Raw genomic sequence first — 72089 nt, forward strand, 5'->3', positions numbered from 1 at the left:
GTAGTCCACCTTCTCTTATTCCCCAGCGCCTTCTATTTTTGTTCTGGCATTCTGTAGTTAACTCCACAGAGATCTACTTCAGGAAGCCTATTCTGATGAAATGATAAGGAAGGAAGGAAAGTTTCACTGGAGTGGAGTGGGGCAGAGTCCAGGTGTGGAGACAAACAGCCCTAGGTACCCAGACCAGCTCTTCCATCTACTGTGAGTAACCATGGGCAACTTCTGTAATCTTCTTGACCACTCACCGTTGTATCTAAAAATTCTGGATAATGCTAATACCCATTTCATAGAGTTACTCTGATTTAAATGATATCATGCCTAGCAGGTATCTGACACATGGGTCATCCTCAACAAAAGTTAGCAGTGTTGCCTCCCCGGTGGTGCAACCGGTTAAAGCACCACTTTATGAAGCTCTCCACAGCCACTGCAGCACGAGTTCAACCCCCCACCAGGCAGCTGACCCACATGGCGTGGGAGACCTCTCCTGACTCTCCTGCTGCTCCCCTCAACTGTGTATTTCAGTAGATCTGCCTGTTCTGCTCCCCATTCTGTCTCTGGGGAATCCTCTCACCCTCCACGCCCCTGGCCTATACCCCAGTTCTGTAAGCATAAATAAATAATTTTTTTTTAAAGCTAGCAGTGTGTATTGGTGTCCACTAAGAGGTTTGTTGATAGGGTCTTGTTCCTGCCTGTTCTTTAGCTTTTTTTTTTTAAGATTTATTTATTATGTATGCATACAGAACTGGGGTACAGGCCAGAGGTGTGGAGGGTGAGAGGATTCCCCAGAGACAGAGTGGGGAGCAGAACAGGCAAGTCGATGAAGTACACTGCTGAGAGGAGCAGTGGGCGGGTCAGGAGAGGTCTGCTGCACCATGTGGGTCAGCTCCCTGGTCAGGGATCAAACTCGTGCTGCAGTGACTGTGGAGAGCTTCATAATGTGGTGCTTTAACCTGTTGCACCACCAGGGAGAACCCTGTCCTTCAGATTTTTTTTTTTTAAGATTTATTTATTTGTTCATACAGAACTGGGGTACAGGCCAGAGGCTCAAGGGCAGTGAGAGGCTTCACCAGAAACAGAGTGGGGAACAGACCAGGCAGATCAACGAAGTACACTGCTGAGGGGAGCAGCGGGTGGGTCAGGAGAGGTCTGCCACGCCATGTGGTCACCTCCGGGGCAGGCGGGAATTGAACTCATGCGGAAGTGGCTTTAGCTTCTCAGTGCAGTGCTTTAATCCGCTGCGCCACCAGGGAGGGCCTGTCCTTCAGATTTTAAGAGAAATGTGTGGATGGGTGGGCATATGTGTGAGAGAGACAGAGAAGAGAGAAAGAGCACACTCTGAAAAAATTGTGTGCCATTTTATGCAGTCTTTAACACTAATTTAAAGAGTTTGTGGCACAATGCTATATTACAAGAAACAATAAGAAATTTAACAAATGGTGCCTCCCTGCAGAAAGTTAAATCATGAGAAACAAACAAAACCAAAAATCTATCAACATTGATAGCATAAGGATACCATTAAGTGGTAGCTATTAAACATGGGTAGGTACATATTTCATAATCAATATATTTAACACACTATGGGTGCTAGAAACTGAATCCACTGGTGAGCGAATCCAATGAGAACCACAGTGAACAGCATCCCTCCCAAAAATCACATGTTACATTAGAGTCCCTCTGGGTCCTCTTTTCCATCCTCCATCTCAACCTCTGCTTTCTCTCCTTCCTGAACCCACCGAGCCTTCCCTCGGCACTGGAAGACCCACACAGCTTAGAGCCAAAGCAATGACTCAGGCCATCAGCCAGTTTGACTTCTGCTCTTTCTCTTCATAGCATCTGCAGAAATCAAGAACCACATGTACAGTGGAGAGTGATCAGTTTGAGTCTCTCATTAGGCTCAAACTGTGTAAGGGTTAAATATTTTAAAAATCAGGATCCTCCCTCCCTGGTAGTACAACAGGTTAGGATGCAACGCTGCAAACTGGCCGCAGCTGCTTCAGTGTGAGTTTGACTCCCCACCCTGAAGGTGACCCACATGGCGCGACAGACCTCTTCTGACCTGCCCACTGCTCCCCTCAGCAGTGTACTTCATCAGTCTGCCTGTTCTGCTCCCCACTCTGTCTCTGGTGAATCCTCTCACTGCGCCTGCACCTCTGGCCTGTACCCCAGTTCTGTATGCATATATAAATAAATCTTGGGAAAAAATTAAATTATGTAAACTTGCAATAAGATGAGAAATACTCCAAAACTCATTACTTCCTCATGTCTGTCTGCTATGCTATAACACACTGCTGCGTTACTGCACAGCGTTTCCCAACGCCACCTTCAGCCATGTCCATCTCGCTATTTGAAATCTTGTCACATTCACAGCAGGGACATCAGCAAATGCACATATCAGCCCTTGGAGTGTGGTCTTGTTCTTCCTTGAGACAAGTCTGGTCAGCAACCTGGTTTTGTATGACCTTTGAGCTAACGTGGGATTTTATTTTATTTTTTTATTTTTTTATTTTTTGGGGGGGATTTTATATTTAAAAGGATTGGAAGGTTATTCTGAACCTCACTTTGGTTGAGATGTTGTGTCAGTTGAGAAGATATGTTTGCTTCTTTAATTTGTGAGGCTGTGCCGTCCAGCTAAGGTGTAGGCCTCAAGCTCAGCTATTCTTGACATGAGAATGATTAGGACTCTACCTGCTGCTCAATTTGATGGAGTTCAAGGCAAATGAATCAAACTATCTCACCACCAAGTCATATTAGCTCCACAGACCCAACAAAACATAAAAATATGTTTTGACTAGTAAAAGCACTAGATAAGGGTGGGGAGTGGGAGGAAAAGAAAGAAAAGGAAAAAACATCTTCATATCATAATGCTAAGTGCATATTTGGCAACTGTCCAAGGAACTGGATCAATGTAAGTGGACAGACTACCCCTCTCTTCTTTGCCCTGGAAAATCTATTTAATGATCTACTTTGTTAAAGTTAACTGGGCAATTACAAAATCTAACTATGTCTTTTAATTTTTTTTAAGGATGATAATTCACCTCTTTATTATTCTGAAATCCATATTACCTGGGAGTTCCTGGAGTTGCCCTCATCTAAAGATCAACTTATTAAGTACCAGCTGAATTTTTAGAAATTTACCAAGAAGGCAGCAATTACATTTCATAGCTGAAAGGCTCTGTACCCTAAGCTGATTGACTTCACAAGAGTCATTTCTGTGGACTTCAGTTTCTTTTTAAAAGATTTATTTATTTATGCATAAAAGAACTGGGGTGTAGGCCAGAGGTGCATGTGTGGGAGGGGTGAGAGGATTCCCCAGAGATAGAGTGGGGAGCAGAACAGGCAGGTCTTACAATGCTGAGAGGAGCAGCGGGCGGGTCGGAAGAGGCCTACCATGCCATGTGGGCCAGTTCCCTGGCCGGGGATCCAACTCAGCTGAACGACAGCAGCTAGCTTTGTAGTACTGTGCTTTTTTTTTTTTTTTTTACAGAATTGGGGTACAGGCCAGAGGCTCAGAGGCAGTGAGAGGATTCACCAGAGACAGAGTGGGGAGCAGAACAGATGAAGTACACTGCTGAGGGTATCAGCAGTCGGGTCAGGAGAGGTCTGCTGCAACATGTGGTCACCTCCAGGGTCAGGGATTGAACTCACACTGAAGTGGCTTTAGCTTCTTAGTGCTGTGCTTTAACCTGCTGAGCCACCAGGGATGGCCCAGTACTGTGCTCTTAACCTATTGCACCACCAGGGAGGGCCAGACTTGAGTTTCTTAAACACCAGGAGGTGCCCAAGACCATAAATCTTGGTGGTAATTTAAGCTCAAATGCCTAGAAATAATCTCTTTCTCTCCCCACCCTCAACCTCAGGCCCAGAGAGCTGTTGGAATCTCCACAGATAGACTCCTAATTGGTTTCTTTTGGATTTTTCAGTCACTGCAAAAGAGAAACTGAGTCTGCACAATAAGCTAACACTGTAACTTAGATTTGTTGAATACAGCAAAGGAAATAAAATCTGTTTAATTCTTTTGGAAGAATAATAACAGTATCTTGTTAGCCCTACTTCAGGGTGATTTTTCAGCACTGGGGGAAGGGACAGAGTTGGGAGAGTCCCGACTAGTGAACTGACCCTGCCATAGACTGACATGGTGTCTCTGCCCTGTTTCAGAATGAAGGCATGACATAGACGATCCTCGACTCCCCAAGTCACTCCTGTCCTCTTGGAAGAGACACCTCAAGTAGCAGAGTAAGAGAGGGCTGAGCAGGTGAAACCACCTGCTGGTGGATCAAGTACATACATATTCCCGTAGGTGAACACCTGCATCCAGACCTGGTAGTCCCCAAAAGGCATAATCTGCCCTTGGGAAGGCCTTATATAGTCTGTTGTGCTCCAAGGTCAGAGAGATCAAGGTGTCATAGGATGAGGGCTAAAACCCAAGTCAGAGCCTCTAGCTCTTTCTAAAGTCAACACCTGAACCACCTAAGAAAAATCCTAAAAGTGACCAGGGCCCAGACTTTCACACTTTGCACCGTCTCACCCCGGCCTGGACACAAGGACAGACCTTCCAAGGCCTTCGTTTTGTTGGCAAATCTCTTAAACTAAAGCCTCTCTTGTGCCTCTGCCATTAGTGACACACTTTTCCCATAGCACCGGCGCACTTGACTATAATGGTCTCTCTATGCTCCACTTTCCCAGAGAGTCTCAGAAATTCAGGAGGGCATGGCATGCCTGTCTTGTTCACTGCAGTATGCGCACCTGCTAGCCCAGTGCCTGTCCCATTATAAGAGCTTAATAAATATGCAATGAGTGAGCAGATGATTAAATGTAAAGGTTATCTGACAAACGAATACAGCATTTTTGCCACCTATTTCCTGGGGAAGACAAGAGTTGCTCTACTTTTCATCAAGATCGCCTAGTTTGGACTAAACATGGCTTATTTGGGATAAAGATGTTTGCTTTCATGACGATCTCTTGATGTCTTGTAAAGTCCCTATAATTCTTAATAAGCGCGAACAAACCCAACAACAGCTTCTGTTGTTTGCAGTTCTTTAAAGTGCATTAGTGCTAAGGGCCCTCAGAGGCAAGCCCTGTAAGGCCCACCTGGGCTGACAGGAAGCTCTCTGCTCTCAGGAGTCTCCATAAACACAGTGAAAGCATAAGCTCTGGAATCGGCCACTTATCACCGATAGGAAATGTAGAAACACCATGCCCCCTAATCTTCAAATCACCTCAAGGAAAACAAAAAGCCACTCTCTCATCAGGCTTATCCACAGAGGAAGTGGCATCTTCCTTGGACAACGACACCCTGATTTTAAAGCCTCCTGTTCTCTGATTACATCAAACGCTTAGTGTTTCAAAGAGCTTTTTCAGCAATGCTCACAACCACCACAAAAATAATGTTATTATCCCCTTATTAGAGATAAGGTCTGGTTTCTACATAATTTCTTCGCAATCACAGAAATGAGTGAAGCCAGAGAATCTGCCTCCTGCAAACTCACAGCAGTGTGTCCCTGCACAGCAGTGTAGACTGAGTTTATATCGTCCTGTGGTGTGCCCTGAAACAAGCCTCCCCAGGACCTCCCAGAAAGAAATGAGCGGCCTGACAATGATGATAATGTGAAAAGTGAAAAGTCATAACCAATAGTAAACTAAACAATGGCAGCAATAATTCTGCTCTTAGCGTTCTTTTTTTGGTTGGCTTTTCTTGTCTTTTAGCTATTCACAAAGTGCCTTTATAAATGAGACCACAGCAGCTTTTCTTCTAGAAGAAATTGTGGCTGTCTCGTCCAGGATATAAATCTTTCTGTGTTTGGGAGCAAGGGTCAAAGACCAGGCTAAGAGGCACTTCAAGTGAACTTTCTTTGTGTTTAACATTCTGGGCACTTCGCATGTTCTATTATTCAGTTTTCATAGTAACCCAAAGAGGTGGACATTGTGATTCCCCCTATTTGGATGAAGAAGTTGTAGCCCAGAGTTTTCCAGGATTTAACCCCAATTTATGTAGCAGGAGGAGAAAGATGGGACCACGGTTTAGTCGGGGTCTAGTTCATTCCAAGGCCAGCGCTCTCCCCTGTTACACTCTATTGTCTCCAAAGCCTTATGCCACTGTGACAGGTTTCAATTTTCTATGTAGGGAGATTGAAGGAATTCCAAATTCCAGAAAAATCAAAGTTGCTCAGGAATATATTTGATGTTAAGGTATGCCCTAAGCACAAGGCCAAAAATATCAGTGACTTAAATGACACTGGAGTAGAAATACAGGTCAAATCCAATTACAGTGGCTCTCAAGGGAGCATCCAAGCTCTTATTGTGCCCTGGAACTTTATTATATTAGATATTGCCTTCTCCAGCTACTGGAAGGCTCATTGGCCCTCCTTCCCTTTTTCCAAATTCTGGGACTTGCCTGTCCATCACAGGTTGTATGATATCTTTTATTGTTTACCATTTTCTCTTATGCTTGTTTTTGTCTCCTCAACTAGATTAGAAACCCAACTTCATACTTCGTCATCCTCCAACTGGCCTACAATACACACAAAGTGGGTGCCTACAGAGCATGAAGAACTTAAAAATTGCTTATTGATTGATTTGTTGATTAATAGATTGATTTGGGGTTGACTTAATGGCTTTCCTGTAAAAGATCAGGTGGGAAGCATTTTAGGCTTTGCACACCATCTGGTTTCTTTTGGAGCTCTGCAGTTTAGGGTAAAAGCAGCTAATGACAATACAATAAGTTGACTGCACACCATAAAACTTTATTTACAAACAGGCAGAGGGCCAGTTTTGAAATGTGGGTTGTAGTTTCCTGCCCAATAGAGACGATTAGGAGAGTCTTATGGTCCCAGATGGGGTGTTTTTCTCAAATCTCAGCATAAAGCAGGAGATTCTGTTCCTCTACCTCAGGTCTTTAGCTAATTTTTAAAGCCCTAGCTCCTGACCAAGTGTTCTTCCAAAGTCTCACCTTGGTCTTAAGTTTAGCTCAACACAATATTTTGCAGTTTATTTCCTTTGGGATTTCAGACCTTTGTGGTAGAAAAATCTACCACAGGGCCTCCCTGGTAGTGCAGTGGGTTAAAGCACAGCACTATGAAGTGAGCCAGAGCTGCTTCAGCACCAAGTTCAATCCCCAGTCAGGGAGCTGACCCACATGGTGCAACAGACCTGGCCTGTCTCACCTGTATTGCTCCCCTGAGCAGTGTACTTTGTTAGTCGGCCTGTTCTACTCCCCACTCTGTCTCTGTTGAATCCTCTCACTGCCCCTGAACCTCTGGCCTGTGCCCCAGATAAATAAAATTTATTTTTTTAAATAAATAAATCTTTAGGAAGGAAGGAAGACCTACCACAAAGTGAAGAGCTGGAAAGTCAGGATATAACAAAAAGTAAATAAAAAATTCTTCAAATGTATTCCATCTAGACTGCTCCTTGTAGACTATACATCCTCACACATGATTTAAAACATGCATTGCTCCTGGGTTAATCTGGCATCAGTCCACCTCAACAGTGGTAGGATAGAGAGCCCTGCTCCCAAAGTGATTGCTTTTCCCTAAGAATGAGAGAACACCACAAACCAAAAGAGAAAACTCTCATTCAAAGCACTCAATCGCCATTTTTGATAAAATATTTAAAAGTCCTTATTGAGCCGCTATCTTGACCTAATTCCAATGTGCATGAAACATGTTGTTCATTATTGTTTCTGGGCTTGTCTACATGTTTGCAAAGGGAGCTGCTTTTTTTTTTTAAGATTTATTTATTTATGCATACAGAACTGGGGTACAGGCAAGAGGTGTGGGGGCAGTGAAAGGATTCACCAAAGACAGAGTGGGAAACAGAACAGGCAGATCAATGAAGTGCAATGCTGAGGGGAGCAGCAGGCAGGTCAGGAGAGGTCTGCCACACCATGTGGGTCAGCTCCCTGGCTGGGTATTGAACTCATGCTGAAGTGGCTTCAGCTTCTTAGTGCTGTGCTTTAACCCACTGCGCCACCAGGGAGGGCCCAAGGGCTGCTTTTGATGTGAACACAGGTGTTTAGTAGAGAACCACTGGAGTTGGGAAGCACCCTCTATTCCATGAGAAGTGGCGTGACTTGCTTAGAGACACCATAGGGTGGTCTCTAAGGCCACCCTATATGACCTCCTGACCCTATGCGATCAGCCAGAATGGCATGTAGCTCAGGATTAATGTGCGAGGAAGCACAGTTTCACAGTTCTATAAATCATAAGTGCTCAAGGAAAGCTGACATTAATGAGTAAGTTCAACTAAGTCATGGTTTAACTCAATAGAGCAAGTATTTACTAAATCTCTATTCAGCACAAGGCATTAGACCCAGGGCTGGGGTGGGGGGGGGGACAGTAGAATGATAAATATCTAAAACATGAAAATTTATGAAATTTACTATTTCCTTTTTGCTCATCTGTCAAGAAACTCAAAGCTTAATTTGTTTTTCAGTTGCAATCACTGATCTCAGCCTAGTTTCTATTCTAATTACAGTAACTTAATTTTTATCCTTTTTGGAAGTAGAAAAAACATATAACAAAGTAATTAAATCACTGTGATATGAGAATAAGTACAATAATAAAAACCACAAGAATGTCCAAAGCATTCATAGGAAAGGAGAATTGCATGAGAGAGGGAGATAGGAAGTTGGTTTTTCTTGATAGAGATCATGGCAGGATAAGGGTAAATGAGTGGGAGGTGGCAATGTGTATGACATTTGGGAGAAAATAGTTCAGATAAGGCCCTCCTTGGTAGTGCAACAGGTTAGGACAGAGCACTGCAAGCTAGCAGCAGCTGCCTCAGTATGAGTTCGATCCCTAGCCCTGGAGGTGACCCACATGGCACGGCAGACCTCTCCTGACCCACCCTGCCCTCTGCTCCCCTCAGCAGTGTACTTCATCTATCTGCCTGTCCTGCTCCCCACTCTGTCTCTGGTGAAGCCTCTCACTGCCTTTGCACCTCTGGCTTGTACCCCAGTTCTGTATGAATTGTAAATAAATCTTTAAAAAAATGAAAATAGTTCAGATACTAGAAGGTAACATAGCTCTTTCCCTTTAGTAATTATCTAAAAAGTAGAATCATTTTTGTGTGTGGTTCACATAGGTGACTATCAATAAGCAGAGAAACAGTACATTCATCTTATTCTTGCATGAGCTCAGGGACTCGAGATGATGCTATAATCTCAAAACAGTGGCAACCAGCAGCAATAACCTGGGAAGACTGAATGGATTTCATGCAGTGGATGTTCAATAAATGCTTTATGGTTTGTCAGGTAGGTCGCTCAGCCCACTGGGCATTTTTGTTTTATGAATATTTAAGATGTGAAAATGGCCCGGGTGTTACCTGTCTTCTCTGTTGGGCTCAGTTCAACAGAGAGCTTTGGAGGCCAAGACTGGTCTTTACATTTTAAAGGTGGAAAGACTTAAAAAGTAGGAGGAAATGATCTTAAATAAGCCTCGTGGAACTTAAAGGCAGAAGCTGGGATAAAGAAAGAAATGTCCCTGCAGATGTACAAGGAGAATGCAAAGTAGAATCTGTGGGTTCATGCTGAATAATCAAAATCAGCAGAGCTAATCAAGTGAGAGCATCACGCTAATTCAATAGCTAATCACTAAATTCTCCACTGTCTATGTGACAAATTAAGCTTGTTTTCAGTCGTATGTAATCGAGAGGAAAGAGAGCTCAGTCATCGTGGAAACAAGCTACTGTACTAATGGGAATTTGTCTAGGCAGCTTTGAGTGGTTGATCAGTTGCCTCCTGTGTTTTCTCAACCATAGGTCACACTCTATTATTTCATCATGAAAGAAATTAAGTCACAATCAGTATTTTTTTAAGTTCCATGTATACAGAGATATAAAAATATGTCTATCTTCATGGTATCAATATATCTGTACCAATTAGGATTGTTTCATGGAATTTTTGTGGCAGCTGATATCAGATCTAAATACATGAATATAGGGCCTCCCCAGTGGTGCAAGGGATTAAGTTTCAGCACTATGTAGCTATCTGCAGCCTTTGCAGCAAGAGCTTGATTCCCAGTCAGGGAGGTGACCCACATGGCGTGGCAGACCTCTCTTGTCTTGCCTGCTGCTCCCCTCAGCAGTGAATCCTCTCGCTTCCACCCCTGTGCCTCTTGCCTACAACCCACTTCTCATATGCATAAGTAAATAAATCTTTAAAAATAAGCACATGAATGTATATTTTATATACACTTGTACATGTAAAGAACTGAGACAGGTTGCAGGTAAGCCCCAATTCCAGCAGACAAAAAAAAGTTTGAAAGCCACAGCTGTATTGCCCCACTAGAAAGTTAGGCTTGGACTCAATGGTGTTGAAAATCCAAAGTGGAGCTTAAACAAGCATTTATATAAAATTAAAATTGACTGAAAAGATTATATTGCTGTCTATTTGGGCAACTTCTCTGGAAGACATGTATGCCGTGTCTCCTAGATCAAATAAGGTAAGAATTCCTAAATATAGTTCTACACAATTGTTCTAATATTCAATGCTAAATAGATAGTTTGGATCAGAGGGTCTCAACTTTTTAGTCTCTAAAAGAAACCACCTTTACAATATTAAAAATTTTTGAGGACTCCCTCAAATAACTTGTTAGTGTAGATTAAATCTATGTTTACCATATTTGAAATTAAAATTGGTGAGTTTAAAGAGCTTTTTGATTAATTCTAACAATAATAAGACTATTAGATGTAAACACAATAACATATTTTTATGAAAAATATTTTTCCAAAACAAAAATTGTGGTGAGAAAATTGACATTAACATTACATTTGATTTTTTAAAATCTCTGTTAGTTTAACAGAAACAACTAGATTCTCATATCTCTTTGTACTTACAATCTATTGCTCTGTTTTTATTTAAAGTTTATGAAGAAACTCTGGTCTCAACAGCTATGTCTTTGGAAAAGGGATAGGTATTTTTAAACAACTTTTTGAGGTGGTTGTGGATATTCTTTGATAATTGATCAAAACTAGACAAGTGGTAGTTTCTTAAAGATTAATTGCAATGTGCTGTTTGAAATTGTTACTTTTTTGTTCCCAACCACATTAAAATCTTTGCATGGATCTTTTGGCCATACGTGATTACATAACAGTAGCACATTGCTCATTTGGAAAATATTGGGTGGTGGAGTTAAATAGATCTTTCAGAAGGTTGACACCTTTCATTATACAATTATGCTTTAAATCACCCCATTAATATCATCTCTGATCTCAGCAAACAAGACTTCAAATTGAGCAACTGCCCAACTCAAATGGTAGATTTTTAAACTTTTTCTCACTTGAAAGCTCAAAAATTACCACTGGCAACAATAATTGTCCCCTGTTTTTTGGAAGTACTGAGTTATTTCTCTTGGAAATAATGTTGTCAAATACCTGTCTGAGAAAAGTTTGCCCATCTTTAATTCAAGTAAAGACAGTGTTCCGTGAAAATAAAAATAGAAACACTAGTTGAGCTTGCAACTCAAGCATGGAAATGTTTTCCTGCAAAGAAATATGACACTTTGGATTCAGCACACATTGCTTAAGCTCACTTCCTATTTTTTCCACACAGAATGAATTTATTCCTCTGAAACATACAAAGTACTGTAAATCAGTTACCTCAATAATATAAAAGAAAAAAATTCAAATAGAAAAACCTAGCCGAGTACCCAAAGTTTGAAGTTTATCAATGATTTTTACTACTTTATCAAGAACACTCTCAACTGACATTAGTTCTCACAGCTCAGTACCTCTGCCTTGATTCACGCTAAGACACCTGCACTTTCACCCACTGTGGTTCATTATACCATCCGTACAAATATCAACACCGTAGAAGAGCCAAATAAGTCTAGTGTCGCCCTGAAAATCTCTCATAAACCCGTCAGAGATCAGAGGACCACCCTCTGAGAACCACAGGGTGTTCGAGAACTCACAGATCTTTTTCAGTGCAGTTATTACTGCTTGAGGCTTATTTATTCTTACACTAGGTTTGATCACTGAGCGCCTCCTCAACAGGCAAAGTAAAGAATAGAGCACCTCGGAGGGAGATAGTATCCTAGGGCGGGTACTGCTCAAAGGCTCTAGTAGATGGAAAATAAGTCTCCAGGCAGGTGGGGGGTGGGAGGTGGGGGTGGGAAGGGCGGGGTCAGGCTAGCTAAGGGTAGGGTTCTGACAGTCGCTAGGCTTGTGTTGCTAGTGGCAACAGTCGCGCGCGGGCGGGCGCGCAGCCATCGATTAGTTCTGCCTAGTGTAGGTAGCGGGAGGCGAGGGCGGGGGGGTGAGGGGTGGAGGAGGAAGGGCTCCCGGACTTGTGGTCGCCGCGGGTTTTCGGTTGCGAGGAGGCTCGCTCGTTCTGCGATCTACTGAGCGTGGCTTCCGGGAGCCCCTTGTTGATGTCGGGGAGGGAGGGAAGATGGCGGCCGTGGCGGCGGGCGGCCTGATGGGGAAGGGGCGCGACATCAGCCTGGCGGCCCTGCAGCGCCACGACCCCTATATCAACCGCATCGTGGACGTGGCCAGCCAGGTGGCTCTGTACACTTTCGGCCACCGGGCCAACGAGTGGGTGCGTGGGGACGCGTCGGGGCCAGGCGGGCTGGGCTGGGGTGCGAATGGGGGTCGTCTGACTGGGGATTCGGGACCCGGGCGAGGGGAGGAGATGCTGTAGCCCGGGAGGTGGAGTGGGGCGGGAGCGCCGTCCTCCTCAGGCCGAAGTTGTGGAGATTGGACCCCGGCCGCAGGTTTCGGGGAGAGGGAGGCCGATCTGTGCACCCACAGGAAGTTGGATGAGACTGAAATATCTAAGATGCCCTCAGCTGGGGACGGGACCCCAAGAGCTGAAGGGAAAAGAGGGCCTGATGCGCTGAGGCCCAAGGCTGATGGGCTCCGAGAACGTAAAGCAGGGTCTGTTAGCAAAACGGCGGCTGGTGAGGAGGCAGGGGTGGGAAGCGAATGGGAGAGTTCTGGTTCAGCAGCACCAGTCTTGCATGGGACGACAAGGCAAATCTTGATGGAAGTTGTGAGTTGAGACAATGCACAAGAAAAGAGCAGAGCCGGGAAATAAAAGCGAGAATGAAGTGGCGTCTAGCACCTACAAAGAGGCTGATTGATACTCTTCAAGAGATTTTTCACTGCATAATCCACCAAAGACAGAATGAGTTTGCATTTGAGCCAAATTATTTTAGTGCTTTTCTCGAAGCAGGATGCGAATAAATCGCAGTGGGATGAAACTTAACTTTCTTCACATTAGAATGGGGTAGGAGATTCATGAAAAGTCCAATGGCAAGAATTACTGTATGTAATTTTGTGACCCACCCTCTTGAATGTGGAGAGGTGAGCTTTTTTCTCTTCATAGTAATTTGTGTCTCCCACAAATAATCTGTCTATACATCCATTCTGTTTAAATTAGTTACAAAACAGTCTCAATAGCTGTGCCAGGATGAATGCATTTCAGATGATTTTTAAACATGTATTCTCCAGAACTGTAACAAACACCTAAATTTAAGTAAGGAAAGCATCCATATTGAACAAGTTCTTTTAACACCCACTTACATTTACATGATCTTCAGCGGTCTTTCATAAAATTTCACCTGAATATCATGAACAAAAATTAAATGAAAAAGTAAGTCCTAAAATGGGACCGAACCGTTTTCTCTAAATTCTTGACTGAGGAAATTTACTTTCAAACTGGGAAGAGAAGTTAGGTCCGCTCTGCTAGGAGCCAAGCAAAAAACCAAAATGAGTCCTTTAATATTCATTGTTCTGTCATAAGAAGTATACTACTTGATCCAGAGAGAGCCTATTTCCTCCTAATTTTCAAAGGAATTCATTCACTCCATCTTTATAGAAAGGACATTGAGCGACACAGTGGACTTTCTTGCAGATGGCAATTTAGGAATAATTACAAAGATCTGCTACATTTTGCTGTTTTGCTCCTGGAAAGAAAAAATGTTAAAGGCAGCCATATTTCTGTCAAAGTAACCAGCAGAGAAGTGGATCAGGAATGTATAGTTCTATAAATGATTTGACACTAGGATGAGAATCTCTAGAAGCCAAAGAATTAACATGTAGAGGAGCACACATCTTAATAACCATTGTTTCCCATAGATTTGACAGGATCTATGTGCTAAACACCCCTAAACAGTTGTTACAGAGGTGTGTTAACTATCCACTGATTCCTTCTCGCGAGTCATCAAAAAGCAGGAGTGTCACAATGCATTATTTACAGAAGTTATGTTTTCCTGCTTCCTGGACTTGTTGCCCTTCAGACAGGGAATAATTCATTCAGTAAAAGGTCATTCTTTCAAAGTACTAATTTTCAAGGCTGTGTCACCCAGGGAAAAAAAGAGACCCAGTTCAGTGGCAGAGACTGGGGTAAACAAATTGTCATCACTCTTTCCAGATCCAACCACTTGGGGCTTAAGGATGGGAGCCTTTTGAATGTAAACCTAATAAAAGAATAAAGAACATTCTTGAGATTGACAGAGAAAGTATACCAGAAGGCTAGAGGAGTAATTTCAGTGTCAGAAATTAAGAATGAAAGGTAGACAGAAAACGGGCTGCTTTAAAGGATGTCTTGACTAGAATAGGAATTTAAAAGTAGACCTACTTTCCTCTGCCAGGAAAGAATGTCCCCCCAAGATACCTTTGTGTCAGTTAAAGAATACAGTGGAGGGGTGCTCTTAACTCAATCCTCAGAAGACCCAGGGGGCTTTAGTAAAATCTTGTTTTAACTACAGTGCATTCCCCCAACCCTGAACTATGGCCAAAAAGGGGATAAAATCCTGGCTATCCTTGGATAACTGTGGAGAGACCAGGAAAATGCATAAATTTGAACTAGTTCAGCCATAATACACCAGAAATTGATTTCCAAAGTCCCTCTCACCCAGGTATGCAGAGCTCTAGCGTTTCTTCACTACAAGACTTTGAGATTAGGCTGCTTTTCTCTGACATGGTCCGTTGGCCACCATGCTCCAAAATTTATCAAGTCACTATGAAAAAGAATTATACGATGACACAATTACTTATCTTTGTAAGCAAACATGGCTCATTCCTACCTACCTTGTAGGCCATTTGATAGCATTTACTGTGCTGTACTTGCCAGTTTCACAATGATTAACATGGTGGTGGTTTGGTTAAGTTTCACTTTCAGTTAATTCTTAATATTTAAGGTGCACCTGGGATCCAGAGGCTGCTTTTTCTGCTGCTGTCTCTTTTAGTAGACAGACATTGACATGTAGATTAATAAGCTAATTAGCCCAGTGTACCCTGTCAGCACCCTCCAGGTCCTATATTGTAATAACGGAAACATGATTCCTTTCGGTGGACAAATTGGTGCTTTTGGTGTGTAACGTGAAATAGAAATCTGTTTTAGGATGGCTGTTCTGGGTTAGAGAATAATTTCAGAAGACGCATGCTTTTACATTACAATTTCTACTTGCATTTACTTTCAAAACTAAAATTAGGCATTAAAGCATTTTATTCCCTTAAAAAATAATTGCTACTCTATTGAGGAAGGAACCGAGTCAAAAGCTCTTAGCTTTATGTGTGCTGGTACATATAAACATCCTAATTTGGATTTCTAAACTGAAACACTTCAAGTTCAAATACAGAAAACAGGAAAGTAACCTTGTAGCAAGTGTTCCTGACAAGAGAGGAATTCTGATTTCTACTTCCATCACCTATGTCTTGGCTTCACTTTCCTTTCAAACTAATAAATATCAGCAATTTATTTAATGTGTGCACATGTGTTAAGTACTTGTTCACTGTACCACTTCAACACTCAGAATTCTAGGCCATTTGATAGCATTTACTGTGCTGCACTTGCCAGTTTCACAATGATTAATGTGGTGGTTTGGTTAAGTTTCACTTTCAGTTAATTCTTAATATTTAAGGTGCACCTGGGATACAGAAGCCTTAGTAGGTATGAATGAGCCATGTTTGCTTACAAAGATAAGTAATTGTGTGATCGTATAATTCTTTTTCATAGTGACTTGATAAATTTTGGAGCATGGTGGCCAACGGACCATGTCTGAGAAATGAGGACTTTCTAAGTTACACTGAAGTGACATACAAATTTCATAGTAAATCAAGATTAAGCCTGAACTCAATTTATCATTGTTTATATGTTTGAGAAAAGTCTGACTAAAGTTGCTTTAGCTATTAGAAATTCTCAATTTCCAGTTACATAGTCTATAATGATGATTAATATCTTGTAGCTCAATAATTTCATTAAGTAGCTATTTGCTCTTCAGAATAATGGTGATGTTTGACATAATTTGGGGCAGAGTGAATTTTGTTTTCATGATTCCTAAGATAGTTCTTCAGGCAGGACTAGGTTAATAAACCAGGGCAAATGGTTCTCACAAAGCCTGCATCAGAGTCAGCTGGAGGGCTAGTAAGAAAGACATTACTATTCCCATGCCCACAGTCTCTAACTCTGTTGGTGGAGGTGGAGCCCAAGGGCTGCATTTCTAGTAAATTCTCAGGCTATTCTGATATGGGACAGTGTGTTGAAACAGTGTGTTGAAATAACTTGAACAGGTGAAAATCTCATACTTCCAGTGCTTTGTGTATCTTTAAAATATTTTAATATTATACCTTTGTTCTTAAAGTATATTTTCCACTATAATTAAAGAGTAGTTAAATTATGCATGATTCTGGTAATGGATATTAATAATAAAATATTGAGAGGTTAAATAGAATACTGAAATGAAGTCACATCAATAGCTAAACGTACATTTTGCATTCTAAATTTTAATGGTGTGATTACTAGTTAGCTAAACAAACGGGCAGTTAAGTGTTTTTTTGCTATGTTAGGCGGAACATTTTCACCTGGGCAGAGGTGGCGAGAAACCTTTCTAAATGAACTGAAATCAGAGGTCTTCTTGATTAACTTTGCCATGTCCCCCAGCTTTTCTCAGGCAGATTTCTTGTAATTTGGTAAAGTTTCTTTTTGACTTTATTTCAAAGATCAGAACTTTCCTAAATATTCCAGCTTATCTGGAATAGTTTGTCTGAAAACTGATCTTTGTGGTAACCTGGGACAGGATGTGCAAGAAAAAATGAGCCCAGAAAATACAGATGATGAAATGCAGATACCAGGAATTTCTGTAGCAACACCATATACTCAATTCAAGAGTAGTGATGGAGGGAATAAATAAAAACATGTTTTTATTTATTTCTTTATTTTATAAAAAGTAGGAAAAAAGACAGCACACTTAACCAGATTCCCTGAGGAAACCCATGGAGCACATTTATCTCCTTATTGTTTTAGCCAGAACTGGGTTACTGTCCCCCTATTTGGTAAAGAGAGATAATGATGTTTATTTGTAAATGACAAAAGGACAAAATGACAAAATGACTTCTTCCTGCTGCTTACTCAGGAGATCCCCAATCAGCCTGAGAACCTGCTTTTCCCTAAAAATAAACCCTCCTCTAGATGTGGCCCTACTTGAAACTCCCTGGAATGTCTATTCATAAAATCGGTGTTCTATGTGACTCTACTACAATGAAGAGAATACACATTCTTTGCTGTGGTTTTGTTTCGTAGGAGAAGACTGACGTGGAAGGAACCCTATTTGTTTATACAAGGTAAGAGTAGCTTATAAAGAATCTGACAATCTTTGAAATCATAATTTAGCTCAGTTGTGCCACTCTCTAACGTAATTTTATTTCAAAAATAAATTTGCAGTTATTAGTTGACATAAGGAAATATCACTTGTATAGTGTGACAGAATGTCAGAATATAACTTATTTTTAATAATTTAAATTTCAGTGTCGATGAGCTCAAATCTTTGTGTTCTTTTAAAAATTGCATTATGTCTTTAATTCAAATGAATTGTAGAAACTGTGGCTAGAACACATTGGTAAGGGCTACAAGTACACTAATAAGAATATTAGACTGTTTACACAATATTTGGGATAGGATTTTATTAACCAGTTTCACTTCCTTCCACTCCTACCCTTGACTTTTTGAAGACACATGGTCCAAAATTAAAAATGTTTTTTAATCCTTCATTGTCTAGTAGTATATTATATTTTAGGCTAGATTTAATAAATTCATGTTTTAGTAATGTTTATCAGATAATTTCACTATCACACATGCACACAGACCTGGAGATTGTGGGATTGTCTTATAAGCTAAACCTTTTATGGATGTAAGCATTCACATAAGATGTCATAGTTAAAATCCATCACCTGCTTTAGGGTGCAGAAACAAAATACAGAGGCCTAGTACAAACCCTAATAGAGCTAACAGTGTCTTTGGGGAGACAGAAGATAACACACAAAAGTATATAGGTTTTAACACATATGTTTACATTTAAAGATAAACCAGAATACAGATAGACTATCCTAAGTGCCAGTTGATAGGTTATAAATACTGTAATTGTGAAGGTTGTGGAATTGGTGATGTTGAGTCAGGCCTCCAGAGTAAGATCAAACTTAGCTTGCATGGTGGGTAGGAAAGTGTAGTCTCACTAGGGAGAATGCCGTAAACAGAGGCTTAGAAGCTCACATTTTAGAGGAAGAAGAACGGAAATGCCCTTGTGATGCACTGAATTTCTATTCATTTATGTGATTGAAATAGACAGTGAGCATAAAGAGATTTTACTGACTTGGAATGTCACACTAAGGATTTTGAAATTTATTTCTTAGCAGTAGGGAATCATTGAAGGGGAGTAATAGAATTACAACAAAATATATGGGGAAAGCTAGCATTATGAGAATGTGCTGTTCCTAGAAGAAACTGGAGTTAGGGCGGACATTGGAAAACTAATTACAGTGGAGTAGCTTTGAGATGCTATTAGTGTGGACTGAATAAAAAAGTTTGAAATGAAAAAGATTTATTGAAAGACTGCAAGCTAGAGGGAGTGGTGAAATTTTTTAAATGACATTAAGATTTTGAAATGGAAGATTGAAAGATAAAATCATTTGAGGAAATGGAAGAGACCAGATATTGAGAATCTGATTTGAGGATAAACTCTTATTTTGAACTGACAATTTTGGAGTGGAGCAGGACATCCAAATGCAGGTTGGGGTTGGAGATAAGACAGTTTGGGGTCTTCTCCATTTCTGTGGTCTTTGAAACCGTGGGAGAAAACGTCTCTGAGGGAGAAAGTTAAAAAAAAAACAAATTAGGGCCCTCCCCGGTGGCCCAGCAGGTTAAAGCACAGCATTAAGAAGCTAAGGCCACTTCCGCATGAGTTCGATTCCCGCCTGCCCCGGAGGTGACCACATGGCGCGGCAGACCTCTCCTGACCCGCCCGCTGCTCCCCTCAGCAGTGTACTTCCTCGATCTGCCTGTTCTGCTCCCCACTCTGTCTCTGGTGAAGCCTCTCTCCGCCCCTGAGCCTCTGGCCTGTACCCCAGTTCTGTATGTACAAATAAATAAATCTTTAAATTGATGAGGGCTAATGGTTGGGTTTTATTGCCAGCAAGGATGCAGAAATGAGGCAGCCAGAAAGATAAAAACAGAACTAGTACGTATAAAGAGAACTCTGTGGGCCCACTGCAAGAACTCATGGGGACAGGAAGCAGCAGTGGGGAGGGAGAGAAAAGACTGGGGAGGCATGGGAATCAGAGGGGCTGCAAAGTAGTTTTTCTAGTTTCAGGAATGTAGGCATGTCCACACGTTATTGGCTTTATATATTTATACTATATTCCCCAAACTCCAAAGTACCAGAATCTATCTCCAAGTGAGTTCATTTAGTGGAGTACAGGAGACTTCTGAGAATTCTGAAGTGTGAAAATACCAAAAGGCTGAGTTTTACTGAGTGCCAAGCATGCAACATGTATTCTCATTTGTTTCTAACAAAGAGTATTTGTTTGAGAGTGAAAGGAAAGATTATTAGTGTGTCTTGATGATTTATGATATTTAAGGAATTTTCATAGGTTTCTTTTTTGGAGTGCAGAAGAGTAATGGATTACAGCAATTTTTTTTTCCTTTTGTACTCAAACAACATGTAATTTGGTATTTTCAAGTACTTCGCCATATACTTTGAGTTCCTAATGGAGTTGTCAGTTAAACCATTAACTTGAGAAGCAAACCCTCCCCTATTTATCTCTTCCTCGAATCTTAACTCCTCAAGAATATAATATTCCCTTCCTATCCCCCAATCCTCAGCCCCCAGGTGCCAGATTCCAGTATATGTCAATGTACTCTTTCCTCAGTAGAGGATGACAGAAAGTCCATAGAAACCAGAAAGGCGGTTTTGGGTCAGGTGATTTAGTTGGCCTTCTCTTACGGATGTTGCTTTCCAGCAATTGGCACATTTATCCCTTGAGCCTGTTTTACAAATTATAAAACAGTGTGGTCCCCATATTATTAAAGTGATGAAATCCTGTTGTGATAATGAAATACTTGGCAGAATCAAATTCTGATTCTATGTAAGAACACTTAATCCCATTTTAAATTATTTTTTATTTCCTCCCATGTCTTCTTTTCTATAATAGAGGGTTCATAAACATACCCACTGGTGATTTCTGAACTTGACTCCTCCAAAGGACCCTCTGTCAGAGATTGTTTGAAATCGGTTTCATTCTTTCTTGAAAGTTAAGTGGAAACGGTCGCCATGATTATTTCACAGTATTGAGGAGATGCCTACCACCCTTTTACTGCTTTACAAAATAAGTTAGGCAAGGATTACCTTCCATCAATTTAAAAATTGGAGATGGCAAAAGAAAATGTTGCAAGTGTATTTTACTTTATCAGCATCAAATGATTTGATGTGAAATAAAACCAAGATATAAACACCTATTCTTCTAATCACTCCTAAGGTTTCTACCATGGTGCCCAGATTCAAAGTAAATAAATGAATTCTGCTTGTTTCAGTTTCAGTGTGTAAGCATGTGGTATTTCATTGGCCACCAGAAGTTGCACAGTTGAATTACTGCATGGCTGTAACCCAAGGGTAGACCAATCCATGCGTCACTGTTAGATTTACTCTCCATAATTTGGGTTCTTTCTACCTGACAGAACAGGCACTGAAGACACTGAATGAAATGAAAAAATTTTTAAAGTTACTAAGTGCTACTAAAGAAAACATTTTAGTAGTTTATCTGAGAGTCTGTTTGCTTTATATTAAAGAGCGCAAAAGCTGTTCTTTACATGAAACTATATAATGTCTAAAATTTTATCTCCTCCCTCCCTAGTTCATTGATTCAAGTTGTGGCATTTCTCCATGAGATTTTGCAGATTTCAATTTCAAACTAACACCAATATTTTCTGTGAGAAGTTTTTTATATACTTATGATGTACACTCAATATTAACTATCTTGATTCTTTAAAAGTGTGTCAGTCTTTTTTTAAAAAGTGGATACCATCTCTGCCTTAAGGGAATTTACAGCCTGTACACACACACACACTGAGTTAAATAAATAGGATTTAATTTTGTCCAAAGATCAAGTAATAGTAATGGTAGTGACAGAGGAGTGGCAATGACAGTCATACGATGTATGACTGCTTTGGCACCTAACTTGGTATGTTAGTACTATGAGCTGATGGTGAAGACTCATTACATGTGCACAGTCTTGCACAAAACTGCAAATGTAGACAAAAAGGCTGAGCAGCACACCTGCAGGTCGTTACATTAAAGTATACTAGACTGAATTGTTGTCTTTGGTAACCTTCTCCCTTCCCCCATGACTTTAGATCTGCTTCTCCAAAGCATGGGTTCACCATCATGAACAGACTGAGCATGGAAAATCGAACCGAACCCATCACGAAAGACCTGGATTTCCAGCTCCAGGACCCTTTCCTTCTCTACAGAAATGCCAGATGTGAGTCTTTCCTGAGGCCATGCTTAAATTTGGACAGTGTGTTTATATTTTGTGTCGGTGACTCTAGGGTTATCATTGGGTAGCTTGGGAAGTAGTTGCCTAATTGAGGAAACAGCTTCTTCTTGGGAAATTTTAAGTGAAAACAGTGTGACTAAAATAAGATAATATTTAACCCCTTCTTCTGCAGCTATACCACTCTGTAGTGTGAACCCATCAGATTTGTCAAGCGTGAACAGGGCTGGGTGAGGCAATTCTTATTAAGCATCTTTTAGGGACACCTAGGCGATGCTGTGGACTACAGAATTAACTCAGCTTGTAGCGTGTTTTCTTTGGGTATCACTTCTAACAGAGCATCCTGTGACGGATAGGGCCTCTATTCTAGAACTATAGTCTTCTGAATATGTAGCGACTGAAAAATCAGTCCAAGTCCAAGTGTTTTGGTCACTATGAATTTCATAACACTCTGTAATGTTGAAGTAATGTTAGATACCTTAATGGTCCTTGGAAGAGTTGAAATAAGATAGCACCTGTGAGAGATATCTCGCCTTTACTCTGGTGTCTTCTCTGATCACTTATGTTGGCTGTTGGGCAGTCAAGGGAAAAAGTGATGAAAAGTACATGAACTGTGTGAAATAAGATACATAAGTGTATGTGTATTTCTATGCTCTGTACTACATGTTTAACTGTCAACATGACCTTGCAGGTAAGAAATGTTTGCCATATATTTTCTACCCCACTCTGAGCTCAAGACACAAGAATTTGCCTAGTGTATACTATTCAGTGTAGTGTTAATAGATGTAATACAATATATACATGTATAATGTTTTAACCTGGATGAATTGTTTTCAAGTAAATACAATGATTTTAATGCTATATTTACTTTTATTCACATATAACTAAGCTGTCTTGGTCCTGTTGACCCTGCCATTCTATAATTTAGAAAATATAATGAAATTTTTCTGGAAGAGGGAAAATTGAAAACTATTACAGCTGTAACATGACTTACTGATGGTAGGTCCTGTGAAGTAAAAATGTAGAAATACAGAGAAATGTTCTGTTTTCCATTCATGTTTCTTCCTGAAGATATGAAATATCCGTTGTAGCTTATAGTTAAATTGTTTGTTTTTGTAAGTTTGTCAGGGTTTCTTTTTTAAAAAAATTATTACAGTATGACAAAGTAATACAGAAGTCAAGCCCTAACAAGCAAAACAACCACAAAATACATATAAAATAAATGAATATTGATGGCTTATGATAATCTGTTTTAGTTTAGTCATTGAAGGCATGTTTTGTTGTAAGTTAGAACCACACTACATGTCATGGCTACGATTCCAGACTCATTGATATGGCTGATTTAAAAAATAACTTTGCTAAGTCCCACAGTTTATCTGATACAAATACTGTGGGATCTAGTGAACATACATTAAACTACATCTCAGTTCTTAGCCTGTGCTAGCTAACAACGATAATCTCTAACTGCATGTGGCCACTAAGTGCCTGAAATTTGACTGCTGAATTGACATCAATTCCATTGATGTTGTGTTGATATCAGTTGTGTTGTTCAGTGTAATGTCCACAATTTTCAAAGACTCGGTACAAAAAGTTTTAAAATTTCATTAATAATTTGATATATTTTCTTTTTTTATTTATTTGATATATTTTCATGTGAATTAAATAAAATACATTATTAAAAATTCTTCAGCTCTTTTTTAAATTAAAAATGACATGTGACTCATATTTGTGCTTCATCTTATATTTGTATTGACTAGCACTGTTGTACACATTTTTATTTATTTTGCCATATTTCATAATCAGAACTTTATAAGGTACATAATTTCACTGTGAAGTTGTAATGGTGAAAACTGATGCTCAGTGAGGTGACAGACCTGTATACAAACCCCCCAGAGCCTGATATCAATTCCACGTGTTGCTCTCTCCACTATTAAACATGAATGTATATTGAAGGCAGCCTGTGGATAGTTAAACTATTTCTAATGTTTTATTTCCATAAGAAAGAAATGAACTCAGTTGAACAAGAAAGAAGGGAATGAATCTGCGTATGCTTCTGGTTGTTTGTTTCTTTTTTTTTTTTTTTTGCCTTTTTTTCTCCTTAAAATCTGGTGCTGATTACCTTTGCAGCTGTTAATCATTTGTTTTTAATTTAGTTTATTTGTGAAAGCCGTCTCAATCTCTAATATCAAAGGTTCACAGAAAGGTTTGCCCCTATGCTTTCAAAGGTTTATACTTCTTTCAAATGTTTAAAATGACTCAGACACTTCATATAATAATTGCATACTCATTCATAACATAAAAATTAACTCATCATCTTATGGACAGTGAACCCAGCTTCACTGAGGCCTTTTTTTTCTTTTTTTTTTTTTAAGCCTCTATTTCTTTCAAGATCTGTTGTAGTCAAGAATCTCTGCATAGTTTTGGCATTTCACTTTGGATTACTTATGTTGTAGATCATATTTGGACATTTCAAGTAGACAGAGGTAGAGCTGGTATGGATTCATGGTGAGTTTCCTCATGGATTCTTTTAGATTCAGGAAACTAAAAACAACAGATTGTAAGGTGATAACTATTTTTCTCTTGAATTGGATGATTGTAAGAGAGCAAAATAAAAAAGTGAAAATCGCAAACTCTATTAAAATTCTTTTAATTCTTTTAATTTTTTTAAAAGATGTCTGATAAACAGTTTTGATCAAGCACAATAGCTTTATTACAGTAAAATATTTATAGTTTTTAAACTTCACTGTAATAAGATTTGGCCTGTGTAAGTTTTAAAAGTAACTAAAATAGCTGTTAATTTCAGAAAATAAAACATTTAACAATTACTGATCATTTATTTAACAATTAATTTATTTAACAATTACTAGCACTATGTCAGGGTTTTCATGTGGGTTATTTAATTCTCATAACTACTTCTTGGAAATGCTACTATGCCTATTTTTGTAAATGAGAAAGCTAAAGTTAAAGGTTCATGACGATTTTGATACGAGAATAGCATTTGAACCAAGAACACATACTTTCAAAAGCCTGGGCCCAACCAGTAGAAGTGCTAGCATATGAATAATGTGTTTGAGCATAGTTTACCTTTAAGAAACCCTTCATCTTTTTAGAGTACATGTCAGTGTTTAAAAGTTCTTAAGAATCTATGCTATCTGAGTTAGTAGCTAGCAAATTATCAAGTAAAAACAACAAAAAGCTGAATTTGGCCATTTTTTATATTATCCCATTTACTATGTTTTCCATGTAATAACTAAATAAGATTTTGGCATATGGAGTTCTATTTTAGAAATGTATTTTCCCAAGTATCTCTTAATATTTGATATAAGTTCTAGGTAGATTTTAATTTAGGCCAACATGTTGAGTATATAATTGTCTGTGGTTACAAGAATTAGAACTGAATTCGTTTGATCTTCTTGATTTCATTGCAGACATAAGCCTGGAGCTTAGAGATAATCAGGAAGGGCAAAATCAAGATGTTTAGAATCAAAGCTATTTTAGAAAACTCCTCCTCAGTTTTAAAGTGAACTTACCATATTGAGTAGTTGTGTATTCAAAAAGAGATACAGGTTTATCCTTTATTGACATTTGTAGGCATTTGTGGGAAAAACTGCTGTAAATAATGGAAAAATGGTACAGTGAATAAAAACGGTAATTAAAGACATCAAATAGACCATGTCCTAGACGCTCCCTTTGAAAGTGATGGGCTATTGGACTTTTGGTTAAACATGGCAGATGGAACACACTCCTGAAACTACTGAAACTACAGTAAAGGAATAAAAAAAAGATATAAACCCCTGAGGATAAAAGGTATTTCATGAAAAAGATGAAATAAAAATGAGGAAGACATGCTATAATAGCTTTATTGTTCATAATTATTAGCTAGACTTTCCTGCAGAAGATTACATATCTCTGCTCTGTGATGTCAGATTTGACTGTATGGTTGGGTTCCTGCCCCTAGACACTCCCTCTCCAGGAGGACATTCTTGAGCCTGTACGGCTATGTTAATTGCATTAGCCAGTGGCATGTGGGTGAAATGTCATGTGGCACTTCTGAGCAGACACTTTAAGAACTGGCTCATGATCCACCATGTTTCTTGTTCCTTCTGCCATGATGACCAGCAACATTTTAAGCAGAGGTTGCTCTGTTAGCCTGGGTGCTAGAATGAAGGTAACATGGCACAGAGGTACATGTGACCTGTGAAGGGCATGGAATGTATACAAGAAACAAAAGCTGGATATTATAAGTCATTTAAATTTTGCAGTAATTTGTGATACAGCAAAACTTGGCTGATTATGACTGATACATGAACCATCCAAGAAAATGGGAATCCAAGCATAGGGTGGAGATAAAGGAATGCTGAGAAAAATGGTGAAAAAGAGTCCTATATTGATCCCTATGCAAATAGACTATAGATTAGTCAATCTAAAGTAAAATCACAGATTTCAGGAAGGATGTCCAAGGGAAATTTACAAAGATTATGTAAGTCTGTTGGGACAGTGGCATGATTTTGGTGATCATTTGGGAGTGTCGAAAACTGACAGGTGGTGAACAACAACAATTCTTAATCCCTGAGTAAATAAAATATTGTACAAGAACAAAAATATAATCATAGCACACTATGTATTCTGCAGATCATAATACAGAATTAAATTATAAACATTGAGTATGCAAAGTTTGTTATATAGGAAAAATGGGGGGAAATGTGTGCTTATATATGAATATGTGATATCATAGGAGAATTAAATCCTCTTCAGTAGATTTTTAAGAATCAAGGAGTGGTATGCATGTAATATATAGAAAAAGAAATCTAAATACTAGAAGAAAAGTTGGATGACAGATAGAGAACTGCTTTTGGTGAGCAGTAATCAAGAATGTAGTGACTAGAGAAGAGTATTATTATTTGTTGTTTTAAAGATTAGTATAGGGTTGACTTTTAAAATTATGTACCTATATCTTTAAAATTAAAAATATATATATAAAATTAAGAATACTTTCATGAAAACAATGTTTTAGTTGGTGTTAGGTTTCTAAATCAATTCACAAAACCCATTATGTACCTAAAAATGGCACACTAATATTATAATGATATACATTATAGTATAATGTATATTTACTATATAAAATATAGTACTAGCTCGTATAGTAGAAAATTCATATATGTGAGGAAAATTCACTCTAGCATAAAACTGTGTCTATACCTGAAGACTCTAATCTTAGCAGCAATGCAGGGTATTTCTTTTTTTTTTTTTCAAAGATTTATTTATTTGTGCATACAGAACTGGGATACAGACCAGAGGCTCAGGGGCGGTGAGAAGCTTCACCAGAGACAGAGTGGGGAGCAGAACAGGCAGATCGATGAAGTACACTGCTGAGGGGAGCAGCGGGCGGGTCAGGAGAGGTCTGCCACGCCATGTGGTCACCTCCGGGGCAGGCGGCAATCGAACTCATGCGGAAGCGGCTTTAGATTCTCAGTGCTGTGCTTTAACCCGCTGCGCCACCAGGGAGGGCCAATGCAGGGTATTTCTAGTGCCCATTTATATGAATAGATCTTTTGTAGAGTGAAGTATCCTTATAGATTGTATTTTAGCATAGATGGTAATAATACACTTTGTAACCTCCACAGCCAATTGCTTCGTCTTAGTCCCGTGGCGGTTCTGCATCTCTTTCTACCTTTCTGTTCCCACGTCTATTCTTCTGGATCTTATTAACTATTACTTGGAGTACTTCCTAACTCCTTATCATAAAAAGGGGTTAAGCTACTAATACTAGCTAAGACAGAGTAAGTTCTCCACAATATATCTCTCCTATAGGTTACAACTAAAAGTCCTCCACAGAATGTGAAAAACAATTAATTGACAATTCTAAAAGTAAGCACTAACAGACACGTTGGGGTGAGGGGCAATTTGAACTTAAAGAACAACCACTCTGTGGTGAATTTCCTGATTTTCTTCTTTCCTTCTTTATCACCTGACTTTGACTCAAGTGTGGACCAGGTTACAGAACTGTGGACAAGATCAATGTAAACCTGTACAGTGAAAGAAACTTAATAAAACAAAAATTCACCCTACTGAATGGGAGAAGATATTTGCCTATCGTACATCCAGTGAGAGCTAGTATCCAAACTCTATAAGGAACTCTCTCAGCTCACCAAAAAGAAAACAAAGAACCCAGTGAAAATTGGGAAGTAGCACTTAATAGACACGACACATCGACGAAGAAGACATACAGGTGGCCCGAGAAGTGAACATTACAGCCTCCTCCAAAATAAAACAGAACCACATAAACTAAGAGAAACCCTCTTTCAAGTCTGGTGGTAAGAGAGATGGACTCCGGTGGTGAGCTACAGGTGTGAAAAGACTCCCCCCAGCCCCTAGCCCTGCTCAGAAGCCAGTCACGGGATGGAGCAGAGCGGCCGTGGTGGCGGTGATGATGGCGCCACCGGCACCTTGAGATCCTGAGAGACAGCCTGTCTCTGGCAGGGAAGCTAGAAACAGGCTCTCCTCCGGTCTGTGTAGGGTCCCATTATATATTTTTATCTTCATTTTACTGTCATTATGCAGACTGTCTGATAATGTGAGAAGCTAAAAAACTGAGTGAAACCTGACAGGAGGACTCCGGAAAAGGGCCCCTGAGAAAAGAGAGCTGGAAAAGGGGCTCCTGTCATCTTGCATATGAACTGACACAGGCCTGGTTTCACCCATGAGCTTCACATACATGAAACAGGAACAAAGAAGCAGGAAAGACTTTGCAAACTAACCTATAGTATACACCACTAAGTTCCAGACTAACAGGTGTTAATACTGTGAGTTCAGAAAATGAAACTGACATGGGAATCATTGCCCATGAAAGTCAAAACACTTCCTGTGTAAACCTCACAGAACAGGGCCCTCCCGGGTGGCACAGCGGGTTAAAGCACAGCACTGAAAAGCTAAAGCCACTTCCGCATGAGTTCTTTTCCTGCCTGTCCCGGAGGTGACCACATGGTGTGGCAGACCTCTCCTGACCCACCCGTTGCTCCCCTCAGCAATGTACTTCATCGATCTGTCTGTTCTGCTCCCCCACTCTGTCTCTGGTGAAGCCTCTCACCATCCGCATCTCTGGCCTATACCCCAGTAATGTATGCACAAATAAATAAATCTTTAAAAAAAAAAAAAAACCTCACAGAACAGACCCCCTTCTCAAACAAATGAACATGCTCTAGAGAGTTTTAAGAGGACTCAATGTCTCTCAATGAATAAAAATGTCCAAGATACAATTCAAAGTTATTAATCATACTTAGAACCAGAAAACTGACAATTCTCAAGGGAAAAGTCCCTAACAGATACCACCCTTTGGTGATCTAGATGCTGGAATTTTAAGACACCAGCTTACTCATTTGAGACTTAAGATAATTATTGCTACCCTCTAGGCGGCAAAGCTGAATACTCTTGAAATTTGTATCAAATATGTATAGAAAAGAAGAAGTCTCAAATGAGTAAGTTCCCAGCTTACAAAACTGGAAAGAGAGCAAATTAAACTCCAGACAAGCAGAAGGAAGACTATAATAAATAGCAGAAAATGATAGAGAAAATCAGTGAAACCAAGTTGTTTCTTTAAAAAGAGTCAAACTGGCCCTCCCTGGTGGCGCAGCGGGTTAAAGCACAACACTGAGAAGCTAAAGCCACTTCAGCATGAGTTCGATTCCCGCCTGCCCCGGAGGAGACCACATGGTGTGGCAGACCTCTCCTGACCTGCCCGCTGCTCCCCTCAGCAGTGTACTTCCTCGATCTGCCTGTTCTGCTCCCCACTCTGTCTCTGGTGAAGCCTCTCGCCGCCCCTGCACCTCTGGCCTTTACCCCAGTTCTGTATGCATAAATAAATAAATCTTTAAAAAAAAAAAAAGAGTCAAACTGATAACCCCTGGCCACTCTGGACAATGGAAAAAGAGGACACAAATCAACAGTGTCAGAAATGGAAGAAGGGTCTCTATGGAAGTTAAAAGAATGATAAGGGGGGCTCTCCCTGGTGGTATGCAGGACTAAGAAGCTAAAGCCACTTCAGCATGAGTTCAATCCCCGCCCCAGAAGTGATCCACATGGTGCAGCAGACCTCTCCTGACCTACCAACTGCTCCCCTCAGCAGTGCACTTCGCTGATCTGCTCTGTCTCTGGTGAAGCCTCTCACTGCCCCTGTACCTCTGGCCTGTACCCCAGTTCTGTATGTACAAATAAATAAATCTTGGGGAAAAAAAGAATGATAAGGGAAATGTTCTCCATTGTTTCATGCCCATATATTCAACCACTTAGTGAAATAGACTAATTCCTTGAAAAATATATACTCAAGATATCATTTGAATAGTTCTATATCTACTTGAACATTTAAATTTGTAGTTGAAAACCTTCTAACAAAGGAAACTCCAGATCCAGATAGTTTCATAGATAGAAATCTACCACACATTCCAGGGAGAAAATAATAGCAATTCTATACAATCTCTTTAAGGATATAGAAGAGGGGGGATGGTTTCCAACTTATTTAATGAGAGCCAATTATCCCAATACCAAAAGAAGACACAGTCGCTACAAGAAAATTAAAGATCAGTATCTCTAGAACTATGGATATAGAAAAAGTCAACAAAATCACTAGCAAAATAATAAGGGCATTTTTCATAATAGCTAAAGGTGGCACCAACCCCAAATGTTCATTGATGAAGAAACAAATTGTGGTATATATACATGTTGGAATATTACTCAGCCTTCAAAAAAAGAATGAAATTCTGAGACAAGCATGGATGGGCCTTTAAGATATTAAGCTAGTTGAAATGAGCCAATACTAAAGTGCAAATATTATATGCTTCTACTTCTAGGAGGTATCTAGAATAGTCAGATTCATAGGAACAGAAAGAACGGTTGTTATCAGGTACCAGGGGGAGGGGAAGAAATGGGGAGTTAGTGTTTAATGGGTAGATTTATTTTGGGATGATGAAAACATTCTGGAGATGGGAGGTGGTGGTTGTGTAACAGTGTAAATGTACTTAACCCCACTGAGCTGGGCACTTAATATCGTCAATTCTATACTAGTTATATTTGACCATAATAAAGAGCCCCAGCAGATGAAAGCTGGGAAGGAACACAAAAAGGATGAGAGATTATTAATCCTATAATTTATATCTAACTTTTCCCCTCCATATAAAACTTCTGCTAGATTAACCTTCCTATGGCATAGAAAGTTATTTCATTTTCTGCTCAAGATCTTAAATGCCTACCAAATAAACTTCTCACTGATATTTAAAGCTTGCTATATAGGGAGGTCTTAGTTTATTGGCCAAATTTGCACACTTGCCTTCTGTTCTAACCAAATACAACTGTGTGCTTTGCCAGAACACACTCTCATTTCTTATCTTCCATGTTTTAAACACATTTCTTCTTTTTTGTCCTTGAATTTTCTTCCTCACCCTGACCAATCTACCAGATAAAATCTACTTAAATTTCAAAATCCATCTGAAACTTGATCTCTCTTTAATGTTTTCTTATGTAATCCCCTTATCTAGTTTTGAGCCCTCCAGTAACAGATACCTTTTATGTTGACTTTCTTTGTATTTATTGACCTCTTGCCATTTGATACTGGTTCTTTGCTTTTGGTAGTTCACTAATGAGTTTGAGTTCAATAATGAAGATGCATCCCTTCCTTCTTAGAGTTTACTATCATAGGGACAGAGGACAGACACAAATACTATGTTTTCAAAATAGTAAGCTAACTGCTGAGCTTAAATTTAGCAAGCACTTTCTAGTACTTTATTTAACTGAGTGTATATGTGTGGCAATTGTGTTTGGTCTACCCTAGTGCCAGCTCCTTCAGAACATCATGTCTTTCTGCTCCCCTACAGAACTTAATTCCCTTTCTAAGTGTGTTAAAGTAGTAAACTTTGCATTTCTAGCTTTCAGACTGTTAGAAAGATAAGCATTTTTCCTCTAGCTTGGGACATCTGCTTTCTCTACATTGTCAGAGAAAATAGGTTTCTTTTTGCTAAAAACATGAAAACCTGTACAACTTAATCTTTCCCTGAGTGAAAAGAATTAACTTTCTACTTCACTCTTAAGAACCAATGAAGGGCTTCCCTGGTGGCACAAGGGTTAAAGTCTTAGCACTGTCAAGCTATCACCAGACAAGCAGAAAGAAGGAGATAATAAATAAGAGCAAATATCAGTGGAATAAAAAAACAGTGAAACGGTATCAGCTCGTGCCAAAAGGAAGGTATCTGAACTCTAAAGGAGACTACATAGCTAAAGAAAGCACATTCTGTTGATTTAAGAAGACTCCAGAAAGCCTCGTGTAAAGCAAAATTCACAGCTGAGCCCTCTGGTATCTGTTTTTCCATATGTCGTGTCATGATACTGGGTAACATCTTGAGACACACACTATAAGAGTTGAACAACACTTTCCCTCTGGCCATCAAACCTGCGCAGCCACTGTACTTATATCATTTATGATTAGGGACTCATTGTATATAGGATTTTAATATGAATTTAATGAGAATGAGAGAGAGTGTGTGTGTGTGTGTCCAAATGAAAAAGTACAGAAGGGGAGAAATCCTATATTGTGAACAAATATGAACGTTTAAAGAAGAAAAAAGTACAGAAACTCAGACTCACTTTTCTTAAATCAAGGTACATCATTTTTGCTAAGTTGTTTTTTTTTTTTTTGATAGACCACTACATAAAAATTGGCAATCATATATTTTATAGTAAGGTATTTTTAGCATTTTATAGTAAGGTATTTTAGCAATACTATTTTCAAATATTATTGAATATTTGCTTAAATATGTGATTCAAATATGAGGAAATCTGTTTTTCATTGGAGCAAATTTTTGACCATAGAAATACTCTGTTTTATGTTTAGCCTAATAGATTTCTCACAAACTATAGTGATATGAGAGTAGACATACCTTACTACATTGAGATTCACTTAAGACAAAACATTTTCACTGTGTTGCTAGAGTAATCAACATTGCATATAAATCTTGTATTTTTGATTTAGGTACATGTATATATGTAAGCTTCAGATGCTCAGGCATGACTGGGATATAATAATTTTTTTTCCTGCTAGTTCAAAATACTGTTATAGTGTAAAGAAAAATGTCTATGATTTTACGGATTAAGTGCATTCATTGAGCTCTTAGCTGCCACTGCCTGACAGGAAGTCAGTCAGGAAGACTGGTAGACCGGTAGAATTATTGTAATACATAATGTAATGTAATACAATTATATGCAGTACACATAAAATAAACACATTAGTACCCACCCAGTACTAGAACAATAGATACATACAACACATGGGAGCTCAAAATCCCATTACCACTACTCAGGCCTAAGGTTTTCAAATGTTTGGAACCGCATAAAATCCGTGTGAAGCTGGAAGGAGAGTCAAAGGGTTAATATAAGGAAAATCCCCATTCTGTCTCCTTGGTAGATGGTATAATCCATCAACACAGAATCTAGGGCGTCTAGTTTGCCATGTTAATTAAGCTCAAATGGTGATAGCTATTCATGTTCGCAATTTACAGGAGTCTACATCTTGACGTCTTAGATTTCAGTTCAGCCCAGAAAATTTTGTTGACTATCTACCACATGCTAGTCTTTAACACTTGTGTATCAACAAAGTCCTACCTTCCAGGTGCTCATAGTCTAGGAAAGGGAATAGTTGTGTGAATAGTAATTATGACATGTGCTTTTTTAAAAGCTCTCATCATAAGATGCACAGAAAGGGTGGCACAAAGAAAAAGTTGAGACAATTTATCCTTAGTGAAGTGAAAGACTAAGTCTTTAAGTCCAAGTTAGGAGCTTTGAAAGGGGCAAGACACTTTAGAGAACTCCTGTTCCTTATCTGTGGCCTAGGAGACTTGGAAATCAATCAGCAGGATTAGTAACAAAATGAAAACATAAAATTAAATGACCAATACAACAGAATACGTTGTTGTTATTTATATTTACATGGCATTTTCTATGCCCTAATTTCTCCTGATGTTTGTTTATTGCTAAATAGCTTTGATTAAAGGAAGTTTCCTCTGAACTAAGTACAAATAGGAAGTTAAAGTTAGTATATGATGAAGATTCCATTTGACCTTTCATGAACCTAAGTGCAGTAACAGGCCTCCCGGTTCCCACTGAGGGAGAACCTCTGTGGAGAGTAGGCCTTCTGCTGCCACACATACATTTGTTTTAAAAGAAAACTTCAAAGATAAATCTGTCTTTTTCTTTGAAGATAATAAATTCTCATTTTGAGTTAGAGCTCCATGAACTTAATTCAGATTAATATAGAGCTTGTGTGTTTGAGAGGTGTTTGTTGTTGATGGTGTTAGCCTCTAATGAAGGCAATTTATTTAGAAGGGGGGAGGATTGTCTAGGTTTCCCACTATTTCCCCACTTAATGGTCTTGAGTATTAGTCACCCATAAAATAGGAACTGCTTCTCATCTCTATGAACCTTCTTACATTTTGAGATCATGGGATCACTGATTTGTGAGGTGCAGTAAAACGAATGTCATATGAAAAGAAACAGACCAGGGTCCAGAGATAACAGTGCTATGTAGACTCTCTGTGACCAGTGAAGATTCTGTTTTACAAGATTGTGTCCGTGTTTGGTCAGTAACACTCAGGCAGAAGGTGAATGGAAGAACATTACTTTAAAGGCACTAAAGAACATGCAGAAGGAAAGTATTCTCAGTGCAAAGCCCCCCAAATGGGGGAGAAGTATAGAGTTAGCACAGAGCAGCCAAACATAGCCCATTTTCCATCTATGGACGCCAGGGCTCCTAGCATTTACTGCCATAAAAAGACTGCCAGTGCTAGAAATCTCGAGTTCTCATCCCTTCCTCTTTCTTCTGTCTCCTCTCCCCTCCGATCTCATTTCCTCTCCTCCCTCCACTCTTCTTTTTCTTTTTTTCCTTTTAAGAGCCCATATGACCCTGCCTAAAAACAACAAAAAGGTCTTACAACCAAGCCTACAAATCCAGCATAAGTATTGTTTTAATTCTTTATTTGTAAGACTGGGGGAGAGGTGCATTTGAAAGAAAACAGACTGAACCAGGAAAGATAATTTTGGCTAAGTCGGTTAGCCTTGTCAGGCTACTGAACTACACGCTTGTTAGCTTACTTCCAGCCCTAAAATGGATTGTTCTAACTCTCTTGACTTTTCAACTATATTGCGATCTTTCAGAAGGATAATAGCTGTGTGCCAGCTTGTTACAAATGCTCATGACAAGTCATTATCAATGTTGTCAAAATGCAACAAAATGAAGTTAGATAAATTAATACAAGAAATACTGTAGTTCTGCAAATATCAAAACTAAGTGTTTATACCAAACGTGACTAGATATTCTTGGTCCTTAAGTTGGCATTATTATTCTACTCACTTGAAAAAGACTTTGTGAAAAGAATGGGGGTTGAAGGAACTGAAAATTTTGGGGTTTATCCTTAAGTGCCCAGATTTGTGTAGTTTACTAAACTGCTGTTTCTTCATGGCATTCCTGAGAAAAAAAAGGATTTAAATGCTTTCTTTGCCGCATAAGGACTAAGAAAAGACCTCCTGATCCTTTAGAAGAAATTAGTGAAGTCATTTTTTAAAAGGAAAAAGAGAACATTACAAATCAGCAATCCCTCTCCTGCATATTTGAACTTTACCTACTTACTTCTGTATTACTACTTACTAACTGTATGAAATTATGACTTGTATTCTAAAGTTGCATAAATGTTAGCATGAATACTTATTAAGTGATTGCAAGCTACCATTCATGATTTGGAACTGAAAGGTATTTGTTGTAAAATATGGAACAAATGTTAAATATCTTAAAAGAATAGGTTTATAGTATAGAAATACTTATTAGGAGCATAAAGGAGATGAGGTAAATCCCCAGGAATGTCCAGAATGAACTAATGCACTATGCTAGTAAGAATCAGAGGATCCAAATGAATGTGCATCTAAGGACATTTGATCTTGCTTCTAATGACCTCTTAACTAGTTTCTTACAATTTGATCAGCTTTAGATTTTTCCACTGAAGAAATTTAAAAAGAGAATATTATCCAGTATAGTCAGTTTTCTCTCTTGTTTGTGTATTTCTACAGTGTGCAGACATGAAATCTAACAGGGAAATATTGCTCTCCTTAATCTTTTTTGCAGAATTAAGAGGAAAGTAGAAGTCGATCGGTATTTTAGCAAAAATTGGTATTTTAAGGCAACGTCACCCTGCCTGTTGAAGCCAACATTGCTTTTTTTCTATTGCAAATTTCCAAACCCTGACATACACCAGTGCAATTTTAGACAAAATATCACACAACTGTCATATATTAGAGGATTGCTAAACACATGAGTCTTAGAACGGTAGAGTCACACATTCTAGATGTCATTAGAATATTCTAAAGTCACATATAACATATTTCTCTTATTTTTGACTCAACTTTTGGGTTTCTTACCTCCAGGAGGGATGTAGAAACAATTGAGCTGGGCTTCATGCACCAAAGTGCCCTTAAACTTCACCTCACTGTCCGGAGCCGGGTCACTGGCCAAGGGCTGGTACGCTGGTGTAGCAGGCTGAACAAAGGCTCGAAGCATGGTGACTTCCCAGATGTGCACGAATAGGTCGACTTTTTAAATTAATAAATCTGCTTGTGAGCTTTTTCTCCTTGTGATTGTTTAAAACCTAAAAACCATTCCCACAGCAACCTCCCAACTCAGCGTACAGAAACTTACACAGCCATATCACATCACTGCAAAATTAGGTCACTGTGATTACTTGAAGTTTTAAAATACTAAAACCACACCTCCTTCCTGGTTCTCTTCAACCTTCTCTTTTTCTCTTTCCTGCTGTGCTCACGGCCTACCCAAGAATGGGCCTCTCACCCAGTGACTTTACAGGAAAACTTGGACTGAAATGTGAAGTTAATGGTTTCTGTCAGCCTGTCAGCTCATCACCTCCCGAAGGCACGATGACTCTGGTTTTTATATATCACCACAAGCTGCTCTGATATGCCCTCTTGTGTAGAAGTGATAGGTTTGCTCAGAGGTCTGTAGAACTTGTACTCAAGAAGCAGAAAACTCCAATTGGAATGTGCTCTTCCATGGAATCTACCACCCCTTACCCAGGGGAAAGGGGGCGGGGGTGGGTAGCTCAATTTGCAAAAACTATTTTAGGGAGAAAAAAAATTAGTCCCAGTTCTACATTTTATTTTGGTGCTTTCTTTCAGTAGCCAGGACACTTAGTAAATCTGTTTCTATCCACCATTGCACATTAAGTTTTATGGTCAAACTAAATACTAACTGGCATCAGAGGAGAAGTTTCCAAATGATTCCATTTTAATCTTAAAGGCACGTTACCTTAGAGCTTAATAAATGGGCACTCCTATAGGAATCTTCCCACGGTCTTAACGAAGGCCACAAACCCAGTCTTTCTGCTTTGACATCTGAAAGATGTTTTCAGAGCAGTTTCCCTCCCTAACACTGTATGTCAGTTGTCTCATAGTAATGACATTGTCAAACTGCTTTTCTATTTGTATCAACAGTTTCCTTGGCACCCTCCCCTTATGAAACCTAGTTCCTTATGTCAAATGCCACAAATGTGTAACTTTCCCAAAATGACACCCACAGTACATCTACTAATATATTCTACTGAAGAGAGACAAATGTATCTCCTAATATATTCTTATGCTGAAATTCTTAGACTGTTTTTCTTCCCTGCTACCATCTTTTTCCTTTGATGGTTTGGGAAATTTCAGACTCCAGGGAACGGAAGCTTTTGCTATAACCCCAAAATAAACCAACTCCTTGCTTTGTAACTAAGAATGAAGCCACCAAAACACAAGACATACCCAGATGTATAAAGTGGTTGAATATCAGTGATTGAATCCAATTTTATTTCTAAGAACCTGAGACCAGATGGGTTAATATGCAGGAATCTGTAGGCATTCAGAAGTGGGCTTGCATGTTGGCGGGACTAGAAATTTTGAATACGAAGTTTCCAGATACACATTCAGTGATTTTTAAGATAAAGAAATCTTCTTTTGAATAAAGGCTCTGACAGGCATAGACTTCAGAACTTACATGTTTGTTTTTCGAAAGGTTACGGTTGTTGCTGTATTGAAGACAAATATTTGTATGTATTTCTGAATACATAAGGATAAAGGATAAAACTGTCCTTTTCCCAAAAAGCTGGAGGCTTTTTCTTTTTCTTTTACAATTTTCCCATAACATGTAAGTAAGTAAAATGGAGATTCCTGGGACACTAATCAACAGAATGTTTAAAACCCCACTGTCTTCTAAATTCAGTAAGCTGGTAATTTAGATTTGTAGGGTTCTTTTTTAAAATAGCTGCTCAAGACTTAAAAGCTATCTGCTTTGCCTTTTGATATCTGAATTATTTCTGACAAAAGCAGAAGTTCCAGGTAAAAGCACTGGCCGGATTCATGGGAAAACAGTTTGTGCTGAAAATATCTCAACTGTTTTGATAACCAAATAATACACATATAGTGAAATGTTTAGAAAGTTTAATGTTTCCCTCTTAAAAATATTTTTGTTGGTTTTCAATGCCCTACCATAACATTGCTATTGTTTTCAGTGAAGATTTTAAAAATGTATATGTAGTTAATGTATTATTTATGATAATATCATCAGACCCTCAGCTAGGTGTTTATGAATGTATTTTGGAACTCAAACCTGTGCTACAAAAATGATGTAAATAGGCACATAGTAAAATATACAATTTATTTGAAAATTGTTAAATGAGTTGCTAACAGCTATACTACACCTTTTTTCATTGCTAATGATCAAATCAAAGCCATATCTTTGAACAGTTGTAAATTATCTGTGCAACATTCTGAAGTAAGAGATTTATTGTTAATTTTGTTTTTTCTGATTCTTTTCTAACGTACACACAGCTTACGAAGCCAGTTTTTTAGTTTACATATTCCTGGAAGGAGGAAAAGAAGAGGTGTTTCTGGGCCTTATTTGTGTATTAAGTTTCTGAGTCCTTAAAAAAAAAATGAAATATCTGTATGAAATGTGTAAATGGGACGCAGAAGCAATGATGTTTCAAAGCCAGGGGTTAGAAATTCTGATTTCATTTTTAGTCTTTGGTACGTGTGTTGTGTACAGGTGCCATATTTAAAGGACTACAATAGATAAGACTATAATACATTTTTTTCTGCAGGCTTAAAAAATTCCAGTGCAAGATTTCCAAGCTTTAACTCCAGTGATTGGTTTTGCTTACCTATAAGTATGTATATTCCTTTAAGATAGGAAGGGAATTCCATTTTGTAGTTTTAAAGATGTCCATAATCTGTTTGATGTTTTTTTTTTCAGTGTCCATTTATGGAATTTGGTTTTATGATAAGGAAGAATGCCAAAGAATTGCAGAGCTTATGAAAAAGTAAGTGCTGAAAGACCGAGAACAGTTAGGACCAAAGACTTTGGTTTCTATTCTGAGTATACCTAACTACATTATAATCTTAGCAGACTCTGTCTCTTGCAGTGGTCCTTCTCACCTTGGTTAGGAAAGCATTTACCATCACTTAATACATGAAAAATAGACATAGAAAACTTTTTACATTTTCACTAGGTAAAATCACGTAGAACCGTTCTCCTCTTCTTCCTTTTTTTTTTTGGCTGCATCTATGAAATATCTGTAATATGAATTGTTCTGCATCGATAAATTAGCAGGTATTTTGAAAACTTGTAAATATGTCTAACAGTAAAAAGAACACTCAGTGATTCCTAAAGGTTGCTCTGCTCTAGATTCTCCAAAAATCTTTGGTTTCCTTCTTGACCTAAACAATTTAATAGCATACCCTTGGTTGTAGGGTCCCAGAATTTCCTCACACGTCTCACACACTATGACTACTTAGCATCTTAATTTTCAGTCTCTTTGGAAATATCCAAGTTAATATTTACTTAGTGGTCTATTAGTACTGTCAATCTCTCCTCTGTTTCTTCTTTCCTCTCTTCTTGTTATTAGTCTCTTTCTTTTACGTTCATGATATCTTGATTTGTTCCATTCTTCATTTTGAGACCCTTAAATTACTGTGACTTTCCCACTCTTGACTTCCTTGATTGCATTGAAAGGCAGGTCCAGGTGAGCCGGTTGTCACCCATTGCCTCTGTGCCTGGCCATCTCTTTGATCTTTTCTTGAGCCCCAGGGCTGCTCACTATAAAGCCGTTATTTCCCTGCTATTCTGGGGATGGTTTAGAGCCTCAAATAAAATGAGTTTCCTACATGTGCTGTATCTCAGCCAGAGACTGGACTCAGCAGAGCACATAGTATTGCTGCCCACACAGATTTTACAAAGCAGCACCATCTGCTAAAGAACCATTTTCCAATTTTAAATCCGAGGGCAGTGAAACAACTAAAAAGTGACCCCCCAAAAAATGAAATATGGGCACCACACTTTTATAAATAAGATTGATTTCTGAAAATCTACCTTGTGATAGCTAATTTGAGGTAACTAGCTCAAGTTGCAGGTGGTGATTAAGTGTGTTCAAACTGGTATTTACCATCATAACAACTAGTTCTTAGAACATTCGTGTTATTGTAAACTGTGCAATGGATAATAATAGCAGGATTTCATATAGATAAAAAAAAAAAAAAATCCTGTCGCTCAGCCAAGAGACCATGTTAAAATTGTTAGCATTCTGCAGTAACTACTTAAGAACTGGGGCAGGAAATTGATTGTTCCCTAGTAATAAGCAACTGATTTGCATGGATTCTTTGCCCTTCTTTGGTTAGAATTAAATCTCTTAGTAAATTCTTTAGGCTTTTTTCCATAAATTTCATGGTAATCATCGAAGAATTTGAACTGAAAAGAAAAAATATTGTTCTCAACATCACCTCACCATCTTACAGAAACAATTTGGTCTGTCTTATGTATTGTTTTCAGGACAACAAAAGATGGTCTCCATTGTTATTATTTGTTTTTAATGCTCTGTCTTCTCCAATGGAATCTTTGTTGTGTTTCTAGCCAGAGAACTAGGAGTTGAGTGGCTGGAATCAACTTATTTTGATTTCTAGATACCTTGGAGTGAGAGGCACATTGTCAGTTTCTAAGCTATTTGCTCAATGCTTGAGAACTCTAAATTAGGTTTCCTCAGCAATTAGAATTCTCTCAAATGCTCTACACAAAGCGTTTTTAGGAAAAAGATGAGATCTTTCAGGCTTTGCAAGGCTACAGGGCCTCTGCTGAACTTTGCTATTAGTGTGTGAAAACAGCCACACGTAATACATAAGGAAATGAGTATGATACAGTTGTTGTTTTGCCAAAGCAGGTGCCAGAGTTGGCCCGCAGTAATAGGTGGCCCACCCCTACTCTGATTCATAATGTGCAGTCAAGATACATTCTCAGATTCTCAGGTCTTATTTCTAATACAATTATAGCAGGATAAAAAACAACTTGGTGAGAGTTGGGTAGTTTAAAAAAAAAGCATTTGTGTTGAAATGTTCACTTCTCTTTTTCTAGCCTAACTCAATATGAACAGTTGAAAGCCCATCAGGGAGCTGGAACAGGAATCTCCCCAATGATCCTCAATTCAGGAGAGGGCAAGGAGGTAGATATCTTACGAATGCTCACCAAGGCCAAAGATGAGTACACGAAGGTGAGATTTTGTGGTGCATACTTGAATCCCCCCATGGGTCTGTGTTCATTGAAGCTTTTTTTTTTTTAAAGATTTATTTTTTTTATTTGTACATACAGACCTGGGGTACAGGCCAGAGGCTCAAGGGCGGTGAGAGGCATCACCAGAGACAGAGCAGGGAGCAGAACAGGCAGATCGACGAAGTACACCGCTGAGGGGAGCAGCAGGCGGGTCAGGAGAGGTCTGCCACGCCATGTGGTCACCTCCGGGGCAGGCGGGAATCGAACTCATGCGAAAGTGGCTTTAGCTTCGCAGTGCAGTGCTTTAACCCGTTGCGCCACCAGGGAGGGCCCAAGCAATCATTGAAGCTTTTTAACATTGTGCCATTTAATAAAATTGTATGGAAAACGAAATCCTTATTTGCTTTTTGTAGGCTAATGCATGCTGTTTGCTTTTAAATAGATTAAAAGGTAGTCGCAGACATCAAAAGCCTTCATATATACAAATAGTATCCAGTCAGGTTTACTGGAAGACCCCAACTATATAGTAGCAACATGTTACTATGAAATTCTTTGGAATAAAATAAGAAAGGAGCAAAACCTATTATGAAGAAAACTTTTTAAATATGGGAAAGATAGACAAAATATAGAGGAAATATATTTCCTGATTGTATATAAGAAGATAGAACTAAAGTTGTAGTTTCTCTTTAAATTAATCTATAAAAGGACAACAATTCCTGAACAAATGCGAGCTGGTTTCTTTTCTGGAGCCCATCGGGTTGATTATAAGACTCATGCAGAAAAATATACAAGGAAGATTATCTGGGAAAACCTGGCAGAGAAAACCCAAAGCCCTATTAAGTGGGCGGAAGAGAAGAGGTAGCACTACTGACTCGATAGTAAGACGTAGTGTCCAGACACTTGACATAGTATGGCATTGATAATATTGGCGTACAGTCAGTTAGACCAGTGGAACAGTGAGAAAGTCTTCAAATGAGACCTCAGCATCTGTGAGATTTAAGGTATAATAAGGATGAAAATTTCAAACCTGTTATTTGCATGAATTTTTTAACTAAATGATGTTAGGACAATTGGCAGCCATTTGGAAAAATATAAAATTGAATCTGTCCCTCGCACCATATACCAGGATAAATTCCAAATGTACTAGAAATTTAAATGTAAAAATAAGACCTTTCAAGTACTGGAAGAAAACTTGCATAGATTTTTTTTCTTTTTTGTAATTCTGAAAAAAGGAAAGCTTCCTAACTATATCTCAAGACACAAAAGCAACTAATTCAACTACGTAAAAATTAAAAATAAATTTTTCACATGGTTAAAAAAGTGAAAGTAAAAAGAATATAAAAAAACTGAGAAGAAATACGTATAACTAAAGAATAGCAATGTAACCGAAGCGTATCTAGGGACCCCAAAATGTTAAGGGGATTTGGTCATCCATGAGCACCAAGGAAGCATACACATAGTGTAATAGACTTTTAAATAGAATTAGAGTACATAGAGAAGTAAAGAAAGGATATTCCTAATAAAACTGAAAATTACCCAACCCCTAAAAGCAAATGCCCAGGCAGACAGACTTGGCTTGAATTGGGGCCATCATGATTTCAAGACCTGAAAGCATGTCACAACTCTAAAGTACCTTCTGGCAGGAAACTTCAAGAAAGGGTCTAGCCAGGCCCGAGAGAGCTGGGACAGGAAGAGAAGCACCTGCCATTGTGTCTGCCGAGGACCGGGAGCAGCAGCCTGTGTCTTCCAGGTGTTCCTTCCATGTCTCCCCTCCACGTGTCACCCTCAAGTCTGGCTGCAAAAATGAGAGAGAGGGGCCAGCAAGAGTACCTCCCTACCGTCTGTGTTGTATAGGCCCACTAGTAGACTTTTACTTGAGATGTAAGAAAACAATGAAATCAACAAAGCTCAGCAAGGAAGAAAACCAGGGCCACACATGCTCTATCATACGCATAACTGGGTATTCAGAAGTAGACTATTGGGTGTGCAAAAATCAAACTAAAATGTTTCTGTTCCGCAAAGGTAATTAGCAACAAAATGAGAAAACAACCTACTGAGTGGAACAGAGTATTTCCAAATCATATATCTGATAAGTGGTTCATATCCAAAACTTTTTTAAATCCTATTAAAATGTAGGCAGAAGATTGAGTAGATATTTTTACAAAGAAGGCATTCAGCTGGCTCACAGGCATGTTCAACCTCGCTTCTCATAAGAGAAAGGAAAATCCAAGAGAGGGAGGAAACTATGGCACTGTGCGTGGGCAGGGGCAACCATCTTGGAGAATAGTCTGGACTTCCTTGAAAAAATGAAAAATGGAAAAGCATACAACCCAGCAATTCCACTCTCAGCATCTGTCAAAGAATATGAACTAATGATGCAAAAATTCTGAGTTCTACAGAGTTCACAGCAGCATTATGTACAGTAACAGGGATACGGAAGAGGCTAAATGTCCACCAGTGGACAACGGGCTCAAACTGCGGTATTTCCACACTGGCTACTGGGCAGTCATAAGGAAGGATGAGGTGCAGTCGTTTATGTACAGGAAAGCAAATCAGAAAATCAAGAACAAATACTGGACATTTAGTAGACAATTTGATGAAGTAAAATCCTTTAAAAAACTAGGAGATATTCATAAACCCTGTGAGGGTTCTGAGGCTTAGCAAGGAGGAGAAGGGACAGAGGGTGTAAGAATGATGGCGGTGGGGAAAAAATACCACAACGAGATATGTCTTCACACCTATGAGAATGACTTATCAAAAAGGAAGAAATAGCAAGTGTCAGTGTGGATGCGAAAAAAGAGAATTCCTGTGTGCTGTTGGTAGAAATGTAAATTGGTGCAGCCGCTATGGAAAACAGTATGGATGTTCCCTAAAAAATTATAAATAGAACCACCATATGATCCAGCAATTTCACTTCTGGGTACTTATCCAAAGAAAATTAAAATGCTAACTCCAAAAGTTATGTGTGCTATCCCATTCACGGCAGCCTTACCGACCATAGCCAGAGGTAGGCACAACCTGAGTGTCAGACAAAGGCCCCGTGGGGACAGAGGAGAGGTGTGTACATGCATGTATATGTACATGTGTACATGTGTATGTGCAGTTGTACGTGTGTGTGTTCATACACACAAGGGGGGTATTTATTATGGGGGGTATTTATTATTCAGCCATAAGAAAGGAGATGTTGCTACTTGCAGCAACAACATGGATGGACCTTGATGACATTATGCGGAGTGAAGTCAGGCAAAGACAAATAGCTTTGATCATCTTACTCATATGTAGAATCTAAGAAAAACAAAAACCCAAACTAGTAGATACAGGGAACAAATTGGAGCTGGGCAGAGGCACGAGAGGGGGGTGCATGAGGACAAAATGGGTGATGACGGTCAAAAGAGTCAACTCAGGTCTCAAAGGTGTTAGTGTTACTCAAGGATTAATAGTTCTCTTCATTAGCTGTGACTTACTTATAAGATTAAAGAGCTTAAGTCTCTTTTGATGGCCAGTGAAAGAATCAAAAAAAAAAGTATAAAAAAGAACCTAAAAATTAGCCTTAATCTTATAACCCAAATACGTCTGCTTTTAAACTTTCAATGTGTTTCTTTCAGACTGGCGTAGATAAAATAGGATTGTGTGACATAGTTTTTGAGGTTTCAAAGGAGTACCTCGGGTTCTCTATGAAGACTCCATTAGTACTCCCAAACAAGCTTTTTTCCCCTCAAATATTTTAAAGTTATCTGGGTTGGGAGAAGCATAAAAAATTAAACAACTGGAAAATGAGCTACAAACCATTGAGGTAGATGATGCCTAATTGTGAGCAATTTGATAGCAATTTTTACATAAAAGCAAGGCTGTATAGTTAGATAATTGTAGTGAAGTAGGAAACAGCTTCTAGCAATTTTACTTAGAAAAGGTAATCTGGGGATTATGCGTATCAGGAGAGTGGCCTTTGGCCCATTATGTACATAGCAAAGATGGGAAAAATTCATTTTTCTTTACTTGAAATTCAAGGTCCCTGAATGTGGAGAATGAAGAAGTACAAAGGGGTCATTCAGTGAAAGTAAGCTTAAGCACCCAGTTTCTTTTAAATAGCAGACAAATTAAAGGCTTTTCATGTTAAAATGTTACAAGTGACTGTCAGTCCTAGGCTATAATCTCTTGCATCGGTTGTCCATGTCTCGGAAAGCCAGGCCAGTGGGTTCAAGCAGCCATGCCATTAGCCACCACTGTTTAGCTACGAAGAATTAGAAATAACATTGTATGACTCATAAAGTGATTTCACACCCCACCTATTACTAGTGCCAAACATCCCAATTATCAGAATGAAGGAGGAAAGTCATTCGTCTTTTGTATGGTTAACTTTACAAATCTGTGAACATGGTGGTAATAGAACCACCTCTCAATAACTTAACACCCATTGGGGAGCTTAGCTCCTGGGGAGGCAAGATTGTGTTAATAGCTCAGTCCATGAAGTCGAGGACAGCGTGAAATACTTTCTGGCCTGTGCTCTTGACTGTACAGTTGAAACTCACAGTGGTAGAGTCTTAGTACAAAAGGTAGTATTTTCGTATTCAGTTTTACTTAATATTTAACAAGGTAGACACCAACGTCATTGCTGTGCTTCTTGTTACGAATCCTACTGTGTTAGCAATTGCACGGTTGGTTAGATTAATGTGCGATGATGATTCAGCATTTGAAATGATGAGGATCGTGTCTTGGTTTTTTTCTCTGTGAAATTCTAATTTGTAGTGAGTGGTTCTGAACACTCAGATTCGAATTGTTCTGTTTATGGAAAAAGGCATTTATTAAATAAAGATGATATTAGCAATTTTTAAATCAGTGGTTTGAGCCAGTTTTGCATTTTGATTTGTAGACCAAGAAGGTTTAGTTGCTCTGCTGGTGCAGCTGTCCAATTTTACGTCAGTGGCTAGTGGGGAAATGGCCATTATAGTTCAGACTTGTTACTTAAGGAACAGTTTATGTAGTTGTTGGTCACTGAAAAGCATTAGGCTGTATTTTTGAATTATTGCTCCTTAAGCATATCGATAGCTTTCGTACCAAACTAAGTTCCTATGTCCTGATGTTGTCAGTAGTATCTGAGGGCTCTGAGTTGTGCCTACATTAATTTAACTTAAGAAAATTAAAATTAGAGTTTCTTTACACTTAAATATAGCTCACATCAGAGGAAATTGAGGGATTTTCCTTTGCACATGAAAATATCAGAAAAAGAAAAAGCCAACTACAGTTAGATAAAATAAAGAGCAAACAGGTACATTCCTATAAGAAGGTGAAGGATTCTTTTACATCAAAAATGAGGTCCTTTGTTTTTTAATTTCAGTGTAAAGCCTGTTCTGAGCCAAAACAGATAACCAGTTCATCTGCCATCTATGACAACCCCAATCTCATCAAACCAATTCCAGTGAAGCCCAGTGAAAACCAGCAACAGCGTATACCTTGGCCTAACCAGGTACAAAATGATCTGCTTTCAATTGCACTCTCTAATGGGACTCTCAAAGAACTCCTACCCAGTGGGTAGGCGAGGGAGAGCCTGGCACTGTTCAAGAAAGCTGTAAGATCCAATGAACAGTGATGTAAGATGTATATAAGTAAATAAACTGTATTGAAAAAAAACAGAATGCCTTAAGATAAATCCGAAAAAGAGAGATTTCAAATGGGGGGAGGGGTTGTTATTGTTAATAATTCACTCTTCTAAAAAGATACTAAAGTTTTTACTTCTGACCTTTACCACACTCTGTGCTATTCGCTTGTGGACTTGAACACTCCTTAGAGGATAATGCATTTTTGAAAAACAACAAACTAATAGAATTGTCACCAGGAAAAAGAACATTACCAGTCAGGCCCCATTTGTCTGAGGGGTTAGTTGGTTTCCCAAGGCTGTGGAGAGCAGGACATCCAAGCCAGTGAGACGTGGCTCACATTTCCGGTGCCGCCTCCATCCCAAGGACACCGCTCGGCACTGTGTAGAATGGGGCTCCTGTTCTAAGGGGTGGTGTGGACTTCCATTCCCCCTTGGACCTGATGGTGAATCATTGTATTTGCAATCATTGTCTTTGCAATCTAAAATAAAAATATGACAGCAGTTTTGTGTGAGTGTATATTACTCCAACTAGTATAACATAAACAAAATTGCTAATCTGCTGATATCATTATTTATTATAAATGTGGCTGTTTCCATTTCTTATGGTTATTCCTCATTTAAGTGGTTTTTTTTTGTTTGTTTGTTTAAGGGAAGGTTCAAATCAATTTTGAAAATGCACATGGACCCAAAAGACATAAAGACTAGCTAATAAAAGTCTCGTGTTGAGTTTCTGGTTTTTTTTTTTTAAGTGAGCTTTTTCCCAGTTATCTTAGCTTCTTTTATTGTTTGCTTTCCACAGGAATTTTTAAATTTTAATGATAACCAAAATAGTTAACTTTAGGAATAAAAGTCATGTCTTCATAGCCCAGCAGTGCAGAAAGCAGCAGGAAGAGGTATGACATGACGTTCTCGAGTGGGAAGGAAGTAGCTCTGTAATGGACTGGCCCAAAGTAGATTTTATGTATCTGATGATTCTGTTAAGCTACTGGTATATAGTTGAAAACATCAAGTTATTTTAAATGACCTATGCGCTTTTTAGCCCCAAATTTCTGTAATTCTGTGAACAACTGCCAGGAATTCTGAAATCCTCGTGTTAATTGCTTATTTTCAGTCTTTCTTTCTTTGTATTCTGTTGGGTTATGTGGACTTCCAGTTCAAGAGGTCATTTACCTTTTAATATATTCAATTTTGAGTCTGTGACTCCCAAGCCCCTCAGAGATGATAAGCCTGTTTTATCTGACTTGCAGGACTGAGAGGCAGTGGTAGGAGAAAGTGCTGTGAAAATTTTAACATTAATAAGGAGTCTCACGAGGAAGGAAAGGAGATCGGTACTGTACCAGGGCTGGGCGGAGGGTGAACAGAACATGTGCACTGATGGAAGAGGACAAACACCCAAATTAAAATCATAATTTAAAACAAGAGGAAAACAACAAGTTTCAAATTTGCAAAGTTTATTATAACTAAGTTTTTGCATCTTCTCAAATTGGTCCTTTGTAAATAGTAGAAATCCCTGACCAGCTAAGTTGTGTCTCATCACCTCCCCCTCCCCATACCACTAAACTGTTTGTAGACCCATTTTCAGACATTTTTATTTTTTCCAGACCTTTGACCTTGAACCCCAACACTTGTCCTTGACAGCTCTCTTTGGGAAACAGGACAAAGCTACATGTCAGGAAGTTGGGGAGCACCCACAGGTTCTCCACCGGCACCACCACCACCACCATCACCACCATCACCACCAGCAGCAGCAGCAGCAAGAGAAGCTTCCAGTTCGGCAGGGGGTTGTCCGCTCCCTGTGCTATGAGGAACCCAGGAGGCACTCGCCCCCCATTGAGAAGCAGCTCTGCCCAGCCATTCAGAAACTCATGGTCAGGGGTGCAGACCTCCACCCATTGTCTGAGCTGCCTGAGACCCGGCCCTGCCAAAACGGGAACCCCCATTTTGTCGGGGAAGTTTTCATTGGGCCTGGCCAGCTGGGGTCCCCCCATGGCATTGGAACATCTCATCATGTGCAGAGCACAGCCAGGACTCAGAACCTGCTAGAGAAGCTCCCTGATGCCCCCGGGGCAGCAAATAAGTACCACCCCAGTACATCAGCCCCTGACTGCCCAGCTACCCCAAGCTTCAGCAGAACCCTCTCTGCTGCCACCCCCGCAGCTGCAGGAAGGGGGAGGGGGCTGACTCAGCCCCAACTGGGGTATTTCAATGGCTCCTTCCCACCACCAACACTGGATCATCAGCTTCGTGGAAAAGACCAAGCCACGCTTCCACGACAGACACTCCACCTCTCTGGCCATCAGACTCGGGGCTCTGGAGTGATCTCCCCTCAAGAGTTACTGAAAAAACTTCAGGTCGTGCAGCAAGAACAGCAGCTGCACGCGGCTAATCGACCAGCTTTGGCAGCTAAGTTTCCTGTGGTCACACAGACCTCTCGACCAGGGAAACCCTTGGAATCCTGGATCGACAAGACTTCCAGCACAGAGACGCAGGCGCCTCTTTTTCAGGTAAACTACAAGGCCAAAAAAAAGTAATGACGAAAAAAAAAAAAAGTAATGGTGAAATTTAGAATCTGTTTTTCAGCTCTCAGGACATTCTGTTTAGAACAGGGACCATGTTTGTGCATCTCAGCTTCCTGCCTGGAAGGAGAATCCTCCTTTGCCTAGCAATCTGGAAGCGTTCCTTCTTTAAGAGATACCTTATTTGTGGAGCGCAGTCTTCCAGTGTTGACGACATAGACGTAGGAAAACCCATAGAGGTGGGACGTTTCCCACGAGCTTTGTGGAAACATACAGTCTGCTTTGAACTCGTTCTGTGATGCCAAACACCTGGCCTCTCCCTGTTATTTTGACCCACAGCAAATGATTGTGTTTTAATTCAGTATTTCTGAGCGCCTACGACATGCTGGACATGGTGCTCCACATGGGTACAGAGAGATGATAGGCCAGACCCCTGCCTCAAGAGCCGCAGCCCTCGAGTCCACAGTAAGGCCTGCCTCTTCTCCAAGCCACACCTATGCTAGTTTATCTCTTGTCACCAGCAGCATTGATGAAGTTCAAGAGAGTCTGCTACCTACCAACTGCACACATTTCCAGAGAGGGGAAAGACTGATTTTTAGAAAAGCCCTATCCTTAAAGGAAGGTGGTTCTCTGTGTTCATCAATAACGGAACAGTGACAAAACCACAAGCTTTCTCATAGCTGTGGGTAACATCTGGACATCTGACTGCTTCACCCCACCCGCACCCCCCCAATTTGGATGGAAACAAACTCCTGAAAATGCAGTGGCTTTAACAGTTAGAAAGGGCTCCTTATTTATTTGCATGTGCATCACCACTGGTCCTCATGTCATGCTTTGGCTAATAGCTTACATCTCAAAAGTCTTCCACTTTTTAGAAAACAAAAATCACAGACATACTGCTCTGTGAGTCGCTGAGTCACACTGTTCTCATTGTGCGTTAGAATCTCAAACCCAAGCGCCTCTTGCTAGAGACAGTGTTACTGGCCCTCGTCCTCATTCCCGTGTAATCAAGTCCACTCTGTTTTCCATCTCCCTTTTTGCCTCTTAACCAGTGGGACGCTAGGGCACCGAGGGGAATCGATTGCCCTAAAGTGTGTGCCCCGTTCTCTGCTTTTCCCGGGGAGAAGCGCACATTCGCAGCCCACACAGAACCTCCTGACAGCGGCGGGCCTCCTTGGGGAGCACCCGTTCTGGCGTTCTCCTCAAAATAGCAAACAGGGCAGTTCAGAGAAACAAACAACCTGCTTTCCTCAAGGCTCATTTCTGCCCAAAAACATACCAAGGGAGTGATTATAAAATTACAGCAGCTTCTCGATTGCTCATGGGTTCTTTTCTAGCATTAGGAGGCTGATAAATAACACTCTTCTTTTTCAGAACCAGAGAGAGAGCCGTAGGAGCCAGTCAGATAGGAATCAAAATGGCGCTTGTGTCACTGGGAAAGCTTGTTTTAGGGCCTGTTAGCAAGTGAGTTAGGCCGACTTGCCCAGAAAAGGCAGTCAGCAGCAGAGCTGGCAGGGTCTACCCTTGGGGTCCTGCCCAGGGCACAGAGAAGCAAAGTGTGAGCTCCCCCTGTTAGGAAAAAGGGGCCCAGGAAAAGCAAAGCCCACAATTATGCCTCCCTCTGAGTAGGAGTGAATGAGGCCAGGAGGGTTGCTCCTAGCGATTCCTCCCGGAGGAATCAGGGGCAGCGCGTGGGTGCCCCCAGGAAGTGCAACGGCTCACCCACCCTGGGTGTGGGCCACGAGGCCAGAACGGTTGGACAAGGAGACCTGAGAAGAAGCTAGCCGGTCCAGTGCAGGCTGCGAGCAAGGCAGCAGCCGGCAACAAGGTGCTCGCCAGAGGCCTAGCTCTAGGCCCAGGTGGACCATATTCACCAGAGCGGACAGACGGTGCCGAGCTGTGTGGTAGCGGGGGCGTTGTGCACTATTACTGCTTAGACTCGATGGGCAGCGAAGGGCCTCTGTGTCGCTGTCGCGTCCATGTCATGGAGAAGCTCCTTAACCCCGCCCCTGTGTGTGTTTCTGCAAGCAGGCCGTCTCACCTCAGCGCATCCCTGCTCTGGGGGCGCCTTCTCTGCTCATGTCCCCCATGGTGTTCACACACCCTGCCTCCGTCTCACCAAAGGAGAGGGACAGTGGGCTCTTGTCCCTGGGAAGCCACGAACCAGCCGCTGCCTCCACCAGCCTCCTCCTGCCTCTGCAGAGCCCAGAGCCCGCCGGGACCGCCAGCAGCTCGCTCACTAAGCTGCAGCTTCAGGAGGCCCTGCTGTACCTCATTCGGGTAAGAGCTGAGCTCTCTCCGGCCTTTACCAGTTCTGCTCACCTCTTGGTTGCCTCTGGGGGCTAAAGACCCACTTAGCTGATGCCTTCTTGAGAATAAGTGGACTGTGCAGTCACGCCTCCTGCACCCAGGGCCTCTGCCCTCTGCGGGACACTAACTGGCCACGGGAGTCTCTGTTCCTTCCGGATTTTGAAATCTGGAGGACTGACACCATTCTCTGAAAAGAAGGAAGCATGCATTAGAGATTCAGGCAGCCTCCAGAAGCTTCCAGGTACTGGGGCACCCAGACAGAGCGCTCCCTGCTGACATGGAGAAGAGCCAGCTGGGCAAGTGGGTTTAGTGGAAAGGGCAAAGGCCGAGCGTGTTGCGTGAGGAGGGAACAGGCTGTGATGGCTGTGACGGGACTTGTTTCACAAACACTGTTGAGACCTGCTCATTAGGACAGGAGGAGACGGTGGGATTTTTGGCAGGCATGCCTCTCACTGCCTCTGCGAATAATGTCAGAGCTCTGTGACAGGCAGATTTAAATGATTTCCATATAGTCCCTCATGTCATCCTCAGACATCAGCCCTCTTACTTTTTCTCTTTTAGAGACAAGGACATGGTAGCCTGGGGACCCTCCTGAGGTCGCACAGCTAGTGGGCCGCAGCGCGGGGTGTGACCATAGGCTGGCCCCAGAGTGCTCCGCAGGCTGCTCACAGTGACTGGAACGTTGTTGCACGGGGCCCACTCAGCAAAGCACACCCCAAATAATCATAGACTGTTATCTAGGTAATTTCAGACACCCCAGCTAGTTAGTGTTTTGAATAAAGAAAATCTCTGGTAGTTTGCTCAAGCGTCAGTGGCTTTCAGAGAAGAAAGTACACCTTTGCAGCTGCCGCTCCCTGAACAGTGGTCTGTACTAGGAAAGACAAGTTGTAAAGGCAACATGTTTCTCTTTCATTTAGAGAAATGAGAGTGGGGGTGGAAACCGGCGTGTGAGCGTGAGAGCAGAAACAGCTGTAAAGCGCTGCCGTAGGCGGCTGGGCCTTGTTAGCTCACAGAGAGATGTGCCCACCTTTGCGAGCCCCTCATGGAAGCTTCCTGAAGATTTATGTAAGACACCAGGAAACTTCTTTTCTGGGAGCATTAAGGAAAAATCTTAAATTTGCATTTAAAAGTTCCATATTTCTGCTGGCTCTTTCCACTCCGCTCACTTTGCCCTGAGGTTCTGTGTGGGAGCCAGGACACCCCAAGCCTAAGGCCCTGTGCATTGCTAGTTGGAGCCACGTTTCTGTCCCCACCACCTGTGCGTGTGCTTTATTCCAGTCGGTGGGCTTCATCTTCCTGATGGGCTGTCGGAGGTCACGCCCGCCATCTGTGGCAGTTGTGGCCTGTGGGACTCTGGCTACTTTGTAGGGAAAGCAGGGAAACGTTCTTTTTCACGGTGGGGGAATAAATGCTAGTTCTGTGTGTGGAGTGCCAAGAGGGAGTGAAGGGGAACTGTGAAATGTGGGTGAATTGCTAAAGCTTTAAGGGATTTGGATGGGAGGGAGAAGGCTCTAGAATTTTAAATGAAGCACTGAGTAGACCACGTGCTTCTCCCTCAGCCCTTAGCCAGGCAGAAGAGCCCAGAGATTACCAGCCTGCTGCTGCCCACTTACCAAGGCCCCAAATGCCCCGTAACTAACAGGTGTTCACCGACTAAGCTGAGGTCCCGGTGAGGCACGCTGCAAGTAAACGGAGGAAGATCAGAAACACGGTGTGGCGTGAGAGCCGTTACTTGGGGAGTTGCTGGTTTGGGTCATTGTCTCCCAATCCTGCCTTCTGTTTGGGGTGCCTTTTTCATGCAGAAAACCCTGTCTTGTCCTGGACAAACCTTGTTCCAGACCGCTACAAGGCTGGGATGCCCCTCCGTGCTGCGTGTGACAGGCGTGTCACAGCTGTGGAAAACCAGGAGTGGACTCTCTGTGGCCCCATTTCACCCCATTTTCACCACAGGCAGCTGTGAGCACATACAGGTGCAGGTCAGGGCTCGGGCGAGAGTTCAGGCCAGGTCAGCGCCGAGACAGGGAGGCCTTTTGTTTCCGCCAATCCCATCACATTTTTGGTCTCTTGGTTTTGTTTTCCAGAACGACGACAACTTCTTAAATATAATCTATGAAGCCTATCTCTTCAGCATGACACAAGCAGCCATGAAAAAGACTAGGTGAAACATTTTAAGGCCCCCCAGCCTCAAGGTTCTTTCATGCCACACGGTGTTCCCGAGAATGTTTCTGCCTTTTAATAAAGTATGTGTCATATCGAGTGTTTCAGGTTTTTTTTTTTTTATCACATCCTTCACTACACCTGGTACTAGAATTGAATGAGCAGAAGACCTTTATTCATATCACACCGTAAATGCCAAACTTAAACCATTTTTGTTCCTTGGACCTTGGGGGCCATTCTAGAGCTAGCCTCTCCCTGGAAAGGGCCCCCTGGCACCCTGTCCTCTCCCGGCCAGGACCTCGGTGCACAGCTCACGCCGACCACCAGGTGGCAGTGTCACCACACACACGCCAACCCACACAGCCCTTGCAGAGCCTCTGGAAATAATGAGGCTTTTCTGTTACCAAAGTAAACCTTTCATTTGTAAAAATCCAGTTGGCTTGTTTTCCCCCGGTCTTTGAAGGGAAATTATTTCCAAGGGTATTTATAGCTAGTTTCTAGAGGATAGTTGTTCTAGGAGTCCACCAATGACCCAGATTTCAGTAACACTTCATTTATCCCAGCCCATGATATTTCTTTTGGACTCACCCGGCAGAATAGGCCTGCCTCGGCTTCCAAATGAACATTTGATCATTTTTAGCAAAACATGCTGAGAGGAAAGTCACAGCAGATTTTAAAGCATTTTCGTAGCCTCTAAGGACAGGGAGTGGATTGTTCGGGGATATGATGATAAGGATTCTTCAAGCGACGTGGCAGATTGATTTTTATGTTCACAGAGATGAGGAGCTTAATCTTGGAAGGAGTCAGAAGAGCCCTTGCCAAGCTGTTAGGACCTGAAAGAGTCTGCATAGGAATTAGTCCCTGCTGAGCGTCAGTAATAAATAAAGCTTTGCATTTCTATAGCCCTTTTTATTCCTGGATCATAAAAAGATCTCTAGATTACTGTGCGCAAGACAGGTTTTCTTCTCATTTTATAGGTCAAGAAAGGAAGCCTGGACTTGGATGTTAAGTCTAGCCCTTATCCAGCACACCACCCAGCCAAGTGTTTATCAGAATTCCAGCTCCCCGACTTTCCTGCAGAAGTGTGCTTTTTATTTTAAGGAGACAAGGTGGGTGGAAAAGGAACTGATTTTTACTGAACCCTTGTTATGTGCCATACTTAGGCTAAGGAGTGTAGTGTTACCCTCCTATATTTAGGAAGGGACAACTTCTGTCTCTTTGGTATCTCCTACATCTGAAACAGCGATCAACCCATGTGATATTCTAAGAAAATGCTGGAGATGAAAAACTGGGTAGAATATCTAGATTCTCTTATAAGAAAATGAGACAAGGAGAAAGATACACATGGCTCTGTTATCCCCAAATCCATGCTTGTGCACATTTCAGCAACACATACTAAAATGGGAACAAAATCAGTGATACACCTAACTGCTGGCCAACCTTTTTAAAAATCTCTTTGATCATAATTATATGTTTGCAGTTGCTTCTCTAGCAAGGGAGAACTGAATACCATTTTAAGTGTTTCTAGTATATCTGTGGTAGCAAATGGCTAATTTCAAGAAATGTTTTTCTATCCTTCAGCATTGAATAAGTAAAAGAATGATCCACTGTAGCTCCAGAGGTGGAGAGAGGTCCGTGCGTGGGTGTCAGAAACACGGACCGCAGTCCATTGTGGCCAGCTTGGCACTGCAGGCATCACTCAGACTTTTTTAGGCCAACGCCACAGTGATCTGTTTTGAAAATCATAAATTCTCCATCCTTTACTGCAAAGAATGACTTTAAAAGTCACAGGTCCAAGTAATTCATTTAGACCAAAGACTTGAGTTTCCCTTTTAAGGACATGGGGTGAGGGTGTGCTTAGTTCTAATAACTGGCAAAGCAGATGAGATGGTCTTTGCAGAAAGAGCTTTCTCAAGAGAGTCCAAAAAATAAAGGGTTATCTAAGGCACCGCAATTTATATTTTTTAAATATGCATACAGAGTTTGGGGGTGAGAGGATTCACCAGAGACAGAGTAGGGAGCAGAGCAGACAGATCTACTGAAATACATTGCTGAGGGGAGCAGCGGGCGAGACAGGAGAGGTCTGCTGCACCATCTGGGTCACCCCCACAGGCTGGGTAAAGAACTTGTGCGAAGCAGCTGCAGCAGCTTCCTAGTGCTGCGTTTTAATCCATTGAGCCACCAGGGAGCCCCCCTCCCCATTTATATTTTACATAGAAATTAGCTTTTCTTTTTCCTACTCCCCTCCCAAAGGCTAAAACCATCACAGACACCACACAGACACTGTCTAGTGTCACCAGTTCCCGGACAGCAAACTGAACTTCAGTTGGATTCTGCACACGTTCCTAAGCAGCGGGATCCAGCGAGATGGATTTCACCTGTGGAAGTTACGCAGTCGCTTCTGCCTCAGCCTCGGGACCGAGTGCATAGTCTGTCAGACTCGCCTTCAGCTCCTGGACAAGTGAACTTCTCTGAGACACTGGGTTTTCATTCCTAACATGAAAATAATACCCACCTCACAGGGTCCCGATGAGGATTAATGAGGAGCTACAGACACAGAATGCCCCTGGCCACACCCCGCCACGCGCCCTGCAAGTCCATGTTCCTCCCCCCTCTCTGTGCGGAGGCCCTCCTCTCAGTGGGGTGAGGCCGCAGCTGCTGGAGCTTGCCACTCACGTAGAACTAAGAGTGAAGGCCGAGCCTGACACATACCTGGCCCTCTGCTGTCACCTTCTCCCCTTCATTCCTTCACCAATAAAGCGAAAGCAAGAACGCTTACTCCTTCCTTCCGAAGGGAGTGTGGTGAGCCCATGCATGAAGGGGTCAGCCCACGTAACAGTGTTGTTCCGGCCCCGGCTTTTGGGGTAAAGCACTGTTGCAGAGGCAGAGGAGCTGCCTTGTGGACGTACAGGCCCTGGACTTCCTTCTGAAAAGACACACGGCCCAGTGCCCCCCGCAGAGGGAGAGCTCCCTGGAAAGCCCGCCCAGCCTGGCCCCCCCAGCGAGGCCCAGGGCAAAGCCCCGGGCGACACTTCTCAGGGAGACACAGGCTGACAGCTGGTGCGTCCATCTTCCCTCCAAGTCAGCCCATCAGGCCTCTCTCATGCCCGGGGCTGACTGATGGGGCTGTGCTCTCTCCTCTTGGATGAGAAAGCACAGGTCAAAGAAGAAAACCGCTCCTCTTAAAGAAATTGGCAACCGCATTCTAACTATGGGGTGCCATGAACCCCCTCCACCCCTTACCTGTTAAGAGGAACCCTACAGTGGGCACATGGGAAGGCCTGTGCCCCCGAACGTGTGCTATCAAGGATGGGGGTGTCACCTCAAAGACCTGGTGCCTGAGTGCCAGGCCTCACCTGCTTCACCCATGGTCAGTGCAGATGCAGCAAAGGGGAGGGGCTGCACCGTGGGGGTGGGGTGGGGGGTGGGGTGCAGGCTGCCACGTGGGGACTGAGGCCTCCAGGCGTCCAGGACTGGCTGCTCGCTCCTCCTAGCCGTGGGAAGCTTTCCCCGCCAAGCAGTTCAGCAGGCATGTGCCTCCTTTATTTTCAAAGGAGTCATCTGCCTCCAGGCTTGGAGCCATTTTGAGGTTAAATTTATCATTCGCTGCCAGCAGGTTGTAGCAACACTTCCCCATGTAAAGTTGCCCGGCTGCGCAGATTGGTGGGTCTCCCCAACATTTTTGCTCTCGGGTTTCGAGCCTTGGTGTCCCCTCCCTCTTACAACGAAGGGCGCGCAAGAGGTGGTTACAAATACTTGATATATTTAACTCAACCTTGAGTTTCTAGATAGATTTTTCACCAAATTGAGTTATGAGTAATGCCTTCCAACAGCTTCAAGTTGAGAAAAGTACACAAATAAAAACTGCGTGTGCAGATTGTGGCCTTAAAATGTCAGGGGGAGGCTGAGAGCTGAGAGCTATTGATAACATTCCCAGGGGCCCGGGCCACTCCCCGGCCTGGGGCTCTGTCTGGGGCTCCCTCGACCAGCAGAGTGCTTGAGCCTGAGGTTTTCTTCCATGAGCTAACTCAAGGGCCCAGCAGGGAGGCAGCAAAGAATGTTCTAAAGAGGCAAAAGAAAGAACTTCCCTCAACACTGAGGCCAAGATAAGGCGACAAGTGTGGAGGCGGAAGTCAGGGCGCCACACTGGCTGAGGCCAAGACAGGTGAGGGGAGCCCCTGCAGGGCTGGGAGACAAGAGTGGCTCTGGCTCGTGGGTGGGCCCACCAGGGCAGCTGCCTCTCCCTGGGAGGCAGAACCCACTGGAAGGAAGTGCAGCTCCTCTGAGAGCTTCCTTCTACTGCCACCGCCTGAGGGAGTCTGGCAGCCTCACCTCAGCACAGGTAGAGGCAACAGCATCAGAACACCAAGGTGCAGCCCCAGCGCCCAGGTCACGGAGCTCCTGAACCCCAACCCAGTGCAAAGACCAGGAGCTTAGAGGCAAAAAGATTGGATTCTCCCACCTCCTGGCCCTTCCCCAGCCCATTGATAGTGCTGTCGTAAATCTGCCCAGAATTCTTTCAGACGCCTTTATGTTTCTGCCGGTAGCGACGTGCAGGGTTATAGTGCCTTCATCGTGTTCCCTACTGTGGCCACAGGCGTTCGCCCAGCGTTCCCAAAGGCTCAGCAACCAGCCAGACAGAAAACCCATAAATAACAGACCCTGGAAGAACGCGGCCTCTGTTCTGTGGTGAAGTGCCCAGCCTGGAGGTGAGCGCCTTGCTCTCCCCGGCCAGACTCACTGTTGTCAGCTGGAGAAAGCTACACCCAGCTTTGAGTTCTGGAAGATTTTTCATCCTCCTCAATCTTTCACGGGGAGATATCAGAGGAACGTGTCTCCCTCAGTGTCATGTGCCCAGAAAAATCATTTAACTGTCCCCAGTCAGGGGGGAGAAGCTGCCCTGCCCTAAACACTTTCCCCCTGCCAAGTCCGAGGCCACTTCATCCACCTGTTCATTCACCCATTCATTCCGTCAGCAAGCATCCACGGAGCGCTCTGTGTGGAGACCCAAAGGTGGTCCCTGCCGCGGGATCTCACCGTGCAGCTTGGAGGGAGACGAAGTATAGTCGGATCAGAGCCACCATTGACTTGCATGGGATCGTCTGGCCCAGCTCAAGTGAACGGGGGGCCTAGAAAGGGCTTCCAGGTCAAGATACCTGAGCTGGTTCTGAAAGGATAGGGGAGAGTTGAGGGAGTGAGGGCAGGCACATGTCAAGGCAAAAAGCAAAGAACAAAAATGTCACAAGATATGAAAGTGGGGAGCCAGGGCCTACTCCCCTTTCCTTGCTGCCACGAGGGTGTCCTGCCAGCAGCCAGGCCTCTTAGAGCAGCCTCCTGCAGAGGAAAACAAAGCCTGGAGTCCTGGGCTGCTGCACGCTCTTGCCCACTGCATGTCTTTCCTCCCTCTGCAGACATCCGTTTATGTTGCCAAAGGAGAGGCAGACGGGGGTCAAGCTTGATGGCAAATAACACCTCCCCTGGGGGGACTCGGTGCCATTCCAGACCCAGCACCCTATGATGGAGTAGACAACTGGCCAGTTGCACTGCAAGGAAACTTCTCCAAGCCCGATGCTGGGACACCTCTATTTCATTGCATCCCTCTCAGTGGGAGCCAGGTAAAGAAAGATACCTCTGCCGCACAGCCCCACCTCACAGGCCAAAGATTCTGGAGACTCAAGTCTTCTTTCAACTGCCACCTAGTTCTCACCTACAGGTGACTGCATACCTGTCACCTGGCCCCGAGTGTTTGAGTGTGAATGATCACACCACACAGCAGGCATCGACTTGGAGCACTTTTGCAAAGGGAGGTGGGGGTTGGGGGGTGGGGAGAGGTGGTCACTGTGTATAAACAGCAGACCCAGCCATGCAACTGGCGCCCATCTTCAACTATGCCTAAGAGATCAGCTGAAATAAGCCACTACCCCTATTGTCAGGGCCCAGCTGGGCCTGACTCTGGGTCTGGCTCTGTCATTTGCTGAGTGCACATCAAACCAGGACATGTTAATGCCCTGGCCACAGCTTCCTCTTTCAAACGGAGGGCTCAAATTACGTGTGGGTTCATCCAGCTCCCTTTCCCCTTTGGAGGCCTTCCCATTTGGTTAAGATGGACACTCAGGGAGGTCACTGCCTAGGCTGGCCCCTGGTCTGGAGGCCAAAATGACTGCAGTCACCTGGAGACAGGCCCTCCCTGCTGGGACAGGGGTGTGTGCCAGTGCTGTGGGCAGCTGTGCCTTGGGCCCTGTCACTGGCTCCAGGGGGCATTGCATGTTCGCCCCATTCCTAAGCCCGTTTCCAAGGGCCCAGTGCTGGGCCTCCCTGAACCAAGCCAACAGCATGGAACCTGCTGCTTCCCTCAATTGTCTTTAACTTGACACCCCTCCACTCCCACGGCCAAGGGCACTGACCAGAGTGAGTCTGAGAGGGGCTCTGGAAAGATCACGACCCAGCCCCTACCGATTCCTGATGCACTCACAGACCAGAGAGGAGCTGGACCTGCCCCAGGTTAATGCATCGTGTTAATGGTGGAACTGGGACCAAAACCCAGGCTTGTCCCTGCAGCCACCTCCTTCAGCTGGGGGCCCTCTTCCCCAAAGCAGCACCAAGCTCTCCTCCCCCGAAGGGGTGCCAGCATTAGTCAACCTTTAGAAGTCTGTGTTTATTTATAAAGCTGCTGCTTCTCCTTCCAGCATCTGAAAGCATTTTACAGGCATTAATTAAGGAAGGTTCCTAGCAAGCTCAGGAGGGAAGGAAAGAAGAGTTGGGGGGTTCTTTAAAGGACCAGTTTCCACTGGTACCTCCGCTGGGTACCTCTCCCTGCCTTTTTCTTCTCAGTCTCCTCTGAACACACACATATGCAAACACACACACACGCACACCTATCGCACACGTGTGCATGCACATACACACTGCACACACTCATGCAAACACACATTTGCACCATGCACACCTATATATCACCACACGCAAATATGCACACACACAGGCAAACACAAGCTGGCACATTTGTTGCACTCATGTACACACACATATACATGCAAACACATGCACACCACACACACCTATGTATCACCACATGCATGTATGCACACACACGGGCAAACACAAACTGACATACTATTGCACACATGTACACATATACATACAAACATACATATGTACCATGCACACCTATGTCACCACATGCAAATATGCACACACAGGCAAACACAAACTGATATGCTTATTGCATACATGTACATGCATATACATGCATATACATTGCATACATGTGCACGCCTATATGTCACCACATGCAAATATGCACACACAGGCAAACACAAACTGATATGCTTATTGCATACATGTACATGCATATACATGCATATACATTGCATACATGTGCACGCCTATATGTCACCACATGCAAATACACACACAGGCCAACACAAGCTGGCACACTTGTTGCACACGTGTACACACATATATACATACAAACACACACCACACACACCTATATATCACGCACGTGCAAATATGCACATGCATGCAGATTTACACACATACTTACACCTACGTACAGCGCACACACCCATATGCACCTGCAGCCACACACAGACACAGCGCAGGCGCACACACTCGCAGCCCATTTTCAGCAGCTGCCCGCGTCATCACCGCGCTCCTCACCCCTGAGCCTCGGCCCCAGAATTGGCCCTGACCCCAGCAGATGCTCCACAGTCACCAAAAACCCTCCCCCACACCCTCTGTCTCCCCCAAATTCACTCCTGAATATTTTGCATGGTTTTTATCCTCTCCCGAGCTGTGAAAAATAACTACTCCTTTATTTTTTCTCCTATTAGCAGGAGACCAGGGCCAGGCAGGCACTTTGGTATCTGGGTGGGCATCTGGGTCCCCAACCCCCGGCCTGAATGGGCTGCCAAGGAGATCCCACAGTCTGGGGGGCTCAAAGGCGGGAGCAGGAGCTGTCTCCACTCGCTCTGGAGGCCGCAGGTCTGGGGAAGAGCCGCTCTGTCTCTGGCTGTCCTCCGCTTGGCGCCGACCGTCTGCGCCGACCTGGCTGGCCGGGCACCCCTGACCTCTGCCTCTACTTCACATGGTGAGCAGGTCTGTCTCCAAACTCCCCTTTTTGCTAAGGACCCCCGTCACCCCTGGCGAGGACCCCCTCCAGTGTGACGTCACCGTAACCGGTGGCCAGACCACAGCACTTAACTCCAAAGAAGGTCCTGTTCTGAGGTTCTGGGTTTAGGACTTCCACATACACATTTTGAGGGGACCCATGTCAACCCCAAACAGCTATGTCACTGAAATGCGACAGCAGGTGTCCCTCCAAAGTCATCGTGGTGTGTTAGCGTCTGTCACTAGTGGCCTGAGTGACTCGGACACCCAGACGACAGCACCCGGCCAGCGACTGGACCTCCTGTCTGCAAACCCCAAACACGCGTCCTGGCGCCGGTGCGAGTTTCTGCTGGCCTTGGCGTGTGTTCACTGCTCAGTGTGCACCCAGGCTGTCAGGGTGCACTGCGGGCTCCCACCAGCAGGAAAGGTTGAAGCCACGGGGAGCAGCATCAGAAACTGTTTTGACTCCAGTCTTGGCTGGGAGGCGGCCGTGGCCCACAGACCGGGGCCCAGGGGCTGCAGCGACTCTCTGCTCTCTCCGGGTTCCTTTCACTCAAGCTTCCAGGGCCTGGGCTTCCTGCTCTGTTCTGCCTTCACTCCAGTGCATGATTGTGCCTTCCCTTTTACTATTTCTCCCTCTTGACTCCAGTATCTCTCTACATTGGGCACAAAAAAAAAAAACCAAAAAACTATTCCTGCTTCTTAGTTTATGTAAACTTTCATTTGGAGGTTGAACAAATATCCTTTTTAATTTTATTCATTTCTTCCTTTAAATGCCCAGTTCCCTGCCTCATTCCCTCCCTTATCACCATTTCTTCCTTCCCCAAACACCTTGCAACCATTGAGTTCCTTTTTCTTATTGTATTCTTACAAAGTGTGTATGGTTGGGTAGGTGTGAATTTTATGTTTACTGAGATAAACATAAGCTATCCACATAAAGTAAGCAGAATCTTAAGTGTACATCTCAAAGAATTTTTTTGAAGATTTATTCATCCATGCACACAAAACTGGGGTACAGGCCAGAGGTGTGTGATTAGAGGATTCACCAGAGACAGAGTAGGAGCAGATCAGGCATATTGACTGAAATGCACTGCTGAGGGGAGCAGCAGGGAGACAGGAGAGGTCTGTTGCCATGTGGGTCAGCTCCCTGACTGGGGATCAAATTTGTGAATAGCTTCTCTTCTAGTGTTGCACTTTAACCCGTTGTGCTACCAGGGAGGGCCCCAACTCAAAGAATTTTATGAATAAACTGTATGCATATGTGTCTGATATGTGTGTTAACGCCACCCCTACTAAGAGAGAGAACATTCCCCACAATCCAGCAAGCCTCCCGCCCCTGCTCAGTCAAAACTAGCTCCCTAGAGACTCACCATTATCTGCTTCCTACCATCCTGGATTCCTTTCTTGAATTTCACATCAACACAATTACATAACATTCACTCTCACAGTTTTGCATCTGGCTTCTTGCACATGTCACTGCCCCTCACTCCTGAGCTGCGGGGTACGGTTCGGTGGTGAGAGCATTGAATAGTCACCACTGACCCCTGTAGCTGGACCTCTGATCGTTTCCATGTTTTGACTCCTATGAACAAAGCAAAGCTGCAGTGAAGATACTTGTGCATACCTTTGGGGAACATATGAGTTTATTTCTCTCAGGTGCATACTTAGGACACAGCCTCAGGTCACAGGGCCACAGGCGCTTTCTCCCTCCAGCATGCCTCATGTAGGTATTCCCTATTCCTACCAGCAACATAGGCGGGTTCTTGTGAATGCCCCACCTTGCCAACTTGAGATATTGTCAGCCTTTATTTTAGCCATCCTGGTGAAGTATGAGGTGTCTCCTTGTGGGTTTCGTCTCCATCTTCCTGGTGATGATGGCTGCTGAGCGCACAAGTATATTCTGTGAGGTGCCTGATTCAATCAAGTCCATTTTTCAATTGACCTATTTGCTGTTCCATGTTGATTGTCTTTGCTCCGCATCTATTCTTCTGTGAGTCACTTATTGGATAGAGAAATACCTTTGTCCTGTCTGTTATTGGCTTTTTCACTTTTTTAATTAGGTCTTTGACAGAATCATAGCAGTTCTTAAATTTCATGAAGTCTAAATTATTCATTCTCCCTCTTACCATTAGTGCTTTTTGTGTTGTAAGACATGTCTGCCAAGCCCCGGACATATATTTTAAATTTATGTCAGCGGCCTTGTGTTCTGAAGCTCTCTCTTTTTTTAACACTCAGTGCTATGTTTTCACTCTTCGTCCTTGTCACCATCTGCACATCTAGTCCGCCTCTTCCAATGACTGCATGATGCTTCCCCACGCAAAGCCGAAGCTCTGTCCCCTGCTCCTTCCTGAGTGCTCCCTCCCTGCCACACTGGTGGGGGGGCGGGGGGGGGGGGTCCTGGGGACAGACTTAACCAGGAAGTTTTTGTCCTTAACCTGACAACATGCACGTAGCTGTGCAGAATCACAGTCTTCCCTCACTTCACTTACTCCAGGATATTTCATGCTCACTTTTTTCTTTGTGCTTAAGATTCTCTATTTCAATGGCCTATATTTAAAAAAAAAAAAAAAAAAAACTGGAAATAACAAATGCTGGCCAGGATGTAGAGAAAAAGGAAACTTCTTAAACTGCTGGTGGGAACAGGCTGGTCCAGCCCCAAGGGAAAGCTGTACGGAGGTTCCTCAGCAAACTAAAAATGTATCTACTGTGTGGTCCAGCAATTCCACTCCTAGGAATCTCCCCAAAGGACACAGAAACACTAATTCCAAAGGAAAGCCGCACTCCTGTGTTTATCACAGCTCTGTTTACAACAGTCAAGATTTGGAGAGAAACTAAATGCCCTAAAACAGATGAGTGGATCAAGAAGATGTGATATATATCAAACAATGAATACCACAATGCAATGATTGAAAAAGATAAGCTCAAGTCCTCTGCGGCAATGTGGGTGGAGCTGGAAGGAAAATATAGAGAAACCAAACAAAGGGTCGAGAAAGATAAAACTTTGCAACATGATGGTAAAAAGACTGATTCAGGACATCTGGGGGGAAGCCTAGGAAACCGTCTCTCAAAAACTCCCTAAGCAGTTCTAAAGCGCAGCCGGCTTTCGGGGACTCACAAGTCTTTACTGAGCACTAACTCTAGGCCAGCATTTCGCTATCAGGACTTCACATGAGGATTGTATTTCACATGAGGATGACACTTTGGGTGGAGGGCCCACCCAAATATGGAGAAGGGCCAGAAGAGATCTGGGGAGTGAGCTGCAGGCTGTCTGGGCAAAGAGCACCAGGTAGCGGGTGATGTGGCTCCTTGGCACGCTCTCCTGCGCCTCCTGAGTCACACCTGGAGCATTGCCTGCTCTGCCCAAATCGCCCTGTAGCCTGTGAAGACACATCACGAGCCAGGACAGGCCCACTGCCTGCCACCATTCATCCTCACAGACCTCAAGCTTTCAGGTAGCCTTGTGCCACATTCTCTTGGGGAGGCGACATGGTGGCCGTCACCGCTACCTTGCTCCGACCCCACCCCCCACCCCTGCCCCATGGCCATCGAATGATGTCTGGCTGTTGAAACAGCAAAGGGAGACTGCTGGGATTTATTTCTGCAGCAAATTTCCCTGCACAGATAAAATATCTTTTCCTTTGGGCCCTTCCTGGTGGCACAACTGGTTAAAGGGCAGCACTGTGAAGCTGGCTGCAGCCACTTCAGTGCCAGTTCGATCCCCAGCCCCAGAGCTGACCCACAAAGGCACAGCAGACCTCTCCTGACCCGCCCGCTGCTCCCCTCAGCAGTGTATTTCATCAGTCTCCTGTTCTGTTCCCCACTCTGTCTCTGGTGAATCCTCTCACCTCCCCTGTACCTCTGGCTTATACCCCAGTTCTATATGCACAAATAAGTCTTTTAAAAATATATCTTTTCCTTCAAGATATATCTGAGCGCAGTGCCTGGAGCAATTGCAGCCATCTTGTGCCTAGGAGGGAAACTAGCTTGAGGATAATGCTAAATAAGGTAAGTAGCAGAGAAAACCGGAAGGAACTTGGATGCTGGTGACAGGACTGAGCTGCTGAAACATCTCGACTTCTTATGTGAGTCACTAAATTGTTATCACTGTATTTAGGTCAGTTGAGCAGAGATTTTCTGTAACTTGCAGCCAAAACCTCGAACTGAGAGCCACACCACACCCTCGGCTCCTTCCTCAGTGCGACTTGTCTGGCCTCAACTCTCCCTGGGGTCAGTGAGCCTTGTCTGTGTCCTTCGGACTCCACGAAACTTTCATGCCCCTGAAATTTATATAATATGATGCTACTTCAATTTAAAAAAAAAAAAAGCTAGACAGACTCTACTCTCTACTCTGAGGACCAAGGGGGCCCTGGGGCCCCAGGTATGCGTGGATGCTCTGAGGCTTAATCTGCCTGCGCAGGGCACAAAGCCAGTGACTGGAACACCAGACTCAAGCCCAAGCTCTGGGTCCCCACCTCCCTTTAGGGTAGGAATTGTTATAGGGCACCCCAAATCTGTTCCAGAACAGGGGGGGAGGGACATCCCTGAAGCCCCAAAACCCTGCCTGCTCTAAGTGGGTTTTGCCATCCGCCGCAAGAAGACAAAACATATATAAAACTTTAATGAAAAGGGACTTTAATACAGTGAATATACAATACGGAACACAAAGAATAGAACTTCTAAATCAAACACCTGAAGTGACCCATCCCCTCATGGGCAAAAGTCAACCCAAAAGGGGTTGGCCCAAAGCAAGGCCTGAAAGCTGCCACAAGACTAAAGCACCTTCTGGCCGGGACCCATGGAAAAGGGTCAGAAATGGCCAGACAAGTCTGGGAGGAAAAGAGCAACATCAAAATCGATATAAACACTGCCACAGTCACCTCCCTACAGGTATCTCACCCATATCTGCCTTAACCAGTCCAGGGCCAGGAAACAAGCACGGTTTCTTCCTCACATGCTCACTGCTCCATGTGGCTTCCTCAGGTCTCCTCTGGCTCTCCATCCCACTTCCTTCTCTTCTCTCTTCTCCTTTTTCTCTGCTCAGCTCCACCCTCCTGCCCATGGGTGGGGTAGGGAACCTGGGCCTTCCCTTTTTCCTAGGGACCCCCCTGTAACACCTCTAGGGTAGGAATGACCTTTTCTGGTCCCCTTTTCTGCAGTCTTTGAGCTTCCCCAGAGCAAGAAATCCTCACCTTTGCATTGTGGGGCTTACAGGCCCTGCAAAGGGCCAGTACAAGTAGGTGCTGGGCAAAGGTCGGCAAGAGATGAGGAGAAAATGAGGGAGCAGAGAATCAAGGGGGAGGCCAGAGAGGCGGGAGAAGGTGAGCAGTGGGGTTCCAGAGGCTGCCTTGCTGAGAAAGGTGGGTAAGCCTGGCTCCGTCGTGGGGACCAGGTCATTCCAGAAAGGGAGAAATCAGGCTGCAATGCAGGATGGTGAGCCCAAGGGGCCAGGGGTCTGCCAGCGGCCCTGTGCCCCCCCCACACACACACCCTGCCAGCGCTGGCTCTCAGAAACGAGGAGCTTAGTTTAGACTTGAGGGGCGAATATCCAGCGGGAGGGTGTGAGCTCTAGCCACAGCTCCCAAAACGGATTTCAGGATGCAGGGGCGCCAAGAAGTGCCTTTTGTCTCCTCACACTGCTGCGCCTGTTGCTGCTCCAGAATAGAGGCTGAGGAGCTGGCTGGGGAGAGGCGCAGACTCACCCACCCCCACCGTGACCAGAGCTGCTGCAGACCGCCTGCCCAGGCGGCAGCTTTCAGCCTAGGGTGGGGCTGGCCCCCAGGGTGAGCAGAGCCTGACAAAGAGAGGCATGGACCCCTCGGGCTGACTTAGGGGTCCCCCACAGCCTCCCACACCTGCAGGTCACTGCAGACTGGTGCAGGGCATTGAGAGCTCACAAGCAAATGGGGCTTCCCATTCTCACTTACTGCTTGGTCCTTGCTGATTGTTATTCCAAGCTACAGACAAGAGCCCTGTCCCCCCACCCCCTGCGGGGACCCCAATTGCGATGGAAATGGAACTTTAGCCCACCAAGGTCAGACCTGGCAGTGCTCCTCTGGAAGGTGGGAGGGGCCCAGTGGCCTGAGAGGCCAGAAAGCTGCGGTCCTGCTGGTTCCTGTGCAGTAAACTGGCCTTCTGGGCCCCCTCCCTGCCCCCAGGGTGAAGGACATTAGACTTTATCTCAGGTAAATCACACAGCGGTGCCCCAGGCAAGCCAGGGTCTCCCACCTTCCTTGCTTCAAGATAGTCCTGGACAGCAGCCCCTGTCGGCCTGCTCTCGTCCCTTTGATGCTCTGAACAATGCTAACCGGGACCTCAGCGGCTAGTGGGCACCTACAGGCCCTTCCTGATCTTTCTAGAGGAGGCTGCAATTTCTGAGCCCGCTTCCGGCCTGGCCTGTACCAGGAGAGGTCAGTCACTGAGCCCTGCCCATCCCTCCTGGGACACTGGCTCCCTGCCAGGCCAGCGGCCCCCAGTCCTAGTTACCTGGCCTGGCCTCCTGCCCCCTGTGGGCCGCGGGTTAGCCCCAGAGCCCCTAGCTGAATACTGGTGCCTCCAGCACCTGCCTCCCACGCTGCTGCTGGCATGGGCCCCAGGATTTTAACGACAGGGCCGGGTTTGGAGAGCCACATTCAGGGTACGGCTGAAAGATTCTAAATTTAAGCTCATGTGATTTTTCAGACACAGGCAGTGGTGCAGCCTGAGGGATTTCTTTCCCCTGTCTCGGCTGTGGGGCCAGGACATTCCAGGGGAAACATGATGCAAGCAGGCCGCCCCACCCCCTCAGGCTCCAACCGACCTGCTGTGGCGCAGCAGAACCAGTATTAGGTGGAGCAGACAGCTGCTTTCTAGGGCCCTCCCAGGATCTCTTTCTCCTCCCTGAACTACTGCAGCACCCCGAGGCAGCCCTGGGGTGCCACCCAGTCTCTCTGCTTCTCCCTTCTCCTCCTAAGCCTGCCGCATGTCCCAAGGGTGGGCACTACACATAGAGGTGACCTCCAGTCTAGTGTGTCTGGCAACGTGCCTCAGGCAGAGAGAGCCATTTTAGGGGACAGTGGGGGGTTTCCGAGAATGGACATAGTTTACACTTTCCACGTGGACAGAGAGCCCTGTGGACACATGCTGGGAATTCCTGAGACCCTTGGCTATGGCCAGCTGAACTCAGCCCCAATCCTGTCTGTCATTCTCTCTCCTTTTGTGTACCCCACCGCCTGAGCCTGTTAGGGTCCGAGAACTCCATTACCGCGAAAGACAGAGCGTCACGCAAGAATGCAATTCGCAAAGTAGAGTTTATTGGGCTGGCTAGCCAGGGTCAAGCCGTTCCCTGCCGGACACGCAGGATTCAGGCAAGACCCCGACCATAGGAAAGTCAGGGAATATATTGGCCTTGTTGGCCGTTACATACGTCAGAGCCCGCACAGATTCAACTTAGCAAATGGATTCAAGGATTAACAGACATCGCAGCCTTGGTCACAGTTCAACCACCCAATGACAGGTTTCCAGGAATAGATGTCTCATTTCCTGGTGCCTCAGATCCAATCAGCCTGGACCACAACATTCCCATTATCCAATCAATTTTAAATGTACATTGCCCCTCTTCAACCTATCCTACATGCCGGGGGATGGGGCGGGGGGTGGGTGCTTGCTTGGGCTAGTCTAGTTTTGCTCAGGCCTGTGTTACTTCCTCCATTCCTTCAGGCCATCTTATTTTTTTTTTTAAAGATATATTGATTGATGCATACAGGAGCTGGGGTACAGGTGGGTGGGGCAGAGGAGAGAGGTTTGAGAGGAGACACCAGAGACAGACTGGTGAGAAGAACAGGCAGATCTACTGAGACAAGGAGAGTCTGCTGCACCATGTGGGTCACCTCCCTGGCTGAGGATTGAACTCATGCTGCAGTGGCTGCAATATGGGCTTTAACCTGTTGTGTCACCGGGGAGGGTCCTGAGCTATCTTTTTATTAAATGGAGTTACACTTGACTTAAAACTTAGTGTTCACCTCAGACATACAACATAATAATTTGGTATTTGTAGGCACAGTGAGCAATCTCTGTAGTAAGTCTGGTGAACATCTGTCACCACGCATGGTTAACTTGCATTCTTGTGCTAAGAACTTTAAGGTCTACTCCCTTAGCAACTCTCACTGTCACACAATACAGGATTGTTAACTATGCTCCCCACGCTTGCAAACAGCTCCAAGACTTATTTTTTACTTCAACCCTTGCAAAGAAGGTAGCTCACATAGACGTAATATTGTAATGGTCTTGAATACAGGGTCCTGGTATCCATGCAGGGTCTCCTTTACTGCTCGAGGAAGAAAGGCAGACACGTTGCCCATGGAATGTCCATTCTGTCCTTTCTTGATAATGATGCCAGCCCTAGGCATCATTGCCATGATTCATTCTTGCAGATGGAACTATCCTATTCACATCTCTCCAGCCTACCTTGTTGCCTATGGTAACTGAGTGGCCCACTTCTGGCCAGTGAGTCAGAAACAGACATCTGCCTTGGAGGGGTGAGCGAGGTCCCGGGGAAATGTTTTGCCTTCATGCTAAAAAAAGGACACAGGTGTCTGGCATGGCCCTTTCCTTTCCCCAAGGTCACCAACTGCCAACTCCAGGCTCCTGGCTCTGACCTAGCAGATCTTCATTAGCTGGCATCTTGTTACTTGTGGTTTTAACTACATTCCTGTTTGACACAGGCAGGTAGTATCATTCTTATTTCACACATAAGAAAAGCAAGTTATCTTGGACAACTGAGTAAGCAAGAAACGGAGCTAGCTTTCAAGTCCCGATTCCAGTTCCCAGAGGCTGCGGTCCCTTATTGCTATAAAGTGTTAAGCAAGACGCTAACAAGCAAGGTGCAAGGAGACTATCCTGTGTGACAGGCTAATGGCACATGAATCTTATCTCATTAGATCAAGTGCACTGGCTCCTGATCCCAACGCTGCTGGTTCCCTCAACCCTTCGCGCCGGTCGGGCACTTTGTCAGCCCCTCTCGAGAGGATCTGGAACTCACCAGCGCTCAGCAAACGTAGACTGTGCCTGTGCAGGCCTCTGAAGTGGGGCGGGAGGTGAGGGCAGCCCACAAAGGCTGGAGCCTGCCCAGTCAGCCCCCCCAGTCCAAGTGAGAAAACCAAGGGCCAGGGAGGATGCATACTTAGCCCAAAGGGCAAAGCTGAGGCCCAACTCCAGGCTTCCTTCTCCACGTGGGTGGGTGTCCCCAGCAGTTTCTTGAGCCCCTTCATCGTGCTGTACTTCTAAGTCCACTTGGTTAAGACGTGGGTCCTGGTTCCTAGGTTTCAGACAGAACGTTTACACTTTCTGTCTGTGTCCCCACATGACGCTGCCTTCGGCCTGGGCACTGGTCCGTCTCGGTCTTAGATAACATGACATGGCCATACTGCCCCCCACCCTAGTTTCCGTCTGTATGTGGGGTCCCACACGTGTCCTATCAGAACCAGGAGCACAGGACAGAAGCAAGCCCTCGCCTATGGTCAAATGGAGGTCGACGGGCTCAAGGCCTGTGCTCCCGGCAAGCACCTCCTCTGGTCTTCCCTCAAGGCTGACTCCTTGAAGCTTGAATTTCCTCTTGAGTCCTCAGGCACTCCGGCTCTGGCTGTGAGCTCTGGCTGTGGGGAGATGCAGCGAGCTGTGGCAATTCACCCACTCCTTAACTATCAAGACCTCCGCTCTCCTAAACCCTCTCGGGGCGCTCCTCTTCAGTTACTCCTGAAAGCACACACACTTCCTCTAACAAGGTATCATCAGTGTATTTGAGACCCCAAAGGTGGTCTCCAAGGAACATCTTGGGCAATAGCCACCTGCCAGGCCAACCCCTAGTCAGAGGTTGCCCTGGGCTTTGATGGGCCTCACATTCTCCACATAGCAGGGACACCTTGGGGACCCAACGTCCCTCCGGTAACTGCACCAGCAAATCCTGGTTGAGGCTCACCTGTTGCTCCTCTGTCCTCACACCTGGGTTACCTGTTTGTGGTGGTTGGGAGGCGCAGGTGTATTCAGTGAG

The 72089-nt window shown here is 43.2% G+C and overlaps 1 protein-coding gene across 1 annotated transcript; it reads left to right on the forward strand.

Annotated features, from left to right (window-relative positions):
- The first annotated feature begins 12388 nt into the window (after positions 1–12388).
- Positions 12389–54093, forward strand: DCP1B (decapping mRNA 1B). The gene is made up of 9 exons (XM_004692538.2): positions 12389–12538; positions 17525–17565; positions 21626–21753; positions 39092–39158; positions 41240–41375; positions 46710–46838; positions 48572–49474; positions 51518–51766; positions 53878–54093. Exons 1-9 carry the CDS (start codon positions 12389–12391, stop codon positions 53956–53958), a joined length of 1884 nt encoding a protein of 627 aa, XP_004692595.1. The 3' UTR covers positions 53959–54093.
- Positions 54094–72089: the final 17996 nt, after the last annotated feature.

Source organism: Condylura cristata, unplaced genomic scaffold, assembly GCF_000260355.1.
Source record: "Condylura cristata isolate star-nosed mole 26May11 unplaced genomic scaffold, ConCri1.0 scaffold00034, whole genome shotgun sequence".
NCBI lineage: Eukaryota > Metazoa > Chordata > Mammalia > Eulipotyphla > Talpidae > Condylura > Condylura cristata.

What these genes read in the sequence shown, in the direction of transcription:
- DCP1B (XM_004692538.2), top strand. Translation starts at nt 12,389, where the DNA reads ATGGCGGCCGTGGCGGCGGGCGGCCTGATGGGGAAGGGGCGCGACATC. An exon ending in ATTGCAGAGCTTATGAAAAA is followed by an intron (nt 39,159 to 41,239) that starts GTAAGTGCTGAA and finishes CTCTTTTTCTAG; the next exon opens with CCTAACTCAATATGAACAGT. An exon ending in CCCTGCTGTACCTCATTCGG is followed by an intron (nt 51,767 to 53,877) that starts GTAAGAGCTGAG and finishes TTTGTTTTCCAG; the next exon opens with AACGACGACAACTTCTTAAA.